General features: G+C 32.3%; 5 protein-coding genes across 5 annotated transcripts in view; 1 reads left to right on the top strand and 4 right to left on the bottom strand.

Annotated features, from left to right (window-relative positions):
• The window catches only part of LOC133305325 (VIN3-like protein 2), a 5,229-nt gene extending 1,195 nt beyond the window's left edge, over window positions 1-4,034 (bottom strand). Inside the window, exons 1-5 of the mRNA XM_061505506.1 lie at window positions 3,854-4,034; window positions 3,635-3,731; window positions 1,828-2,509; window positions 426-745; window positions 1-165 (exon numbers count right to left, since the gene is read on the bottom strand). The exon at window positions 1-165 is cut by the window's left edge and continues 1,195 nt beyond it. Coding sequence (XP_061361490.1) covers window positions 1-165; window positions 426-745; window positions 1,828-2,509; window positions 3,635-3,659 — 1,192 coding nt within the window. The 5' untranslated portion in view covers window positions 3,660-3,731; window positions 3,854-4,034. The remainder of the gene's footprint in view (window positions 166-425; window positions 746-1,827; window positions 2,510-3,634; window positions 3,732-3,853) is intronic.
• Window positions 4,035-33,614: 29,580 nt separating this feature from the next.
• LOC133305478 (AP2-like ethylene-responsive transcription factor AIL5) lies at window positions 33,615-36,806 on the bottom strand. Its single transcript, XM_061505714.1, has 9 exons — window positions 36,590-36,806; window positions 36,177-36,498; window positions 36,005-36,087; window positions 35,491-35,499; window positions 35,224-35,312; window positions 35,009-35,082; window positions 34,823-34,873; window positions 34,601-34,677; window positions 33,615-34,362 (listed from the first exon to the last, which is right to left on the bottom strand). Exons 1-9 carry the CDS (start codon window positions 36,756-36,758, stop codon window positions 33,623-33,625), a joined length of 1,614 nt encoding a protein of 537 aa, XP_061361698.1. The 5' UTR covers window positions 36,759-36,806; the 3' UTR covers window positions 33,615-33,622.
• Window positions 36,807-48,814: 12,008 nt separating this feature from the next.
• Window positions 48,815-53,417, bottom strand: LOC133305502 (replication protein A 32 kDa subunit B). The gene is made up of 10 exons (XM_061505740.1): window positions 53,192-53,417; window positions 52,870-52,980; window positions 52,698-52,795; window positions 52,560-52,601; window positions 52,001-52,078; window positions 51,727-51,805; window positions 51,495-51,584; window positions 51,338-51,414; window positions 49,205-49,273; window positions 48,815-49,122 (listed from the first exon to the last, which is right to left on the bottom strand). Exons 1-10 carry the CDS (start codon window positions 53,291-53,293, stop codon window positions 49,041-49,043), a joined length of 828 nt encoding a protein of 275 aa, XP_061361724.1. The 5' UTR covers window positions 53,294-53,417; the 3' UTR covers window positions 48,815-49,040.
• A 4,210-nt stretch (window positions 53,418-57,627) lies between these two features.
• On the top strand, window positions 57,628-58,188 carry LOC133305435 (uncharacterized). The gene has a single exon (XM_061505657.1). The coding sequence runs from the start codon at window positions 57,628-57,630 to the stop codon at window positions 58,186-58,188; it is 561 nt and encodes a 186-aa protein (XP_061361641.1).
• A 637-nt stretch (window positions 58,189-58,825) lies between these two features.
• Window positions 58,826-65,113, bottom strand: LOC133305461 (uncharacterized). Its single transcript, XM_061505690.1, has 16 exons — window positions 64,997-65,113; window positions 64,874-64,902; window positions 64,639-64,750; window positions 64,444-64,541; window positions 64,268-64,364; window positions 63,989-64,078; window positions 63,817-63,879; window positions 63,592-63,666; window positions 63,442-63,507; window positions 63,271-63,348; window positions 62,522-62,632; window positions 62,364-62,441; window positions 62,142-62,261; window positions 61,355-61,398; window positions 61,235-61,262; window positions 58,826-59,155 (listed from the first exon to the last, which is right to left on the bottom strand). The coding sequence occupies exons 1-16, from the start codon at window positions 65,027-65,029 to the stop codon at window positions 59,141-59,143; spliced, it is 1,137 nt and encodes a 378-aa protein (XP_061361674.1). The 5' UTR covers window positions 65,030-65,113; the 3' UTR covers window positions 58,826-59,140.
• Between the last annotated feature and the right edge of the window lie 6,976 nt (window positions 65,114-72,089).

Below are 72,089 nucleotides of genomic sequence, written 5' to 3'. Positions count from 1 at the left end.
TGCAAGTTGGGTCCACTGGATAGTCCGCATCATCAGCTTTGCGATGCCACAAGGTGTAACCCGCAATATTTTCTCCAGAACGATCTTCAGAACCCAAAATAACAGTAAGGGTTGTTGCAGTGACATTTTCAAACCTCACAATATTTGGAGCCAGCAAATGTGCATCTAAAAATGTGAAGCAGTTAGTAGTTGGCATGTTTACACAAACAAGAAGTAAATATTAAGATAAAACAAATGGAAGTAGTAAAAATAGTTAGTTCCATAGAACAAATTTACAATGCTTGTCGCACAGATCACCATCCAATCAGTAGATTTTTTATTTTTTATTTTGGGTACAAAAATCAGCAGATGAGCTTGCACTTTATTAGAATGATATAGAGCCACAAGGGAAATTGAAAAAATAAAATTAAAAAAAGAGTGATAACCTTGAATTGTTGGATTAGGTGACAAAGGCAAGATCCTTTTAGAAAGCAGTGAATCAAGTGATTCCAGAGCAAAACCACAGAGTTTCTGAACCTCGGGTCCTGACGAAAGCCTGTTCACAATCCCCCTACCAATCTTCATTGGTGAGCCAATCAGTGGACCCACTTCAGGTTCAAGTTTCTTCACGGCTTCATCAACAATTTCATAAAGTTTTTGATACATTTCAGTCCCTTGTAGAAGTCTCTGGCTTAAGGAGACGCGATAACAGAGTACATCTACACGTCTGGCATCCTTCGCTACTGTCAGTTGTTTTCTCCAGCATCTAATACATTTTAAGAAACAACACCAGATGAGAATGATCTTACCCTACATATTTTCCAAAATTGCATCCTAAAAGGAATATAGCACACACTCCACATATTAAAGGAACAATTTTACCATCTTTTGATTGAACAATTGCAATAATTTTCCATAGTGTTGAGTAGAGTTCAATAATCACTGTAGCTAAGCAATGCAAAAAAATATTTTACAATTTATCATTCTCTCTCTCTCTGTCTTTCACAATACTGATCATACCTAAGATTCATCTTCAAATGGCAGTCTTACGCATATTTAAAGCAAATTTTGAACTAAATAATGCTAAGATTCTATTCGCTATTATACACAACCTAAAAGCCTTTTGAACTCAGCAAAATAAAAGTAGGAAAGGATTAAGAGAGAGAGAGAGAGATTTCCATTTATATTATTGATTCATTTCATACAGTTAAACCAAATAATTTTGCTAACTGGTATTCAATTGATCACAAAATTGTAAGACTGCAGCATGAAGAAGGAGAAGACTTTAACTTCAGCATGAAGAGTATTATTAAAAGACCTAGTTGACTTATTTCTTCCATATTGTCTATTCAGAAAGTCTTTTCATGTATCTTGAAATCAATAAAAGACAATACAATCTTCCTGAATCCTGATACATATAAATAACTTGTATGTATTAAAAGCTTCTAGTGAAGAAGACACTCCAAGAAAGAGAAGAGAGAGATTTCCATTTATATTATTGACTCATTTCATACAGTCGAACCAAATAATTCTGCTAACTCTATTATATTGTTGACGAGAATTCGAAGGCTTTTAGAATGAATAGAACTATAAGTAGACTCCGTTAACTTATTTCTTTCCTAATTGTCTATTCCGAAAGTCTTCTGATGTATCTAGTAAACAACAAAAGACTAAATACAATCTTCCTGAATCCTGATTCATATAAATAATTTGCACGTATTGAAAGCTTCTAGAGTAAAAGATACTCCAAGACAGAGAAAAATAGGGAAAGAGGGGAAAATAGAAGCAGAAATTTTTAAATGGATACATAATGTCATCTAAGAAACAGAAAAACATCGGTATAATTACCCGAGTAAATCATTTATCTTCCCACAAGATACACAGTAGAAGCCTCCATCAAGCTTAGGACGCTCACCATCTTTGCCAATTCCAGAACCATCATGTTTTAAAGCACACTCAAGGTGGCATGACAAGCCACAAGAAATACCAGGAAAAGGAGTCTCAGAGCTACATATTAACCATAGGCTAGGGTCTTTGTTGTCATCAAATTGATGACAAATGCAGCATGAACACCTTTTGCAGAATGCATCTGCTTGATTTAGTGTAGCTTTGCAAGCTGAGTTTTTGCAGTATGTGGTATTACTATTACCCACATCACCGCCATTATTGTCTGAAACATTGTTCTCAGGAACAGGCAATCGAGATGGATTATCACTTTTTCTCTGCCTTTTAGCTGGTTTCTGACCATGTGCAGAAAAAGAATGTGGTTCAGGGTCTGATGCAATTTCATGGCCTCCTGATTTCTTTTCAGAAACAATTTTTAAAAGGTTTTCTATAATTTTCAACTTTGTCAGCCCAGTATACTTCCTTTCTTTTCCCATCTCCGCACACAATATTTGCAAAATCTCTTGACGGCTCCATGACTGCAGCATCTCGGATGCACCATGAGACCACTTAGATATTTCATATACAAGTTCCCGTTTTTCCTCCATACTCAACTTACTGCATTTAGAAGGATCAAGTGTAACACCTAGGATCAAGGAAAAAGGAAACCTATATCAGTAAATTAGATGCATGATAGAATTCCAACTTATAAAATTCCAATTAATAAAGGACACAAATCTAGTTCCATAAAGACTCTTGCAGCAACTTGTATTCATGCTAGACATGTCATCATCAAGAAAATGGAAAATTTATGAGACTACAAGCAGAAAAGCTTTACCTTTTACACGCAAATAGAATGCAATTATCTTTTACATGCGTAACAAATCAGTCCAGCAAATTATCTGACAAGTTAAGGGGCCAATTTTCTTATACTCTAAAATATTGATTATTGACCACTTAAAAAATAACCAAAAAAAAGCAATATAATAAAATGTATACAACTGGAACTGGTTGACTTTTCGTCACAAGGACATCCCAACCACTTGAAATAGAGTAGAAAACAAAACCATTGGAGAACTCGCTTAATGGACTAGTCAAGTCAGCCAATTAGGCAAATGAACTTAACTTCCTTAGACTTTTATAGGTGACTCCATATTCTCCTAATAGACAACACATAGACCAGTTAATTTAGTAGCTGGCACGTTCACATATCATAAAATACGAGCTTACTTCAATCAAGCCTCCTACCTCCCTCATAATGCATCAATAAAATATTTTACACCGCTCATGTCAGGAACTCTGTGGCCCCAAATGGCATAGAATAGATTCTAAACCAAAAGCCAGAAGAACCACAAGAGAAAATTAAAAAAAAAATTAATTTAATTAAAAAACCTCTATCTCTTATATACAAAAAAAAAAAAAAAAAACCTCTCATTAAAAACTAAATATGAAATAAAAAAGAAAAAGAAAAACTAATCACAATCCAATATTCAGAAAGGGCACAAAGGGAGAGATCACAACAAATTAAATCAACCCCCAGAAAAATCAGATATGTTACAATGCTAGAACACCATACAGATTAATGAACAGATGGATCGTCAAATTAGGTGGTGAGTTAAGTCTCCGGAGCCTGAGCATAACGCAGATGACGAATCCTTCGTAGAATTCAATCACCCCAGTTCCAAAATAACAAAATAGTGACATATAAATGAAAATTAGAGGAAACCCAGATGAATATAGAGATAAAATAAGCTAGTTAGGGAGGCGTTACCCTCAAAAGACGATTCCGTAGCCATTAGCTATGTAACAAGAAGGAATCACTCATCCCACCGCATTACCACCACAAAAAGCCCAAAACTTCTTCGAACCTGCATCATGGGTCGCCGTATATGAACCAAAAGATGATTAATTTAAGGAAAAATAAGAAAATATAAGAGAGAGAGAGAGAGAGAGAGAGAGAGAGATTGAAAGGGAATGAAATAACAAATACCAAGAAATGATGCTTGTAATTGTAGAAGAGAGAACCAATCCATTAACCGAAAACTGGTTCACACACACTCTCTCTCTCTCTCTATCTCTTTCTATGCGTGTGAAAAAGAGAGAGATTCGAGGAGGAGGTGGAGAGGACCTTGTTTTTAGAGAGAGAAAGCTTCTAATTTGTAGAGAGAGAAAGATAGAGAGTTGCTATGTTTGTTACATACAAAAAATCAATAAATAAAAAGCAACTGCATGTTATTGCTGTTGCTATTGCGATGCTCACTGACTCGCTCGACAACATTTTTTTTTAATTTCAGCGATCCTTTCTGTTGGAAATTGGAATAGTCTAACATCTTAATTTACTAAAATAGCCCTTTGCTTCTTTCTAGCATCTACGAGGAGATAACATGGTTAAAATCTGATTATCTAATAATCATGTTATTTGATCATAATTATTTATTTAAAAATCACATTTTTTTTTCTTATCTAATCATGAATGAATGAAAATAAGTCATTTCATTATAAATGAATAAAAATGAATGATTATAATGATATATTCACTTTTCACACAAGAAGATACAAATCTGAGGCGACATTGCATTTATTTTTTGGAGGGGTGTGTGTGGGCGCTAACTGGTTATCCACATATATCATATCCCATCAATAACAATAACCTGCATAATAAATTCATACATCAGAAAATTTCAGAACACAGGGCCATATCGAAAGGGAGTGGCGTGACATGGCATTGCAATGCATGATAAGATTTTTTTAAGTATGTGCCGTCTATTTCTCTTTAATAATTATCACATTGTCATTTCTTTTTGTTAAATTTTGCTCAATGTTATACATATAACATTACACTTTTTTAAACATAATTTAAGTATAAAGTATGTAATTAATCAACAAAGTGCATAAAATCTTAATTAATGGTTCTTTACTTTGTTTGATATTCAAGTATTTTTCTAAAAACTGTTGATGTTCACTTTAATAGTTAATAAATCAATAAACTTATTTTAAATATAATCTTTATAGAAGGTGCATGATAGTAAAAACTTCATGAATTATTTAAAAAAAAAAAAAAACTTCATGAATTTGTTACAATAAACCTGTTAATTCTTTTTTAATAAAAATGTTTTAAAAGAATAAATGGTCATATTAGACTATTAGTCATAAAAAATTCGAATCCAATCACCAAGTACATAAATTAACTAGTACAAGATTATTTTAGTTTAACCATTGATCTTAATTGAAATCCTAAATATATAATTGTGAAAAACCGATGATGGATGGAGAAATTAAAAAATATTTATACAATTCTAGAAGAAAAAAAATTATTTCTGATGTCCCTAAAATATCATACGTCCACCGAATTTATCCTTCCTTCCACAATTACGTGATTTTCATTCTGTCTCTATTCTCTAAATATATATGAGATGCATCATTTTGATACTAAGTTTTAATCGTTTATTTTCGTAAATTTAATAATTATAATTTATTGGAACATATTTATTAATTAATTATTAACTCACACTAAATTATAAATGTTAGATTCATGAAAATCAAAAGAAAATTTGATATCAAAATTTTTAGTTTGATATCGGTGTCAAATGGTCATATATATAGGGGAAAACAATTCTCCAGTTAATGAAAATAAGTTATCTCCGGTGAGCACAAAACGACGTCGTTTTGTGGCTGAAATCAAGTTATTTTTGTAATTCTAATTTATTGCAGGATTATATTAGTCTTTATCATTATAATTTTTTAATCTTACAATCCAAAATGATGTCATTTTAGATTCAGTGGAGATAGCTTTATCTCCAGGGACTGAAGAAATATTATATATATCGGAGAAAGTTATACTTACAATCTATTTTCGTTTACAACTTCTTACAACTATATCTTAACTGTTGATTTCCGTCAATCAACAGTTAAAATTTACGCAAATTAAATTTATTAATTAATTATTAATTCACAATAAATGATAACCATTGATTGACGGAAATCAACGGTTAAGATATGGTTGTAAGAGTTTGTAAACTATTTGGGTTGTAAATATAACTCATCTCATATATATATATATATATATATAAGGGAGAGATCTTTTGACTCTAGAGTAAGATTTACAACTCTTACTCTCCATCTCAACCGTTGATTTTCGTCCATCTAACTATTATTATTTATTTGAAATAAATAAATAAATAATTGTTATAGATAACCGTTAGATGGACGGAAATCAACGGTTGAGATGAAGAGTAAGAGTTGTAAGTCTTACTCCAGAATCAAAAGATCTCCTCTATATATATATATATATATATATATATATATATATATATATATATAGGGAAATGTTGGATCCGGATCCTCTTATGTGAAAAATCACATGACATGGTAAAGTGAGAAATCATAACCATACAAAGGTGGATCAATGGTAATAAAAGAGGAGAGAGAAAAAAAATTAGGTAGTTACAAAATCATAACCATTGATTTAACTTTGTATGGTTGTGATCTTCTCACATGACCATGTCATGTTTTTTCTCACATTAGAAGATCCATTTCCAGAAATGTTATATTGACAAACTTTTTTTCGTACAAACTACACTAAGTCAGTGAGTCTGACTAGTCATACACTCTTGAATCTTGATTGAAGTATGACTAATCAGACTTAATATAGTTTGTAAGAATAAAAGTTTGTCAGTATAACTCCTTCCATATATATATACGGGAAGGATCCGTTTACAAACTTTTTTTTTTTTTTTTTTTACAAATTACATTATGTTATCCCGGGAGAACATAGTAAAACTAGTGTTCTACTAGTAGAAGATAGTGTAATTTATAAGAGTTTGTAAACAAAAAAAGTTTGTAAATATAATCTGCCCCCGTATATATATATCATTTTACTAATAGTTTCTTTCTCTTACCACTTCCAATCACCGCGATTGCTGACTCCTCCAGCCACTTTCTCTATTTCTCATTCATGTTTCCACTGGAACCTAAGTCTTTCGAAAAATAAAAATACCTACAACATGAAACCTAAAATTAATTTTGCGAAATAATAATCCCTAATTTTGTATTGGTAGATATTTTCTATGGAAGAGGGGCAAAATTGTCCATGCACATACAGCTCACGATTGGATAATGGAGAGTGTTAAATTTTGTTGGTATGGCAGTGACACTTCAGAATCAACAGCAGGGACAACATGGTCAGTTAACATTAGCTGTCCCACAAATGACTGCAGTGTAAGGAAGACAGTGCAGGTTTATGCATGAAATTTCTTTTAAGTTTGTTCACCTTTTTTTTCTTTTTCTTTTTTGAGAGAGAGAAAAAAAGTTTGTTCACATCTTATTTGTACAATGATAGTGCTGTGTGATCCTTTCCCATATCATGCCACTCATTTCCTGATTTGCACAATGGTTTAGCTTATATTGCACACCCGACATTAATAATGCTTGCTTTCTTCTACATATAAAAAAGGTATATATTAGATGATCAACACTTTTTATGCTTGTTGGTTTTCTTCCATATATGGTACTGTATTTAAAAGATACTACTGCTCTAAGCAAATTTATGGTTACGAGAAGAGAAAAAAAATATATATATATCTACCAATACGTACGTTCCTTTGCTTTATGATTATCATTTTTATTTTGCTAATCCACAAATAAGATCATTTTTATGACGCTTAAACTACAGTGTCAAAACGGGTCGACACGACACGAATACATAAACATCAACACGACACGAATTTTTATTCGTGTCAAAATCTTCAACACTGACACGACACAAATTTTTTGCGGGTTGACACAACACGACACGAATAACACGTAAAATAAGGGTCAAAAAGATAATTGACAAAATTTTTTTTTAAAAATGGATCGATATTAAAAAAAATTTAAAAAAATACGAATCGACACGAACACAACACGAATTTTTTACGTGTTATTTTTTCCAACACGACCCGAATTTTTTTGCGAGTCAACTCGAACACGAATTTTCGTATCATGTCGCGGGTATATCGACACCCTAGCTTAAACTGTTTCCTCAATTTTTGAAGGTATGGCAATGCTTTAGTATTTTGATTTTTGTTATGCTGTAAAGAGGATAATTAGCGTATAGACTAGAAAAGAATCAGGAAATGTAATGTGAAAATTTCACCAATAAAAAAACATAAGGACCAAAAAGGTTTCGTGCCAGATTCCAAGCGAATAACACATTAATATTTTATTGGCGTGGAGCTTTATGAATGGCCGAAAGGAAATGAAAGAAGTCGAAAAGATAGAGTGCATTATAGTTGAAATGAAAATGACATTTGCCTAATAATCTTAGAGATAAGGAGGTGCACCAGAGGGCGCCGACGAAATGAAAATTATGGGCATGAAAAACTTACAAATGATGGGATGGAAAGGCTGGAAAACTTGTTTGGTTTCCTACTAATTATAGCCATTAGATGGTAGAAAATAACGGTTTAAACGGCGTATCAAACTTTTTAATTTGACTTCAGTCTCATATGTATACATATTTATATTCTATTATATCCTATGATGCACGGACACAGACACGGGACACGACACTATACGCTGACACGTTAATTCTAAAAAATATCATATTTCGACACGTTGGGACACGTTTTGATATTAAATAAAAAATTTAATATATATAATATAATTTATATTTAATACATATAAGAGTCCGTAATAAGTCATATAACCAATCAAATATTTAAATTTCATAACATAAATATAAATATAAATATAAATATAAATAATTTTTCGTACTTTGTTAATTTTTCATGTCAAATTTCATAAGAGAAAAAAATTAATTTACAAATTATTTCTTTTATATTTAGTTAACAAAATAAAATTAAGATTTTTTAAAAAAAAAAAACGTGTCCAAGCGTTTACCACGTGTCAGAAAAAGTTGACTGTATGTAAAAAAAACGTGTCGAAACGTGTCAGAGAGTTGACCACGTGTCCCCAAATGTTGACCGCGTGTTCGAGCGTGTCGGAGCATGTGCGTGTCGGACACACAATTTTTTTTAAAAGGAACGTGTCCGTGGTTTGGAATTATACCCCTACACATAAGAATCCTAGCAAATTATAATGTGCCTAATTACATATCAACATATATGATTTCCGTCATTAAATTAACTCAACATCTCAAATCATATGAAGTATGTGATTCAGGGCAAAAAATTTAAATATTGTTTTTTTAATAAAAATCACGGAGACATCTGTATAGCGCTCAAACACGTCCCCTTGGAGATGTGATCGATTAGAGAGAGACACTCTCCACGGGAACATGTTTGATGAGAGAGATACTCTCCTAAGGAACGTGACTCACCAGGTGCTGACACGTGGCACAAAAATCAATAGTTTGACGGTAAAATTTTGAAAGTTCACAACTTTTGACTCGGGTATACGAATTAGGTAAAAAATAATTGATTTCACACAACTTTTCAAGATTTACGCAATGACACGTCATTTGGCATATTTTGTCTCTCACAAAAATAGTTCGAATTTACAACAATGATACTCATTATCGTGATTAGAAACATTCCTAGTAAAGATCCTTATATGATTATGGTAGCATTGTGTTATATTTTTTCACAAATTATGGTACCATTACGTTTAAACCCAAATTATATTTTTTCACCAAATCCCCTTTAATGAGACCCCATTGCGTATACCTCAAAAAATTGTGTGGAAAAAAAAAATTACCTTATTCGAACACTCGAGTAAAAAATTATGGACTTTCAAAGTTTTACGGTCAAACTGTTAACTTTTGACTCGGGTGTCCGAATTAGATAATTTTTATGTGAATTCAAACTTTTTCAATAAGTAACACAATGGTACCATAATCACAAGGATCTTTACTATGAATATTTCTAATCATGACAATGGTTTTCTCTTTATTAATTTGGGTTTGAATGTTCTTATAGTATCATTGTTGCAAATTTGAATTTTTTTTGTGAGAGACAAAATATTCCAAATGAAGTGTCATTGCATAGATTTCGAAAAGTTGTGTGGAATAAAAAAAAAATTCTTAATTCGGATACCCGAGTCAAGTTATGGACTTCCAAAGTTTTACCGTCAAACTGTTGACTTTTGTGCCACATATCAGTATCCGGTGAGTCATGCCCCTTAGGAGGAGTGTCTATTTCATCAAACACACTCCAGTGAGAATTGTCTCTCTCCAATCGGTCACATCCATTGAGAGCGTGTTTGAGTGTTATACATTTAAAATGATCATATATCTATAATTTTTTATTAAAAAAGTAATATTTAATTTTTTGACTGTGATACAGATATTAAACTGTTCATTCCAGAGGCGTTTTGTTTCCAGATCCGGGTTTTAATTTCTTTGTTTGGTGGTTATCTACTTATCCTCGCTACTATGAATGTACAAAGAAGTTAATTCGTAGAAACTAAATAGCTCAAGGGGTTATTTGGTACGGAGTAATACCCTGGATGTTCAGGAATATGAAAGTGGAAATTATTTATGCACACATTTGGTAGAAGGTAATCAGAAAATATTCTTGGATATAGTTTATGAGATTTGATTTTCTCATGTTGCATAAGAATTCAATTCTCATGTTGTGACTCAACTCGTGGTGAGCCCCATATTTATTAGGAAAAAAAAAATTACACGCAAATCGAAGAGTCACTAACATGGGAGTTGAATTCTCATGCAACGTGAGAAAAAGTTTTCCCATAGTTTATTCCCTGTAACCCATTTTACACTACCGATTTTGATTTTTGATTCCCCTTTAGAACATGGTAATTGTGAGTTCCCACTTCTTGAATTCTTTGGGTGCTATTTCTCAGACTATAACCCTCATATTTGACTACTGGGGCGGTTAAAGTAGAAGGTTTATGCAGTTACTGTCAAAATGGTTAATTATCAACATGTTAGTTCATATTTGAGCATATACAAGAAGACTTGATTTAAAAGAAAAAATAATGGCTACAAAACAGTCGCTTCAGAGATATATATGCAGTCACACAACGATGCAGCAGGTCGTTCTTTGCGTCTCATTGTTATAATTTTAGTTAATCGTTTTTTTTTTAAGTTATTCTTCATGAGGGTATTTTTGTCAAATTTGATCATATGTCCAGTAATACTTTGTTTTCAACCAAACACTCATTCATAAAAATTAACTAATATTCTCGGTAATATTTTGTCCTATCAAACATATTTTTCGTAAAATTTCCAGACAATTTTTGTTCCAACTATTTTTCAAATAATGGTGATTCTAGAATACAAAAAAATTTCTCGAGTACCAAACGCCCCCTAAAGCTATCATAATTGTGCCCCATGTGCTTCTAACCACAATTCCCAAGAGTAAACCGGAAAGGAACATTATAAAATTTAACTCAAAGACTAAAGCTAACCAATATTTAACCGGATTGGTACTTTTACCATGACTTGAGTGTAATGGATCTGACAAATTTGCAGTTTTAAACTGCAACACAGACAAAAAACTGTGCAAGGCTATATTAATTGCCAATTATTGTTTAAATAATATAAATATGTCAATTTATATATGGGTTTTATAAGAGTTATGTGATAAAAAAAATGATTGTATAATGTTATAGAGATTCGTTTTGCGTGCCGTAATTTCTTTTTTTTTTTTTTTCTTCAAAAAGTGTGAGCCCCACAAAATGTTGTGCGTATAGTAAAATTTGTTGTATCATGTTAAATGTCAAATGTAAATCCCTTTATATATATATATATATATATATATCAATTTTACGTAATTCCTTCATAAACAAGCTCAAGCTTTGGATTTTTCAAAAGCAAATATTAGTTTATTCCAGCTGGCAGCTGCCATGCATTTCAAAACAAGGTAAAAAATAAAAATTTTCCTTGGAAGTAGATACACAGAACCCATTGTATATAATTTTTGCGCATCTCAATCACTTAGAAATAAGAAGGAATATATTTTGTTTATAGCTATCTAAAGACGTGGACACATATTGTATACAATTGGGAATCATTATTAATGATATAGTATTTAATTATCACTATTATTGGTTTGGCTTCTCCATAAAGAATTTTCTATTGGTGGCCTTCAATCGTTCACCAACAATTTTTATCCTCTTTGTGGTCCTTCTTGTTTTATTCATAATTTTTGGGTGGTCCTTCTTGTTATCAATGATGATATGAAAATCATTGCATTCCTTATTGCCTTAAGCATCCTTGCTATCTATATCCCCAAAACAATATTTACTCTGTGAAGATAATTCTTAACTCTAAGCATAAGTTTAGACAGATGATTTTGAAATTAAAAAAAAATGGGAAGGGTAAATTTTTTTAACTAAAAAAATTATTTAGTATTTATAGAAGGGATGATAGGATGTTTCATTATAACCTATCATTTTTTTTCTTCATTTTATTCTAAAATAAATAAGGGATGATAGGATGTTTCATTATAAAAATTTGCTTGAAATAAAAATAAAAAATTCATCCTCTCTTCCCTTTTTCTCTACAACCCATCCGTACCAAATATATCTCTAGGAGAAAAGTTAATATGATTCCGGTGGAGTGCTCTTTTTTCTAAAAGTAGAAAAAAATTAGGACATGAGAGAAAATAAATAAAATGATAGAGATAAAAGTGTCATAAAAAAAATTTTATTTGAGAAAATGGAACACTGAATGAAGGTGCACCCGGTCCATATTAACTTTTCTCCTCCAGCAGATAAAGGAAGAAATAGGCAAAAATTTTGATTTCTTATATGGATGTGATGTCTGTCCTTTTATATGATATAAATTATGTCATTTTAATAAAGTGATACATACAAGTAATAAAAATCGTGAATATTTTATGTCTAACTGTCTATCTCTCTCTTAAAATAACATAATTTTATATCATTTAAAATGACATCCTTTTGTTATAAAAAAAAATGACATCCTTTTTGCTTCTTATAAAGTTCCCACCAACTCTCTCCTGTTTTCCTATTTATGCTTGATTTTTGAATATAACTGTTAAAACAACTAGAATAATTACTTTAGTGAGTTTAGTCTTTAGCTCCAATTAATTCTAGTTGTTGATAGATCTTCGGCCCGCCCAAGGTTGGGGATCGATGGGTAACTGTATAAAATGGGGCGTCAAAGACAAGATGTGGTGTATGGCGACGAAGAAAAGATGGTGGCATGTACATAGACTTTTGATCTATTTGGGATTTTTATCTCTTTAATTTATTATTTTGGTATTTGGTTCACGATATAATTTATTATTTTGGTATTTGGTTCACGATATTTATTAATGGGAGTCATTTAGTGATGAGAGAGGGATCCAGCGTCACTGAGTGCCGCTACCCTCCCCTGCGTCACTCACATTCTTTTATTTCTTTCAATTGAGTGACGCCTCCTCTTCTGAGGCACTCGCAGGATTATGCCAAGTGGCACAATCTCATTAATCTCGTTACCGTAAAACTTCGGAAAACGATAACTCAAATATTCAAATTAGATGATTTTATTTTATTTCACATAACTTTTCGAGATAAACGCAATGACACCTCATTTAACATATTTTGTCTTCCATTAACATTGTTCAAATTTGCAACACTAGTTTCAAATTATGGTTTTCCGAAGTTTTTACAAATTTGAACTATGTCTGCGAGAGATATAAAATATGTCAAATGAGGTGTCATTGCATAGATCTCAAAAATTATGTGAAATAAAAAAAAATCATCTGATTTGGATACTTGAGTCAAAAGTTATGGCTTTCCGAAGTTTTACGGTAACGGAACTAACGACTTGGCACAATCTCGTGAGTGCCCCAGGGGAGGGAGCGTCACTCATTTAAAAAATAAATAAATAAATAAAAGAATGTGAGTGATGCGGGGAGGATGGTAGCGGCATTCAGTGACGCTGAGTCCCCTTCGCGTCACTAAAGGACCCCCATTGATAAATATTGTAAACCAAATATCAAATTGATAAACTAAAACTTCAAAAAACCCCAATTCGTCAAAGAGCCCATATACATACGTAGAGTGTTTAAGTAGGGGTGTTTGCGGTAAATAAATGATTAAAGATCCTTGTTTTAGGGCAAGAATTATATATATATATATATAATTATATATATATATATATGAGAATGATCCGTTTACAAATTTTTGCAAATTACACTATGTACTCCCGGATGCAGTGTTAAGAAAATCGGACCGACCCGACCGGGTCGACCCGGGAACTGGTAAACCGATCATATAGTCGGTCCGGTTGAAGCAACGGATCAGCCATGCATCAGAACCGGTGCGACCCGGCAAGTTTTCATGAAAACCGGTGACACGGTTGGATAACCGGTAAAACCGGCCCGATCCTAAAAAAAAAAAAATCCCAATTTTTTTTTTTTCAAAAAAAAAACGAACGGACGTATTTAAATATTTTTTTACTTATTGACTTACATAAGTTATGTACCTTCAACACTAATATTATCTCAATTATGCACTATACAAATTTTTTTGATTTCAATTACAGTTAGAAATGTCATTTTATGAACCTGTCCGTATCACGATCATTATATTTTTGTTTGATCTTTTATTGGATAATAATATGTGATTTACTTTTTTTATATTAAATTTTTTTGAAATTTTTATCATTTTTTTTAGATATTTGAATATGTTTATAATTTGTTAATATAAATTATAAAATTATATATAATTACTGGGTCATGCAGTTAAACCAGTGACCCAGTACCTCGACCGGGTCAATGATCGGGCTGGTTTTAATAACATTGCCCGGAAGTACATAATGTAACCTAGTGTATTTTTAGGAGTACATGATGTAGTTTATAAATAAAAAATTTGTAAATATAATCCTCCATATATATATATATATATATATATATATATATATATATATATATATATATATATGTACATAGATATTTTGACTCTAGTATAAGATTAAGAAGTCTTACTTTCTATCTTTCAACCATTGATCTTCGGCCATTAAACTGTTATAATTTATTTAAAAGTTATAATTAGTTATTTGGTATTATTTAATAAATTATAATTATTAAATGAACGAAAATCAATGATTGAATAATTTTATTTTATTTTGATAACAAAATAATTTTTTTTGATCTTACACTAAAGTCAAAAAATTTATTCTTTTTTATACATGTATATATAGGGATAGGTTATTTTACCCACCTTTTTTCTGTCTACCTTTGCCTACCACTCTAAAATATTGTTAGATCAGAATCTCAAGAAGAGAGAGAAAGATAAATGTTGGTTAAGATTCTGATCTAATGGTGTTTTAAAGTGGTAGGCAAAGATAAGAAAAAAAATGGTAGGTAGAATAACCTATATATATATATATATATATATATATATATATATATATATATATATAAGCAAAATGATTTCTGCAGCTACTGTACCTACAGCAGGCAAGGATACACGTCCGAATCCTAAGGATACGACAACGGATCCTGAGTTTTTTTTTTTTTTTTTAAGTCGTGGGGTCCACTTTTCTGTGTCAGCTATAAATAACACTATCTACGGCTGCTGCAGAAATATTAAGCCCATATATATATAGGTCCCCAACTAACATTACCGCAAAATTCTTCCTTTTAAATAATTTTAGAAGAGATAGAAGCTGCGTGGTGGCATAAATAATTTTGCTGAGAATCAGGCACTATTTAAAGAGAGAGAGAGAAAGCGAGAGAGATATTGTGTGAAGACAATATTTTATCTAGGGCCGGCAAAATGGGCTGAGCCCGCCGGGCTGGCCCGCCCCGCCTGCCAAATGGGGCGGGCTGGGTTGAGTTTTTCAACCCACCAGCCCGCCAAACCCGCCAGCCCATATGGGTCAGCCCGCCAAGTCCTCTTTTTTTTTTTTTTTTTGGGTTACCCAATTGTTATGTAGCTCCGTATCTTAGATTTCTCTGCATGCAAGTGGCTTTTTTGAATTGTTGTGGACTGCTCATACAACACTTTGTTACTTGTTTTGTTACTCTATTTTATCCTGATATGATTTTATTTTTTTATTATTATTTTTGGAATGAAAGATGCATATTTATATGCAGATTATTAAACACTGATCTTCTTGGTTTCATAAGCACATTAGGATTTTATGCAGATTTTTGTATGCTTTTATGCAGATTTTTTTATGTGATTTTATGCAGAATTTAATTTTTTGTATTTTATTTTTATATAGTTTTTATTTTAGGCGGACTGGCCCGTAGCCTGCCAGCCCACTCATAAAAATGGCTGGGGCAGGCCTGCCCATTTTGGGCGGGCTAGTGGCGGGGTGGGGCGGGGCGGGGTGGGGCGGGGCGGGCTGGCCCATATTGCCAGCCCTAATTTTATCCTACAAAAGGGAGTGATACTTGAACCGTATAAAGAGGCGAATTAACTAGCTCAAAAAACAAATTATATTTTTTGCCGTAGTGAAGTAATTCCTCCATAGCTTTTTAATATGTTATAGTTTTGATACAAAACACACTATTTTACAGAAATATTGAAATGAACAAGAAAAATGGTGAAGTCATACAGGCAGTGTATAAGGGCACTGGACACAGAACCAAATGTAATGCTAAACTAGCCAAGAGTAGGTAGACAACATAGAAAACAAAAATAAACGCTGAATAGTCAAGTCAAAATTGTTCTAGATTATAGGTAATGCTATTAAAGTAAAGATGCGATTCGTTCATCAATATTTGACATGATCATATTCTAAGGACCAAAATGACTTTCTACTCGGTGTGTGAGGGCGTGTGATTGTGTACATATATAGAGAAAAACAAAGTATATTTAGACTTTTTTTCGATTTTCTGATATATAAACTTGTATTGCTATTTCATAAAACTTTTTTTGATGCAAATTTTACAGGATTGTCATTTTCTATTACATACAGTTGATTTGAAAGAAAATAGGGGATTTGATTTTAATCAAGGGAATCCAATCTCAAGCATACAGATAAATGCATAAAATATTTATTCTTATCTGATAATTTTTATTCAAATTCTTCAAAGTTTAAATAGATAATATAATTCTACTTATAACCTATTTTCGTTTACAATCTCTTAGAATCATATCTTAACCGTTGATTTTCGCCAATTAACGGTTATTATTTATTGCGAATTAATAATTAATTAATAATTTAATTTACGAAAATAAAATCCGTTTATTAACGAAAATCAACGGCAAAAATATAGTTGTAAGAGATTATAAACGAAAATATGTTGTAAGTATAATCTTTTTCTATAAGTTAATCATAAGAGTAACTATCCACTAACACTAGATAGGCTCCATTAATAGTTATGATCTATCCTTTAGTAAAATTGAAATTCAGATAACAAAACAAATAAAATGAATATCCACTACTTAAATAACCCAATAATTCATAAAATAATAAAAAAAACGCTAACTTTTTCCTACTCTAAAACTTAAATTGATAGAGAAAAATAAGAATCTTGAGGAATTAAATAAAAAATTATAAAATTTATTTTGGTTGCAGTACTTTGGGATGCTATTGGTCAAATACAAAAATCATTAGTGTTATGAATTAGAGGTGACAAAATGGATTCGACTCGACGGACTGAGTTTTTCATCTCGGGACAAGCTAGCCTGCCAACTCATTTTTTATTTTTATTTTTTAAATCAAGTTATGAAAATACTAGGGATGTGGTATCCAAAAATTAGCATGATGATGTAACACATAAAACATGCCATAAGAAGTTCCAACAAGAATGTCCAAATTCCCATCACCATCCAAATCTTCAACATTAGGAGAAGAATATACGTAGGCTCGGAAGTTTGAAGTATCAGTACTCAGATCAAGTTCAGCAGTCCACTTAACTTGTTTCGTATCCAGATTAAACGAATTTAGCTTAAATAAAATAGTAAGCCGGATTAATACCTCTCAATAATTTATGTAGCCCCACCGATTTGCCAATCATGTATGTTAGAAATAGATATGATAAAATAAGCCAAAAAGAAAAAAAGTACAAAGTTCCATTGGCATTCGTTTTACAGAAAATATGATTAACATCATTATCTGGAAGCTTCCTTGTGTGTGACTTTTATCATATCCGAAGGAATATGTTGGTAAAAAACATGAAATAATATAAACTTTATATCATATCTGAGAGAATATGTTGGTAAAACCAAGTTAAAATTCTTGTAACGCCTGGTCACTTGCAAGAATCAATGACTCTCCCCACATATTAACACGAGACTTTTCAGTGTACTTTGTCCTCACTCGGGGAAAACTTCTCAGGAGGTCACTCATCCCAGAATTGCTCCAAGTCAAGCACGCTTTAACCGTGGAGTTCTTCCGATCCGAGCTACCGAAAAGTAGATGCATCTTGTTAGTATAGGTAGTACCAATTAATTCTTATAAGTCATTCCTAACTGTACCGTCTCATACCAGCACATCTCTGGAATCCCTCTCTTTCGGGTGTTGATTCGATTCATTCATGAACCCCCAAGCTGCAAGATTTGGCATGAGCCGCTCATTGTCTGTGCCCTTTCGCACCGGCGATCACTCCCTGCCTTTGCCAGCTCTTGGGATGTTACATGCCCACCAGCTTCCGCCTGGTTCTTCCTCGAACCACACCGTACTGGAAGAGAGGCCCTGCTCTGATACCACTTGTAACGCCTGGCCACTTGCAAGAATCAATGACTGTCCCCACACACTAACACGCGACTTTTCAGTGTGCTTTGTCCTCACTCTCACACTTTCCGGGAAAACTTCCCAGAAGGTCACCCATCCCAGAATTGCTCCAAGTCAAGCACGCTTAATTGTGGAGTTCTTCCGATCCGGGCTACAGAAAAGTAGATGCATCTTGTTAGTATAGGTAGTACCAATTAATTCTTATAAGTCATTCCTAACTGTACCGTCCCATACCAGCACAGTCTCTGGAATTCCTCTCTTTCGGGTGTCGATTCGATTCATTCATGAACCCCCAAGCTGCAAGATTTGGCATGAGCCGCTCATTGTCCGTGCCCTTTCGCACCGGTGATCATTCCCTGCCCTTGCCAGCTCTTGGGATGTTAAATTAAATAAAAAATATATATTTTCAATAGGCGGACCGGGGCCAGAAATGGCAAAACGAGCCAACACGCTTCGCCCCGCCCTCAACCGGATTCCTCTATTTGAAGAGTGCATAACCGCATGAATAAGCTCACACTAACCCCACCAAAAGTGGGGCGGGGCTGGTTGACCCGCCGTTTGATAGTAGGTTAAAAATATCAACGCATCCCATTTTGAGGCAGGTTAGCGAATCAACTTGCTTAAAAAATAAAAAATAATAAAAAATTTTATTAATTTTATAATATTACTTATTTTTATTTCATATCACTCTTAGTTTTTTTTCAATCTCAAGTCTAAATATAAGCTAATATTTAATCAAACATTTTTTAGGAACTTATTTTTGTCTTCATATATGGATAACCTTTGTAATAAATAAAGTTTTTTCTTCTTTGTTTTTCTAGGGGAGTACTAAGATAAAATAAAAATTAGATCACAAAAGCTTAGTGAAAAATAAAATACTACCTAATAGTAAAAAAAAAAATGACCCGCGTGCCAACTCGCTCTGACCGGCTGCCAACCCGTTTTGACCTATAACTAAGAGAGACAGGTTGGTGCGTTGAAATGTATAACTCTACCCGTCAAGTTTTAGCGGATTGGCCCGTCGGGTTCAACCTATATTGCCACCTCTAGGCGGGGCTGGCTAGCTTTCTTAGCCCGTTATCAAAAACGAAACGGGACGAGCCGACTCGTTTGTATAGGCAGGTTGAAGGCGGGCAGGCGCTCGCTTTGCCACCTTTAGTTATGATTTTTTTTTTAAAAATGCATGTCGGATATCCACACTCGATCAACGCTCTAACACGTTTTTTTTTATTATCCAAATTTTATTTTATTTTATCTTTTTAACTAAACATGGAAAAGTAATTTATAAATCAAATATTTTATGTTATAGAAGTTGACGTAAAAATTAACAAGGTATGAAAAATTATTTTAATTTTTTATTTATGTTATGAAATTTGAATATTTGATTGGTTATATGACTTATTATAGGCTGCTATATGTATTGAATATAAACTATATTATATATATTAAAATATTATTTAATATAAAAATGTGTTCTAATATGTCAAAATCTAACATTTTTTAAAATTAATGTGTCGGAATGTCATATGATATTTTGTGTCCCATGTTGATATCGGTGCAACATAAGTTATGATATAGCAACTTCACGTAAAATGGAAGTCGTGGATATCCTCAAAACTGCTTTAGGATCAAATCAAATTAGGGTTTGTATTTTCTCCTGCAGTAGAATGTATTTTCCCTTATATGTTGCAGACTCAAAGGCACTGAGGGTCCCACCACAATAAATAAAAAAGAAAAAAGAAAAAAGGAGACACTCATTTTTATGTATCTGTAGGAAGAATATTGTCTCTCCTACTACAGGAGAGACATATTTCCCCTCAAATTAATGAGAAAATCAAAAAAGGTCATAGTTAGAAAAATAGTTTAGCCACTAAATGATGGTAGTTTTGTTTGTACATAAAAGCTAAACATATAGAGACAAGAGTATGTGTTCGATTCTCTTTAATATCATATTTGAAAGGGATTTAAAATCTTATTACTACTCCAAATTTCAAATTAATTCATAGGAACATATAAGATTATCAAAGGGATATTCTCAAAATAAAAATAGCTCAGCCTAGTAAGAGGTTGTAAAAGTACGCTTGAAGAGGAAACTTCGAACGTAAATAGCAGGCAGATAGAGTTCTCTCACAGTTGAACCTAAAGTGGCCATAGCCTATAGAGTTAAAAAAAGAAGAAGGAAATTGCTCATATTTTATATCTTTTCTGTATAGTGCCGAAAGATTCAAAAAGAACCACAAAGAATATGCACGAAAGTGAGAGGCCAAATCAATTAATGGTTGATAGCTCTCCGCTTTCACTGAAAAATATGGTGAAATACACACCTAAATTTGATACGGAAATAATTTCTGCAGTTATATCAGAAAAATGGAAGAGAGAGAAAAACATGATGAATTTTTTTTTTCTCTCTCTATGGTTGATAAATGATTTCGGACACAACTGTAGAAATCATTTTCTCATTTAGTATATGGGTGGCAATTACTGCGCAAATAAATATTAACGTATTGGTAAAATAATAATTGAATTCCACATGTTTTACTTTTATTAGTTTGATTAGTATTTATCGAGAAAAGGGGGGAAAAAAAAATGATGTTTGGGATATAAAACTAGAAATCAAGTTCCCATCATATGCACGGAATCACCGGCGTAAGTGCAACAATGAGGGAAACTATGGAAAGCAAATTTCTCTTTGTGTGTGAAAGCAGCAAAGGTGCCAACAAAATCGCTGAAGGTCAGATAAAGTTTAGGATGCCTTTGCTAGACGATTTTTTTTTTTTAATTTATTGAAATCATCAATACTAAGAATATGTTGGGAATCTGATTTTTTCAGAAATTGACAAAAAAATTATTTGGTAGGCAAAAATATTCCTAAAAATATTGACTTAAGTTTATTGATTTTATATTTGATTAATTATTAAATATTATTGGGAATGTCAAATTTTTTCAATATCTGGAATTCTAACTGTTGATATTCTTGGATGTCATTTTGCTACATAATTTATTCACAAATCAAAATTTCAGAAAATACAGATTTCGAAAAAAAATTCAAAAAGTCTTATACGAAATATAGATAAAGGCTTTACTTCTCTCATGTAGTATGAGAGAAGTTATTTTATGTTGTGAGATAAATAAAGTGGGACCTACTAATTTTTTTTTTTTTTAAAAAAAAGACACATCTTTTTATGTGAGTGTAACATGAGAGATAAATCTCATGTAATATAAGAATGTAATTTTCCTATAAATAAATAGAATTCTCAACATCAATTTTCCAGCGATCCAAAAAAAATTCCATGTACCCCGCTTGATAGTAAAAAGTGAACCAATTGTCTATTCAAGCTTTTGCACTTTTTTTTTGCTGGAAATTTAGACCTTTAAAATAAAGTATCCATCGTCCTTAGACCCCTTGGTTATCCAAGTTATCTCTCTCTTATCATATTGATTGTCAATGATGAATTTCGAACAATCTGTCTCCCCCATGCCCCCTTTTTTTTTCTCGAGTATAATGATGAACAGGGCCTAGAATCTCTTGCGAACTATCAAAAGAGAAATTCTTAGTTTGTATCTTTGAAGAAGAGTTTTTTATGCTCTGTATTATTTAATTATGTATCACTTTGATTATTATTATGAGAATAAAATTAAACTAAAAAATACAAAAATTAATATAATTAAAGTGTTACTCACTTAATAATATTAAAAAAGAGTTTTTAATTTCCAAGTATATAATTAAATTTGGCTCATGTTTAACGCAGTCCCGTTATGAGGAAAAAGTCCAACTATATATAACAAAAAATTTATTATTTTTCTCATGTTAGTGGAACCTATATTACACTTTGTGTATGAATGAAAAGATTTCTTTCGAAAAATAATATCCTAATAAAAATTAGGTCAATTCCAGCTACTCTCTTTTGTCTCCACACATTTTTTTCCTCACTCCTTCCATTGGCAATACTTGTTATGGTTAAATCGTGTCATTGTACGCAACAATGCCGAAAATAATAGATTAAAGAATTGACGGGGTGCTTTACCATATCTAGTAATTTAACTTTTCGTACGAAACCAACATCAAAGGTTTCCTCATTGCATTGCTTTGTTTATTGCTTCTAGTCTTAAATCAACTGTTAATTATTAAAATATTCTCATTTCACAATAATGCAGGCATAAAGAAACACAGCCATTTCCCTATGCATGACAGCAGGAGAGTAACAAGCAGCTAAGTTTACGAGCACCGAAATTAAGTGGGGTATGGGGATAGGGATCGGCAATTGCAATATAATCATCCCCAATCAAAATTAAATCTCCATAAAGAAGTTGATAGTTGATGCAATTAGAACTAAGGCCATGTTTGATAAATTTCATATTATCTAATATATTTGGTCTATCATACATGTATATATTTGTCTTATTATTTTCCTTCAACCTTATTAATCCACTTAGGTTAATTAAAAAAGTTTTCATGGATAAAAATACTGTTATACATAAAAACCAATATTGATTTTTGCAAAAAAAAATATATTGAAAAGTAATATCATGTCAACAGGTGAGTGTTGTTCCTTGATCTTACAGCACCTTTCTAGCTCGTTCAATTACACATAAATAGCATGTTTAACATATCTTTTTTAAATCAAAAATTATTTTTAAAATAAAGTTTAAAAAAAGCTTAAAAAATAAAATTAAAATTTTTTTTTTTTTGTATATCAAAAATTAAAATATTTTTAGTGATTATATAAAATTTTGATGATGTTCTTAGGGTTTTGAAGATAGTATACGAAATAATTTGTCATTAGGATAAATTATTATTATAAAAAATAAATAGTATAAGGGTAAAACTATAAAATAAAATAAAGAACCCAAAAAGCTAACATTAAGAACAATCATATTATTACAGTAAATATAAAATCATATATATATATAAGTTATAAAAAAATTACAGGGCAAAATTTACCATGATAATAACACAAAAATTAAAGACATAACATATCAATATAATGAACATACAAAAATAATAAAAAATTAATTAAATAAATATGTATACGATATTTATCACATATATAACACTATTCACATATATGTTACTATGCATTTATACGGTAATTATAAATTCCAAAATTCTAAATTAGCGTAAATATAAACTAGAATACATTTACATAAATATATAATTATAATATGTCACAACATAAATTACATAAAAGTAAATTACTGAAATATAAATTGCTAAATTATAAATTAGTAAATAAATATATTTACTTATATAATTATAAAGTGCGAGTATAAAAATTATAGAAATATAAATTGTTGAAAAAATTTAATTTGCTATAATATAAATTGCTGAAACATATGTATAAAAAAAACATAAATTGCAAAAATATAAATTATTGAAATATAAATTGTTGTAATAAATAATATAAAATAAATTAAAACGCAATATTCCATCCAGAGTTAGGGGAAGAAGAAGAAAAAATAAATAAATGCTTTCGTGGAGTTTAAAATTAGAAAAAAGAAAGAAGTTATTCTCACCCTTAGTATTTACTATTATCTTTTTTTATTATCAAATTTTCTCACTCTAAAATTTCTTTCTTTTTTTTCTCCCTATTTCTTAGTAGATTTTTCCGAGACTCTTCGCTCACTGATTTCTCTCAAGTCTCAATTTTGAATAAATGACTAATGGCTTCTCTACCTTCTATTTATAGGAAAAATATCATCATACAAATGATAAATTTAATATTATAATAGTAAAATATTATTTATCTAATAATCATTAAAGAAAATATCTCCACGTGGAATGTTGTATAGTTTTGTTTATAATAATTTGTGATTGAATTATATTTTTGAAGCGTTGTTTACAATAATCCATTATTGATTTATATATTTTTAAAGTGTTATTTATAATAATTTGTGATTGAATTATATACTTTGGAATATCGTTTGTAATAGTTTATTATTGATTTATATATTTTTAAGGTTTTAGATTGCGCACCCGAAATATTCCATGCCAATAATGCAAATGATGAGCAAGGAGTGCTAGAATAAAAAGCTGACGACAATTTCTCGTTCTTCTGCAAGAACTAGATACCGGACTATGGCAACCACGATAGCTGAATTGTGTTGGCGCCAGCAATTACTATGTGATTTTGGTCTGTCACTACTCACTTATATATTCTTCCCCTGCACTGTGACAATTCACATTGCTTCTAATCTTACTTTCTAAACATAATGAAATTGATTATCACATTACTTGTGATCTTTAGGACTCAACATCAATTAGGTGATGTTTTTACGGGAGGCTTTGCCTTCTTCAATATTATTTCCTCTCCTTTCCAAGATGACAGTGAAAAATATTCACTCTGGGGGAGTTTTATGTTACGAGTCCAGTTAAATTTTTTTTACCAGTTTAATTAACTGTTGGTTAGTTTTTAACTTGAGTCAGAATAATTTTTCATTTTCAGTGAAAACCAAACCAGCATGGTATTGTTCCTTTCATTTCTTTCTAAATAAATAGGACAGAGACAAGTAATTGCGCTTTGAGATATATACCATGCATCACTATAATAACTCAAGATGCTAGAGGTAGAGTAAAGCCAAAAGGTATATAAGATCAAGACATTTGAGTCAAGTTTCTTGATGCCAACCACACAATCACGGATTCACGTTGTTCTCATTCCATTCAGTATTGTCATTATCAATTTATCGTTTTTCTTTTCCTTATCCTCACGGTAACATCAGTACATAGATGATCTAAAGTGTTTCCAGCTTCTGTCCTACATTTGGGACTCTGCTTTGTAACGTTTTCTAAAATTCTATTTAAAAAGAACACAATATTGATTGAACTTTGAAATAATTATAAAGGGCTTTGAAAGCAACACATCTACTCTTGAGAACTTTTTTGAACATGATCTGCCAAGGTTTTATAATTGAAAGCGCATATTTGAAAATTGTTACCTATATAAATCCTCCTTTTGGTTTTAGGTAAAATAATTTGTAGATTTTTTGTCCAAAATTTGGAAAGACCGCTATATTCTTCTAAATTGTCAATTTCATAGTAGTATTGTTTGTATTTTATTTGACTTTTACTTGCAATATATTCCCAACACGAACTCGGTCAATTCCTAAAATTACACACGATTCACTATGACTCAGAATAAATAAATAAATAAAATATTTTGAACAGAATGTCCCTTTCAACAAACTTCTCAACTTTGGATAGGCTTCAATTTTTTAAAAGATTTTTACACATCATCATTTTATCATTTTTTTTTTTACTATTGTGTTAGATGATAGTATAAACCATTAGAGAATAATTTTATTTTTATTTTTTTGGACAATTATCAGGTAGAGGATACATGACATAGCCAAAGCTCATTTTACTTTTGTCTTCAAAAATCAAGTAACACTGCCTCGATCTTAACAACATAAGAAGAAGAGATAGATTTTCAACCAAGAAATAACAGCTCTTCTCTCAAATGGCAAACTCATGGAGTCAGTTTGCATTGCAACTTGGCCCATTTTTATTTCATTCTCAGTGTTAGTTGAATGGGCCTTTTAATTAATTAGTTGATGCTTTGCCTTTCTGCACTTTCTTTTTATTGGGCCACATTAAGTTGGATGAGTGTAACTACAAATTTCTGCTCTTCTTTCTTCAAATTTTTAATAACAAAAATGTTACTCTTACTGAACAACCTCATAAAACGGCTTTGCTATTGGGCGCCCAAGGACTTGTTAGAGTCCCTCACTGTTACCAACTAAGTTGAAGAATGTGGTATGCTTTAATTTATATTGGATCTGTGATTAGTCACCTCCAGTAAGTGCTTGAAAGCGCTTAAGACTATTTTTAAATGATTTTATTTTTTAAATAAGTAAGATGTATTCATAATTAATTCAATTTAAAATGCATCAAGATTTTCATTCATCAATTAGAATTTAATAGTTAATATTTGATTATTTTTTCACTTTAAAACAAATTCTCTTTACAGTATCTTGTTTTCGTGTTGGATTTACAACATTATTTTCACCACAGCATTGAATTAAGTGGGATATGATATTTGGTCGAATAGCCAGAATCTAGAGACTAGGAGAAATTTTATGAATTTAATCTCCCCCCTCTCTTTCCTTTTCCTTCTTTTCTTCTATTCTATTTTTCCTTTTAATATTTTTTTCTCTTACCTATTTATTTGTGTTTTTCTTTTTCTTTTTTTCTCTATAATATTTTTTTTTTATTTTATTTATCTATTTTATTTATTTTTTATTTCTTACCTTTTTATTCTTTCATGTCTCGCTATATATTTTTATTTTTATTTATTTTTTCTGATAACTATGTACTACTTTTATATATATATATATATATTTCAATCTTTCCGTACCTTTCTTTGGGTTCATCTACGGCCCCAACTAATTTAGAATAAAAGTGTTATTAATGTTGACGTTGATGTTGAATCTTAATTCATTATTACTATCATTTTCTTACATTATTATTTAATCATATAATGTCAATTCATTAAAAACTAATTATGACAACCACTACCAATATATTATTTTTTAATAAAGTGTCAATGCTTTATTAAATGATGATAATTTAGAAAAAAATTATTTTAACAATAAATCAAAGTTAAAGTCGATTGTTATTCTCTCATACTTTGGTGTGGGTTTTTCGTAGGCCCACGTTCCATTAATAGTATTTTTGTCAAATTGATCATTTAGAATTTTTTGTAATATAATATAATAACTATTTAAATTTTTTAAAAAATGATTAAACAAGAGTTTTATGCTGATAGCATTAACGGTTTAATGATTAAATACTGAAGTAAAATTCAAATCATAACATTTTGATTCATAAAAATTATACAAGGGATTGTTTACATAAACTTCAAGATTGGAATTAATGATACGAAAGGTACGATGCTCAATTCTACCAATGCCTTCATCTGAGGGCTATCAGATAAGACAAAGTTTTAATTTAATACTAATATCAAATAAAAATTTTGACATCTTATTTGATAGTTATTGATCTTGTCTAGATCTAACCATTTTAATTTATAAACATGTGACACTGTTGATCTGCCTTAATCTAATTATCCTCATATAGTGTATCAAACTTTTAATTTGACGCCAATATCAAATAATCCATCCCATTTCTAAAATATCAATTCTATACATTTAAATCCTTGATATTACAGAAAGGTTCGCCTAAGATTATTATAATCCACTATCAATGTAACTGCCGCTCTCAACCATTTATTCTATATATTCATTTGAATTCAATTTTTTATATTTCAATCCTTTCAAAATAAATATATTTTCCTTTTAATAATAATAATAATTTAACCTACTAATCTATCTCAAAAATAAAAATAAAAAGGAAAAATAAAAGAGATAACTGGAAAATATAGCAATAAACTAGGCAAAGAGTAGAGAGAGAAGAACAAGATCTAAGCAATCTAATTCTGACATTTGACCGCACGCTTAGCCGGAACAGTGTAGTCAGAAAAGCACGTGAGGCTTCATCAACACATGATTATCATAATATTAACAAATGAATGTAATAATTCCAACTAAACAATAATTAAAAAAGTAGTGTTGGAGAAACTTGGATGGATGGATAAGCACTATTTGTTGCGGTGTCCTTGATCCACGACTTCTTGTTCGCATCCCAAAAGGTAAAATTCCTCTAATCCTTTCATCATTATATTAACACAAAAAAGTAAAACAATCAAACAAACAAATAGTGGATTTGGTTGCTAGCTAAGTAATGGCTTTCAATTTTAGGCCTCAGTCAAAGGTAGTCACCAAGCTAGAAAGAATACTAGTAATTAATAAATGAATAAAGTTAAGGTGGGTGTTTGTATCATTCCATGGCCGACACATCTTGTTTTGTAGGCAAAACATATGGGGAACATAGATTGTGACTTAACTCACCCAAAGAAAAGCATTAAAAAGAAAGAAGACAGAAAAAGAGGTCCCCTACACACGCAAATTTAACCAAAAAAAAGGGGAAGAGGGAGCTTTTTGCAGTTTTACAATTTGACTATCATTTTGTTCCATTTCAAAGTGTAGCCTTTCCAAGATATAGCATGTGCCTATCAACTTGGTTTGAACCCATAATTTTAATCAGCTAGCTTGACATATATAAAGTATACTAATACCAGCTAATTATCAAATAGTTTGGTGCAAATTACATTAATGGCCCACCCACGTTTTTCTTAATGTCAATTGATATAGAATCGAAGAACTGATTATTATTTGTTATAAATATTAAATACCCTTACCGCTGATGACTTAAGTTTCAAACCAGCTGTATATATGTGTATAATATATTTAGGGGGAGCCTGCGGCGGTAGACCACTAACAATGGACTAAGTTAGACTATCATATCAATTGTTGAGATATACTAGAAAAAATCTGTATAGCGACAGAATTGGTATGAAAATTTTGTTGCTAATTTCATTCTCGCTACTACTTTCTGTCGCAAATTCCCTTACAAAACCGCAAATTCTCTCGCAAACGATTTTGCGAAGGAATTTGTTGCAAAAAGTAGTGGTGAGGATGAAATTAGAGACGGAATTTTCATAATAATTCCGTCGCTATACAGATTTTTTCTAGTAGCGATATTCAAGTATAATGAATTTCACATTAATTGATAATGAGCTAAGTGAAATGGATATGAGTGAATAGATCTATGAACCCAATACCTTAAAATTTTGGGTTGAGACATGGTGTCAGACCATCTTGATATGGTGGTGTAGCCTTAATCCATTAGTGGTAATTTCCCACCCTGAGCTCCTTTTAGACCTGCCTAACAAGGTCTTCTATATTAATTGTTACGATGGTTTATATATGAGAAATAAATTTAAACTAGATGTCCTCTTTCTTTGAAAGATATGTAGGACCATTCACACTATCTGCGCTACGTACGAGTATGGGACTTTCATACTCCTATAGCTTCTAGCCACTATTACCTAATTAAGCTCCTGTGATGCAATTTGGGAGTAATTTATTTTAGATAGAACGTAAAATAATGGCTATTCAAGATGTATATCGAGAGACCATGTGACATTCGTACGTGAAAACAAATGCAATTACGAATATTTCTATATGTCTTAGACGGATAAAATATTCCCTAAAAAAATGCCGATAACTATAAATGCTCGAGCTGGCTTGAATACGCTAATCTTTGAATTTGATCGTATAATTCATATATGCAATTCACTAGGGCAGCAGTCTTGTTAAAGCAAATAACATTCGACTCTCACTTTATAGTTTATATCTAACTGCATGCACGCATTATGAGCAATACACAGACACACTCATATATATATATAAGTTAATTATACTCTTAATCGTGGTTGTTAATTCACCTACATTTAACAGTTTACTGGATTAATAGTGTACCTGACTATTCCAGTTGGAGCCGAACAAGGTCACAAGAGCAACAAAACTCTCCTTACTAAATTTTTAACGCAATTATATATTCATATAGTTCGAACTTGAAATCACTAATTAATTAAGAACAATATATCCTCTCCCAGAGAATCCATGTGTTTGGTAGTTATAAATCAACAATTAAAAATTGAATATAACATTCATTGTTGAAATTAATTTGTACCCTATGATAATATGGGAGCATATGACATGATAGTTAAAATAGCTACATGATTGCAAATAAGTATAGAAGCTGACCACACGATCTCAGTGATCTATTCATCATTAAAGGTCTACTAAAATTTTACTGTTTAGTTGATTGTGTACTTGTGTTTAATCCAGCTAAGGAGGAGAAAGGGTTCGCAACTTCGCATCAGGGCACCCTCATGCATGATAGCAGTTTCTGTGACGCGTCTTTCGATCTGAGAACCAAATTATTGAAATGTTCTCCTCTTTTTTCATTATTGTATGCTGCAAAAGATAGAACTCATCCTCATCAAGAGATTGCAGCTAACGTTAGACACGTCGGAGCGATACTACGAAACAAATTGCATACGTGCTGTAGCATTAATTTTCCATACACCTCAATATATATCATTGGTTAATATTTCATATGTTTTAAGAGATAAATTTATCTATTATACATATATAAAAATACATGAGATTCATATGAACCCAAGTGAGAAAAAGAGAAAAAATAAAAAAAACAAGTCTCACATACTTATATATGTATATATAGAAGGATGGATATATTCTTACTAATAAAAATATTCACTATATCAACTCATTACCTATTAATCACCATTGAATCTGTACTTCCTATGCAGTCTTATCTTATCTTATCCAATAATAATTAAATAGATAATAAATTTTTTTGATAGTAAAATATTTCTGCGTATAAGAAATAAATTTATTTCCTATATCATAATAAACAATAAATCTATATATCATAGTGCTTAAAACAAAAAGATGTGATAGTCAAAACAATGGTCAAAGATGATGGCACGGTGGGGATGCATCTAATAAGCGCCGAAAGGTGCAGAGGACAGTCATCATCCTACGAGGGTTTAATGAGAGACAAGGAAAAACACATTATTTTTATTTTTATTTTTTGGCGATCCCTTCTATTCCCTCCTTTTCTGTTTCCATTTTTTTGTTTTGAATTTTTGAACTAAGTCTCTAAACTGAAGTCCAGTTGTAACTAGTCTAAAAGGAAGGGACCCATCTCCAAAAGTTCACAACCACACTAACAATATATGGTTTATGTTTCTGTCCCATGTGTATCATGATCAAGCTAGTTACACTTGCTTTCTTTTTTCACTTTTGAATTTCGATTATCCAACTTTTGGTCAAACATTGTGCTCCCTCATAATTAGTGGCCCCTGACTTACCTTTCTAATGTAAATAGTACTGAAGCATATAGGACCAACTATTGCAGCTCTCCTCATGAAGTTTGAGTTGTAGTATATACGTCGTTGAATTGGGTAGATTGGTCATAAGGATCATGAGAATGAGGAAAAGTGATAATAATTTACTCATTTTAGAAGAACAAAAGTGCAGCAAAAAAGAAAACATAACCTACAGAAAAATTTATATTTACTCTACCCAAATCATGTTTATAATAAGCTGCCTAGCTAAATTGTCAAAAAATTGTATAGATCTATGCATAAGAGCTTGTAGTTGTGTTCCTTTGTTCTCTTAAACATAAAGGTTGTTTTTATCTCATTTTACATGAGATAAATAACTTTCTTATACGGAAAAAGAAGTTGAGTCCCACCATTCTTTTTTCTCTCTTCTCTTATTTGTGAGTTTCACTTATATTTTTATTTCTACAACATGAATTAATTTTTTTCCTACAACATAAGAAAAATATATCATTAAACATAAACTATCCACAAGAGTAAAAGATAAAGAAAGACATTCTAAAGGCCTTTTTTTCTCGGTAAATCATGTTAATGGACTTTATTATTTGTCCAACATGTAATATATATATATATATATATATATATATGAAAATTATTTTCTCTTTACACATGAGAATTTTTTTAATTTCTGCGAACTGATAATATAAATGGAGTCCCTGAAGTAGTGAAAACCGAAAAAAATTTAAGGTAAGTCTCACCTATCATTGTATATGCAGAAATCAAAAAAAAAAAAAAAATTATGTGAATGAAGAAAATAATTCCATATATATACCATGTTCAGGGAAAATGAAAATAAAGAATCTGTTATAATATTTTTTTTATTTTATTATCTAAAAAGTGATGTAATAATATGATTAATTCGTATTAGATTTTTAAACAATGATTTTTTTTTTTTGGGGGGGGGGGGGGTAATGGGGAAATAATGGCTTTGTTTAACGTGTATATTGTATTACGCCGACTTTTTTTGGGGTGGACTGTTATTACGCCACACCTAAACTCAGTTCAAGGTGTACCATCTCTGACGTCTTTCTTGAACGATGACTATGTTCGCACTATTTGATTAATTTTTTTATAATTTAAGTAGAAAATGGCGTCATAAAATTAAACTGAACCATTTAAGTAAAATGAATACATCCAATCATGCACCATTATGTTATGGGTTTCTGATTACTAGATTAAGAACAATATGTATTCAAATTATCATTAGAAATTAATCCCAAGATTCGCAGTTTATTCTTGCTTTTACCTTAATATTATATAGTTATATTATTATTTAGGACTTTATTTCTCTCATATAATAAAAGATAGATTATTTTATATTATGAGATAAATAAAATAAGGTCCACCCATTTTTTTTAAAAAAAAATAAATCTTTTTATGTGAGTGTAATATAAAAAATAAATCTCATACAATATGAAAATATAATTTTCCTATTATTTAATATCAATTTTTGTTCATTCGTTAAAGTAAAAGAATACACTAACAATTAGCTCCTCTCATAAATTTTTTTTTTAAAAAAAAGAAGAAATATGCAACATTCTTAAAAGAAACATTTTTTTAATTATTTCCTAGTAAAAAGTAAAAGGCAATGACTGTGACTCTGAGAAAAGTACAGAGGGGTGTGCTTGCATGTGAAACAAAGTCCAGCCGAAAGATAAAAGAGATGTCCACTCACAATAAACGCCAGAGTACAATAAACATGAAATCGGGTACAAAGGTGTGTCCCTTGATGCGTCATACAGGACATTGTGATATATTACAGTTTTCTTAAGAGAATTTAAAAAGCACCTGTTAAGCAAAGATGCACTTTAAACATTATAAATTAATTTTTATTTTTTAAACAAAATAATCTACTACTCCCAGTCTCCCACACCCAATTTGATACGAATTTAGCTAAATAAGTTAAGACATCCCAAAGGTACGCCAAGAGTATAAGCATTAAATACCTTTCACATAGATGGTAAGTTGATACAAAAGCATCTCTTTCCCATTATAATCTTAAATCACGTCAGTATATTAACAGGTACAACAAAAAGCTTAAAAGGCGAAAATGAAATATATATATATATATATATATAAAATAAAAAAAAAGGAAATTGAAGACTTAACAAAGGAACTTTGAGTTAGTACAGTGTCAGCTAGCTAGCTACGGTCTCATGAATTATGATTGTCAGTCCAACTCATAATATACTCATCTAAAAAGACTAGTCCTTCCTGTCTTGCATTGCATGCTAAAACAACCATTCAGTATTCTCACCATTGTCCTTCACCTTTCATCATTATTATTATATGCACAGATTCTCACCCCACCTTGTGCATGATCTCATTCCATGCCAAATATTGGCGTTTGAAAGAGACTTGGTTTTGCATGTGTTTGGAATGTGTGCAGGTTAGGTCCAATCCAGTTTCCATAACCAGGGTTGTTCTCATAACTACTGTTACTATTTAAAGAAAATATGGGCGTGGCGAATGGGATTGAACTTGAAGAAGAACCACCACCACTGCTTCCACTTTGTTGCTGAACAAAGATGCCTCCACTGAAAAACGCGGCATTGTTATCACTGCTGGTATTTGAGGGGGCATTAGAGAACTCCATGTGGAAGGGTGTGGTATTGGAACACTGCAATGCAGTGCCAATGTTGGAAGATGGAAAATAAGTTGTATTAGTAGTAGCAGTAACACTAGTGTTAGTGTTCTTTATGGCACTGTCAAGGGGAGGATTGTGATACCCGAGAATGGACCAGTAATCTGAAGAAGGGTCTTGCTTTATCGGTATGGCAAAGCTAAGGGTAGAGCTTGAAGGTTGTTGCGATGCAAAGGTCACAGATGAAGATGAAGATGAAGATGGATCTCGTTCATCTGATCGACTTGCCTCATGGCTTCTGCCATCAGATAGAGAATCTGTGGAGTTTTTGTTCTTGCTAGATAAACCACCAATTGGAAGGGTGCTACTTGCAATGCTCTTAACGTCGTAGCGACTCATGTCAAAGTTTGTGACTGCATTTAGTCCTCTGAATTTGATAGCTGCAATGTCATAGGCCTCCGCAGCTTCTTCTTGAGTGCCTAATTTTTAATTCAAAAAAAAAAATGTTCATTTTATGAATATGTTATTATCAAATCATAAACTATTAAAAAATATATTAAATGGGTCATTATCTGTATAGATTATATTTTGTATGTCAAGTAGAAAAAGAGCATCTTATTTTCTTTTCAAATGATCAGGACGTATAGAATAATAGAAAGCAACAAAATAAAATAAAATAATTGATGTCAAAATAAGAAAGATATGGATCACACTCACTGAAAGTTCCAAGATAGAGGTCTTTGTTTCCGGCTACTCTGCCTATCCTTGCCTGCCATCGGCCATGCTGGTGGTGCCTGAAACAAAGGTTTTAAGCCCCAAATATAATGTTATTTTATTCATTCAGAGAATCAAATTAAAGATATATGCTAACGGCCAAAAGGAAAGAAAATGAGGCCACATGAAGTTAAAACTTAGAGAAAGTACAAGATAGACATGTACCTTGTCACTCCTCTGTACATAGAGGCCCCTCTAGAGAAACCACTGCTCTTCCTACATAATATGGAGGATAACAAACTTGTCCATAAAACTATTCACATAACTCTAATAATACCCAGATAATTCGTTGAACCATAAAAATAATTAAGTATACAAAAAATTTAAAACTAGAAAGTAAATATATTATACCTTCGTAGAGAAGCAACAAACTCTTGCCTTGTCATGTTCTTCATGTCCTCCAGTTCCTTCTCATAGTTGGAAATCTGCGAAATGAGAAGGAAAAATAAGCATACATTGATCAACTCGGAAAGTGTTGAGAAAATACTAGAGATAAAGAGTTGCATACAACAAAAAATAACACATTTGACAAAATGAAATGGATCATTAATTAATCTACAACTTACTGAAAAGTTGGTGGTTGTTGTTGGACCCCAGTACTTGAGAGCTGCGAGATCATAAGCTCTGGCTGCCTTCTCTTCCTTGTCGTAGCCACCTATTAACACATTGAAAGGAAGAAGAAACAAAAAAGCAAATTTTTTGAGAAAAATGATTTTAACTTGAGAAGAAGAATCTGAATCTAACAGCAAAATGATGATTTATGCTTTGTGACGGTAAAACAAGATGATGATTAAGTGAATGGCTAAACCGTGCATTTTGCAAAGTAAACTCACCCAAATAAACTGAAAGCACATAATGAGCAAAGGATATCCCCACGGGTCAGCAATCATTCGCAAGGTACAAAAGCAACGCAAAGAAACAAAAGAAAGCACGGTCAGAATCTTCAGCAACACCAGAACCGAACCCATTCACAATAATAATAATAATAATGAAGGAATAAATAAACGCACGCACTATGCCACTGTTGCACTATAGTCCTAGAACTTAAATAGACACAACACTACACACACTGCTAGCAAAACGCCAAAAAAAAAAAAAAAGCAATCTAGTGGTGCTGCGACCAGGCAGAGAAATCTGAACCCTTGAGAAGGGTGCGCGTTGGGATTTGAACCACGAGCCACATTCTTTTACTCCCATTTATTCCGGTTACATTCGGTTGGACCGTTCTCACACTCACTCAGTGGTTCAGTCTCATATCTCGTCGACCCGGTTCGGCGCACGTTAGATACAACCCCTCTTTCATAACAAAAAATAAAAATAAATAAAAGTAAAAAAAACCCTTATTACCTTGTCTTCCTTTCCTGCTTTGCCCTTCCCTTCTGCAACTGTTATCCCATAAATGAGCTTCGTATCTCCCAGTCCATCTGTGTCTGAAAATAAGAACCAAAATAAAATTAATTTTAAATATATTTTTTTTGGTTATCGAAAAATAGTAGTGATAAAAAAAATTTGAGAATACCGAGTGACGCCGCGGTAGATGGAGGTGCGTTGGCCGAAGGTGTCGACGGTTTTCTTGGAGGATGGCTTTTGTGACTCGGTGATTGCTTCGGCGGCGAAGCCGCGAGGGAAGCATGCGGCTATTGTTGTCTTCAGCTCCGAATCGTATATGTCGTTGTCGGTTGAGAACTGCGGAAGCTGTGGCGGTGCACACGTGGCGGCTGTTGTGGTTGAGCCGCCAAGGAAGTCCTCGAACTTGGGTACGCCGGTGAATATAGAGAGGTTGGTTGCTCCTCCGGCGGTGCAGTCTGTTGCCTCCGGTGATGCGTCCACCGTGTTGCTGCCTGGAAAATGAGTTTGTAGATCATTTAGAGAGAGAAACTAAAGCATAAAATAATATATGTTTTACAGAGAGAGAGAGAGAGAGAGAGGGACCTGTGAGTGTGAGAGATGGTGTGGTGGAAGGATAGGTGAAGGAGTTGAAAAGGGAGAGATGAGAGGAAGAGTGTGAAGATGAAGGATTATGAAAGTGATTGGAAAGAGAGAAACCAAGTGAGTTGTTGTTGTTGTTGTTGTTGTTGTGCGGCGAAGAGGATGAGTCCATAGTTGTTGTTGTTCTTTGTTTGGCTGTTATATGTGTCGTCGATGAACGTGAAAGTAAGATTATGGCGTTGAACTTTGGTTGGTTTCTTTGGAAACTGCGATCTTATAGAATCTATCTGAGAAACATAGAGAGAGAGAGAGAGAGAGAGATGATGATGATGAGAATGCAAAGAAGGGTTGAAGAAAGAGTGTGGGATTGTGACACAGATATAGAGGTGGTCTAAGAGAGAGAGAGAGAGAAAGAGACTCAGCTCAGCTGCTATTTAGGGTTGCACGATAAACGAGGTTCTTTCTCTTCATATGGGTGTAAAATATCCCACACATCAATAATATTTCTTTACTGAAATTCCTATCATTTATATTTTCTTTTTATAGAAAAAAAATAGAGAAAATGTATCAATATCATTTTATATTATATACGAATGCAGAACGCCCATGCCTTGTATGCATGTGTATATCTTTCTTAATATATCCATAAAATAATCTTAGCTCTAGTAGTAACCGACAAATATTTAGCCTTTATTCAAATTTCGGTATCTATATAGTTTCCATTGTCAATTATGTTATGTATATGATAATAATAATAATACTTTATGAGAAACTATTATAAGACTGAAAGCTTTTATATAGGAAGAATGGGCGGTAGCGCACGCACCGTCTTCGCCCAATATTAGAAAGCATTGCTTAGGACGGATATAGAGAGAGATTTGGATGGCAAGCAAATACGCAATGAAAGTATGGGTATGTGAGATATATTTAAAGGGACAATTAATTTAGCATAGAGAGAAAGATCATATAGTAAACAATCATTAATAGATTAATTACACAAATAATATACGAATGTAAAGGAATTATACATGTGTATAATATATGATCATGTATTATCTAATAGTAGTATGTAGTGTATGATAGTAGGGAAGCAAGACGGAAGAAGAGGGGACAAGGTGACCCATCACCCATATCTGGGCGAGTATCGAAACATTACTTAAGTCCTTAAAAGAAAAATGAACATGGTCCTTCTATTCATTTATTAGAATGAAAGTTTTTTTATACACCACTTCGAATTTCCTTCCAAAAACCGAAAAGCACAGTTAAGTTATCATTTTTTATCCAAAAACCCCGTACCCAAACCGAAACCACGGGCACAGAACTGAGGGACTTTGTAAATTAAGACATATAAATGTGGTGGCTACGGTCTCTATGTGGATAAATGGTTTAAATCACAGCCCCTACGGTCACGTTTTCACCCTAATCGCCGCTGCTTTCTTTTCTTTTTTTCTCTTTGCTTTGTGCCTTTTGAAGCACACCGGCACCTCTTCGCGCCAAATCTCTTCCACAATCCCTTCTATTTCCATTTTTCATCCCTTTTTTTTTACTTTTGAGTCATAATTTTCTTTTTTCCTTTTGACGAAGATTGTTAAAGAAAATTTAAAGCGCATAGTTAAAATTTATAAACATTTTACAAAATAACTTTTATATATATAAAATGGGTTTGGTGTTCGTCATTTTAAATGACATAAGTTATGTCATTTTAAGAGAGAAATAGACACAGAATAAAAATCATGAGAAAGAAAGTGAGAGTTTTTTTATTTAAATTTTAAATAAAAATATATAATTTTGTATTTATCTCTCTCTTAAAATAATATAACTTTATGTTATTTATAATGACAAACACTTTTTTCATATAATATTATTTTACAAAAATGTTAGAATGGTATAAAATAATTATTTTCAATAAACGAATCTTAAATAAAAAAATTGTTATGTTTTGTCAATTATGAGTTTACTTTTCGGTTTTGTATTGTTTCGTTTTTAATTATGTTTAATTATCCAAGGTGTTTCGTGTAAGGAAGCATACGGAGAGGAAATAATTTTTCAATAGCTGATCACTAAAAGAAAAGAATAAATGGCTAATGAAGAATGTGTAGACCTTCAATAATTTGATATGATCTATTGAAGTCAACACTAGTTATTATGCTAATTTTCGTTTTTTATTTATACGTATAGTTATAGTTTAAAAATATAAAGTTTAAATACCTTAATTAACCTCTATAAGAAAAAAATAATAATTAATACTCAAAATATAAAATATAATGTGTAAATAATATAAAAATAATAATAACAATATTTTCAAATTTGTAAATTGATTCAACCCAGCATGTTGTGTGAGTCATAGAAGTCCTGCCAAAATATTTTAACAGATTATTAATTTGGGTGGGACGATTAAATTTTTCCTATTTTGATACCCGTGTACGGGACTGAGCACCAGATTTGGTACAGCTGTATTACTGTGCGTGCATGAAACTCTAAGGACACGTGTACAACATTTAATATTTAGATTAATTAAATTAGGACACGTGTCAAAAGGATCTCAAGATGCCATTTTGCATGTAATCCCTATCTGATTGATACATATAAAGCATGTCTGTATGCATGTGGAGGTAGCTTGGTTGATAGTTTTTTTTTTTTTTTTTCAATTATATTAATTAATAGAATAGAGAGACAGAGTGATGTGTATAAATTATCATATGGATGCCTGGTAATGTTGCAGAGCCACCCTGCCTCCCTATTGCTAAGGTATGGCCACCACTGGCATTCATATATCATTACTACAGCCATGGACCTAGGACAATAAATTCATCCTTTATTGCTATTAAATAAAGGTTATATATATCAAAATAATTAAAATGGAACCATATGTTTTATGGAACTTTTCTTGTTTCTGAAAACATATATATCTCCTAGGCAAAAACAATATTAACAATACATATTTGTTATTAGTTAACACATTACGCATTACTAGATGAAAGTAACATCAGATTATTTAATGAGATTATTATGAAAGTTTTCTTAATAATAGAGTGTATATGTAGAAAAAAATATTAAAGGGAATGAAAAGAATCAAAGATACTCAAAAGAAAATCTAAAGCAGGACTCTCACTAATTAAGGAAATCAAAAGAATCTAAAGAACTCGTGTTCTACATACAAAAGAGGCTACTCCAATATATTACTTATCAAAACTTTTAAATAAAAAGCTCTTGTTCATTCAATAAATCATCATCTTATTGAAAAATAAAATATCATCTACATAAAGTACTAAGAATATATATCTACTCCCACTTACTTTCATGTATATGCACTGATCAAATGTATTTAAATTAATTTAAAGGAATCAACAAAAAGTTCAATGCATGTTAAGGCAAAAGGAATGTAATAGAATAAATTATAGGGCAAAATCCAATTTCAATTAAGACAAATTATTACAACGAGGTCAACAAAACAGTACATCTCCCTTTGAGCAGAATGCACATACCAAGGTTAAAGCCTCAGATGAATCAATTAATGAGCATACACTAACTTCAGAGATTTGTCCCCTTTAGGCAGATAGATCATCTAAACCAATGCACCCCCAATAACTTTATTACATATAAGCTTCCAATTAAAACACACAATAATCCCTTTTGGACAGGAAATTGCATGAAACAACTAGAAGTAGTCTACAAAGAAATTTTTATGACTAATAAATCAATCTCGCTTTGGTGGTAATCACTTATGGTAATTTGTAGAAACTTTTACAAATCTTGCCCAAAATCATGTTACAGGTAATAAGAAGGTGAAAAATATCCCATTGTATTTTAAAATTAACCGGGTTAATGGATATTCCAAAATTATTATTGTAACTAGCCCATTATGATCACATTGAATTGAGCTTCTGGCATCTGTTATCATTGGGTCTAGTTGGGAAGCAGTGTAGGCCATTGTTGTCAAAAACTAGTGTAAAAACGTAAGTTTTTACGTTTTTACTTGAGTGATGCGTGTTAAAACGCAAGTAAAAACAGTCATTGATAAAAACTAGTAAAAACACCGTGTAAAAACATAAAAACGATAAAAACTTACGTTTTTACCATTTTGACCGTTTTTACTTAAAACGAAAAAATTTTACAAAAAAAGATTTACAAAAAAGAAATTAAAAAAAAATCCAATTGTCATTTCCCCCAAATCATATGCATAGTATCTTGATATCTTTTTGTTTGGATATATGTCTTTTACAATTATGTCTTATAAAGCTGCAATTAATTATATTATAAGTTATGCTATAAGAATCGTTTTGTGTTTTTGGATCATTGTGTCCATTGATAGAAATGGAATTATATCCTAATGAGCGATGATCCTAAATCTGCAGAGTGTATGAATCAGTTAGAGCATATTAATTATCCATTATTTGTTAGTTATCACTGTTTATAAATTTGATACTTGGTTATCAAAATTAATTTTCCTTTTTAGATAGATAAGTGGCTCAACATACATGTTCATTATGTAATATATTTTTTACATGCATATATATAATTTTGTATCTGGACCTTAAGTAGTAGAAAGTAGAAACTTTACGTTTCTTGTCGTTTCTACGTTTTACGTTTCTACCACTCATTTTCGTTTCTACGTAGAAACTCGAGTTTGACAACATTGGTGTAGGCTTTAGTGTAATCCTGATTTTTCATGATGGGTGGATACAGACTCTTCTCTGGGTTATTAGCTAGGTCCCCTCTCTAGTCTATTTATATTGTAGTTAAACTCCATAAGCCATCATGCTCTCATCGATCAGGCTACCTTTATTGAAATAGGTGATATAGAGGAAAATCTGGTATGTATAGTCCTTTCTTTTTTTCGGCTTTGTGATGATCCAACAAGGTAAGCACAATCCCAACTCTGATTTAATATTGTTTGGTATTTTATAATTATATACATGATTTAGGGATAAAATAATTCTAGCAATTTTGACATTATAAAATTTTAAAATTAAAGAACATTTTATGATATATATTAAGGGTTTTAGAATTCTCATTTAACATGAGAATTTGAATTTTCCTACACACACTTCGATTTCTGTGCCAACATGGGTCTACACATAATTTTTTCTAACATACGGGTCCCACATACTTTTTGTCTCTACAACATGAGAATTCAATTCTCATGTTGAATGAGAAATATAAAACCCATATATTAAACACATTATAAAAAAGGTATATATTAATTTAAGTTGAGAATTTTTATTACTTACCGTTAATTATTAAAATAATTATTATTTTAAAATATTATGTGAGATTAGTCCAAGTTATTAAGACCACTCAAAGCATACCCCAAACTCAACTCAAAAGCACAACTTCATTCTATTTTTATTAACTCTGAGTCAAGACGATTTATTGTACCCGACAGGTCTTGAACACTCATTATATCAAACATCGAGAAATAATTCTCACTGAAAAACATCATAAAAACATAAAATATTATTAACCAAGCACCAAACTGTATATTCAATCAACCCAGGCAAACAATTGTAAGATAAACGTGCATCAAATATTTAATATTTACTAATTGACATATAAAAAAAGTTAAATGAGAATCACATCTCATGTTCACGTCGAAGTTTAATATTTTTGGTAAAATTGTAAGGTTATATTTTTTTTATGTTGCATAAGAAAAATAAATTTTCAGCACACACAAAATAAGAATGAATTTCACCTCTATTTTTTCTTTCTCCTCTTACTTGTAATAAGGGATTTAGATAATCTGCACGAGGTAATAGATTCAAACCTCATTGCTATCATTTGTATCCTAACATATCTTATTCCTTTCTTTATAGAGTCATAGAATTGTCCTTCTGCATTTAAAACATGTATGTTACTATAAAAATTAGAATAATTAACAACACAAATATGTGAGTTAATAATTTTCAGCTTTTTAAGATAATATTAATTTTGTATTAACGTAAATCATGTATCATCGAATTAACTTGAATAATTAAAAATGTGAGTTATTACTCAGATGGCATCAAATTGCACGTTGAGGCACACGATTCCGTTATATATTGGATAAATTGAAGGATGCTTTCCATTATTGGGTGCGTGAATTCTCATAGTTAATGACATAATAGTCGATCAAAATAACGTGAACAGTTTCTCTACGTAAAGATATTCCTCAAATGAGTAAACAATACTTCTCTTCGCTAAGAAACAAGCAAACGAAAGACAGTAAAGACATCAAACAAGTGAAGAGAATACACAACACAAAACTCCGATAGTACCGACAGTATCATGTTTGATGTGGATTTTCTTGGTGATGCTTGTCAAGGTGCAATAGTAAGGTTGACCAAAGTATGGATTAATATATATAACCACTTAATTAACAAAGTCTACTATTAATTTATTATTTTGTCTTAATAAAGAAGAGCAACTTTTCAAATAAAAACTCTACATACATTCAATATATATGAGGTTTTTCTTCTTCGTGGTTTTAAGAAAACGACACTATAACTAACCAGAAAGAAAAAGTCGTAACTCTTTCCTGAGCAATATTTAAGAACAAGTGACAAATAATTAATAGAACACAAAAATAGTATCAACAATCGGATTTATCAAGGTAATCAATCACGTAAGAGACCCAATGTCTCACATTTTATAAAGTTATTGATATTGTTATCATTTCCTTCTTCTGAGCCACAAGTCTCTCATTAATCTTATGTCGTTGAAATATTAAAATGGGAGTGGAATATGTTGGGATACTTACCAATGAGATTTTGATATTCGAATCAATAATAGAATACCATAATTTTTTAAGGAAAACATTTTTTTATTTTATTTTTTATAAATAGTGAGGCCCACAGATTTATTTCTATGACATTAGAAAACTTATCTCCTTTAACATGAGATTAATAACACCCATTTTTTAAATATAGAAAGCAAAACGTACTTAAATGATTTAATGTTCACAATCATTTGTAGAAAGTAGATGGTCCCTTATCTCATGGTGACTATTAGTCATGTTAGCGTACATAATTCTAATTTTTCTTTATTTGTTTAGGGTAAAAAAAAAAATCGTTTTGCTTGGGATTTTTCCAATTTGCTCAAGTGTCTATGTTAGGTGATTTTTTATTTTTATTTTTCTCTATTTGTTCGTGCGAATAGGTTAAGTTGTATGACTTGGTTTCCTGGGACTTAGTTATAGGGATCGGATATTAGTTTTGTAAAGAACGAGGATGTTGATATTGCATATCAAGGCATAGACAAGAGCAAGGTAGCTTAATGGGGTTATATATATGTACGGGGGGTGTAAACAGATTCCGTAATCTATTAAGGACCTCCATTCCAATTATCGTTATGCTTGTTTGGTAAAAAAAACCTAGCTTTAAAAATAATTTATTTAAAAATTAGATCACATATCTACTTTTAGATTAAGGCTTAGTCTGATAAGCTCCTATGCTGGTCTATTTTATTTAAAATCATATTATATAATTTTAAATAAAATATTTAATTATTATGTGATTTATGTTAGTAAAAAATAACATTTCAGTTGATTTTTTTTTCTTATGATCCTTTATCTTTTTAAATCATAGTCTTCTTTCTTTAATCATGATCTTGCGGAATTTTTCATAGGCCTGAAAGATCTTATAAACTAAATAGGCTTGGAAATTTGAAAATTTATTAGAATTTACTTGTGAATATCTATAACAAACACTTGGGAATATTGGTTTGAATTTCAATTATACATAACAATGTTATTTAGATTTAAAAGGTCATATCCTAGTTTTTTTACTCATTCTTATTTAGATTTAATAGGTTTGAATTTCAATTATAACAATGTTATTGGGGAGTGGATGAATTCATGTATACTAATGTGAAAAAATTTTATTTATACCTTTCCTTATAACTATTAAATGAATGAGATCCTATAAATATTTGTGAAAATTTATAAATACAGTTATAAACACAAAATTTTCAAATGATCCGTTCGTGTAAAATTTATTCATGAAGGATCCATTCTTATATTTCTCCAAAAGAAAATTCGTAAAAAAGAGGACTAAAACAGCACAAAGGAAAAAGAAAAAAGAAAAAAGAAAAAAACAAAACAAAACAAAAAGGACTACCCTAATGATCAGAGTCCCATAGAAGAAGGCTTAACTAGAGTCATTAGCAAGAGCCTGGTGGAAATTTACATTGGCCAAGTAGTCTGCAATAGCATTCCCTTCCCTCAAAAAAGTTTTGTATCTCACACGCTTAAACAGCTCCCTACGATGTTGAAGAAGCAAACAATTAATGCTCTTTACCATCACACGGAATTTCCATTTTTCACCAAACCCTCCATTCGACATTTCAACATAGCTCGCTTAGTTAAGCCAACCCCAGATCCAGCAATGGCTCCTCAAATCATAAAAGGGTTAATTATCTATTTTTTTAAAAGACATAAGTTATGTTCTTTTAGTTTTTAACATTATGTCTTATCAGTAAGATATAATTATAATATATAAAAAAAAAAATTCTCTTTCCATGTCAGTTGAAGTGAAAGAGGAGAGAAAAAAAAAACAATTTTTCATATTGTAATTATATTTTACTGATAAGATACAATGTTAAACATTAAAATTTAAAAAGACATAAGATTGTATCATTTAAAAGTTATACAAAATATGTTATCAAAAAAAAAAAAAAGTTATACAAAATAAGTTGCGTCACCCTATAATCACTTTCATATCGATAGGCAATCCTTCCAAAAGTGTGTGTCCAAAAAAATAATAGTAAATGTAAATAATTTATTAATATGCAAATTGTATACTCTAGAAATTTGATTGGTATAAGTGTTTTCTATTTTTATTTTTTTATCTTATTAGCATATCCAAGTGTTTTTTATAACGAACTATGGGTTTTATAAGAGTTACGTTGTAGGAAAAGTGGAGTGGTCATATTATAGAGATTCGTATTCCGTGCCGTAGTTTTTTTTTTTTGCTTCAAAAAATGTGGGGTTCACAAAATATTTTGTGTGTAAGAAATTTCCTCTTTTTCCTATTGCATGATAGATGCAAATCCCATTAACTATTTATTGATGATGAAATCAATGAAATTATAAAATATATACTAATACAAATTTTTGGAAACAAATTGTACGTACTTTTGCTAGGTAAATCAAATTGGTGTTAGAAAATGATTGAATAAAAAAATTGTTATTAACAATAAATTAAAAAGCCACTAGTATTGATTTAGTGGTAAGAGATTTAAATATGTTGTATTAGGTTGTGTGTTTAAATCCTACCAATGTATCCAAAAAAAAAAAATAGAGACAGGATCCCAACTGCATATCATCATTAATTAACTAAGCGAAATTATAAAAGCAAATCGCATTTAGTGTTATACATGGCTAATTACTGGAAGTGAATCTTTTCACGTGGAAAAGTAGTCATGTGATCATGTTATTTAATCACAACCACTTATTGGTGATGAGATAAAAGAGAGAAAAATGTATAATTTTTAAATGAGTGGTTGTGATAGTGGTTATGATCAAATGATCACAACCAATATGACCACATAACCATTTTTTTACCTGAGATGATCAATTCCCCTGATCACTGGACATGCATTTAATTATAACATAAATGTCACTTGGACTTGGCCAAGGGGTGAGTGAAAATTGAGATTAAGATAGTAGTGTCAATTGTCAAATCCCTTGATTAAAATAACAGCGTGGAAGATATAGATTGATCACCAGTATACAATAAGTGATACAGGATTAGGCATGAAATATGCTGGCTGGCTCCCGAATGGCCACTTTGACCCCGGACCATGCGGACACTTGTCTCAATTGATAACAGAAAAAATGTTTTTGATAGTGACTCAGCCACAGCACCAATCACTAATCCAAATTTGTAAGCCAAGCAAAGCTCACATATTCACATTGCACATGTTATAGACAAAGACAAAAGAGATATAGAAAGAAATTGTATCATAGATTATTAGGTAGTGGAAAACAATTGAATTCACTAAAAATGTGGGCAGCAGAAGACAGGCAAGTCCTCAAAACCCGGACAAGAGTTAAAAATGCTTTTACACTAAGCAATCAGAATGCACAAAGGAAAAATGCCTTAAAAAAAAAACAAAGGCAAAAAAGGTTGCATACTGATCAAGTTATTCTGTAAGGAATAAAGAAAAAGGAAAGGATTTGAGATTGGCTGAGAGTTCGGCGGGAGCGTGTTCGCATTTGAGGGTTGATTCCCTTCAAATCTACAGTAAAAAGAAAAAGGACTAGTTTTAAACTTGAACTAATAATTGAGGACTCAAAAAAAAACCCCACTAAGTTCCAAATTTTGCAACATAAAGCAACCAAAGGTGGCAGCTGGCTACTAAAAAACCTTTTTCTTTACTTCATTGCCATATACTTTGCCAAAACGGTCAAACTTTGTTTTAGAAAGCCATTGCAGAGTGTAGTTTGCGGTCAGAAAAACGAATCATTCCTCACGTTCGCTGCCCATATCTTTAATTTATTTATTTATTATTACTTCATGATCATCTTTCGCACTTATCTCTTTGTATTCTTGTTTCCTAATTCTCTTTTTACTTTAGTTGTGTAATTGCTTAAATTATTCTTCTTTCATTCTGAGTTTGGAGAAAGGTCCTGTGTCTGATCCTACATGATTTGGGACATATATCAAAATGTGGGCCCAACTAAGGATTCACAATACGTGCGGTTTGATTACGATTCTATTACAAAAGAATAGCTCTCACAAGTGAATCAGAGGGTTGTTAGATCCCCATTTTTTTAAGCCAAAAAATATTTTCTTTTGGCGTTTTTCTAACTTTATTCTAGAATTTTATTAAATATATGATAACAGAATAACAGTGTAGTACGTATACTCGGATTCACTGCGAGTATTCAAACACAATTTTGTGTCATGCTTAACAAAATAAAGAAAGCAAAAATAGGTTATATTTACAAATTTTTTGTTTATAAATTTTTATAAATTATATTATGTATTATGAAGAATACATTCCAGAAAAATATATAGTATAATTTATAAGAATTTGTAAAAAAAAATTTATAAACATAACTCTCTTCAAAATAGTATAAGTTATAATTAAGGAGGTAGGATGAAGACGGTGCATCCACATGAGGGTCAAACCTTGAAATGAGATCGCACGTGGTGTCTTGAGAGGTTTACCGTCTATGAAAAAAGATCTACCACCGCAGCACGTGACTTGGTAACAATGGCTCTGTTTCCAAGTGCAATTTCAGGCACAAGACGTAAATGGCGGTGGAAGTGGTGCTGGAGTTAAAAAAAAAAACCACGTGATGCGAGTGCCTGCCATCTTCCACTAGCACTTTCTAATTTGCATCCTTCTGTAATAATTATTCACATTCACAAAGTCCTATAGTTTCTAAGTTTCTATGGATTTTCAGCTTAGTATGTGTTCTTTTATCGTACTTACTACATTGCTTCATGATATCGCATAATTACAATTGGAGCAAAACGCCCTTAGTGTTTTTGAACTTTAGATACCGCTCCACGCAGAACTATTGTCCTCTGCTATCTCTGTTTACTGTCATTTTATGGAATATAAACATTTCAAGAGAAAAGCTGTATATTTTTGAAACATGAGCTAAAACAGTTGAATAACACGTGTGTTTTACTGAAGTATCTGTATCTATTTTCAAACCAGTGTACATGCTTCAAAGCTTAGCTAAATACGTGCTATCTTGAAGTTGTCATCAATTTAGTATTAGGTAGGCCAATGAATTTCGAAGCACAATCGTATCAAGTAGGGCCCAATACTCGGCCCATAGATGGATCTTAATAAAACCGTTCTAGAATACCATGCAATTAAGCCTATTGAGCATCCTCAGTCCTTATCACAAGATAAGTAGAAGTAGATAACTGCGGGCCAGTTTGGATGAATGCTTTTTTTTTTATAAATATAAGTGTATTTTATTTCATGTGTATTTGGATGCAACTTTTAAAAAAGACAAAAAAAAACAGATAAAAAACACTGAAATAATATTATTTGGTAGCCAAAATTTCTGGATTTAAAAAAAAAAGACAAAATACTGTTTTTTTATTTAAAAGTAATTTCAAATATCAATCTAAACGCAAAATAATTCTAGCTTTAAAAAAAATCCTTTATAAAAAAATACGCATGAGAAGTGTCTTTTTTTTATATATAAAACTCATCCAAAAGGTCCTACATGCGACAGCTGACTAGTGTAGCGATAAGCCCTTAAAACTGGTAAATCTTCATCTGTCGGTCAAAAGCCCTTGCACAGTAGATTCATTCCATATCATATTATATTTGTCACCGATTCGTACTTTAATATATTAGTTATCAAGAGTAGAAAAATAAGTTGATCAAAATCCAGTAGAACTGCTGCTTTGCTTATGTCCACATATGTAACATCACTAGAATGCATAGAAAGTTACGCAGAGTTGAGCATACTCTGGCGAGATTGATGTCTTTATCCATCAAGATGTCAACCATTGATGATTGACTTATAGTGATCACCTATAGCTTCATAAATGGCACCTTCCTCTATAAGATTTTTAATAGCCAGCCTGCAAAACCAGAATCAGAGTCAACAAAATTTAGATAGCGTGAGAAGGGGAGGGAGGGAGAGAGGAGAGAGGAAAGACAGACATGAGCTTATCCAAAGGAATTCCAAGATGCTGCGCAATAAGATCACGAGGGACTCCCTCATCCCTTGCCCTGAAACATCAGTATCATAAAGCTTATAAGCTGTGAATCCTGGACAAAATCTTGCAAGTTTATCGTTACAAATCTACCAAGGAACACACATACATAATAGTATGATTAAAGAACTGAAGAGAAATAAAAAAAGGTTAATAAATGCAATATTCTACACATGAATCTGAAAAGCCAAAAAGTGGAAACTTTGTTATAAGTAAGCTCGTGTGTAGTTCTGTATGATAGGGATTGTATTAACCTTGCAATAAATCTTCAAGTTATCTGTCCCGAAAATTTTAGTTGCTTCTTTCTTAATTGTAAGAATATATGCCATTGTAAAATTTCTTCTAGTTGAGTTGTGGAATCTGTTCAATTTTAAAATTAAATGTGGAAGATCCAACATTCTAAACGAGGCGAACCGGAACAGTGGTAAAGTTGTTCCTTCATGAAAGGTCACGGGTTCGAATCCAGGAAACAACCTCTTTTCAATTATGCAAGGGTAAGGCTGCGTACAAACATTACCTCCACCTCACACTCACTAGTCCTGTTTAACAAGGAGTGGTTATAACAACAAAAGTACCCATACGGTTACAATTCTCCAACCCCCATCAGAACTCATGGATATAAGCAAGTCATGCGACAAAACTAACTATTTGCTCATTCACATTACAGGCTCAAGATGGAAGTTTAGCAACTTGTGCATTGTATAATCACTAGACATGAACCATTCCTTAACATGCAGACATATCTCATATACTTCCAGAATACCCACAGAATTTCATGCACTTACTCTCTGTATATTGATCAAAAAAATATCTTTTTACCATCTTTCAGCAAATCAAATAACTAGAAAATTCCTTACTTGTCACGCGGGCTAGGGTGAGCCTATGGAGGGGGACCAACATCAATGGGCTAAGCTACTCCAATCTCAGCAAGTGGATCTGATACCATATCTCAACTCAAAAACCTTGAGGTATTGGATTTATAAGTCCTTTCACTTATATGTTCTATGTTTAGCCCATTCATTTCCAATGTGGACCTTTTGATCACTCACATTTGAATTTCATACAATCCCCCTTTCAAGTGCAAGTCCTACGATTGTCAACTCCCCCTCAAGCAAAAGTTTCTTCAAGTATTGATGGGGTTTGCACAGCCTATAAACCCGAATACAAACTACCATCTCCAAATACTCGGTACACCTAGGCTAATCAACCATTGGCTCTGATATCACTATTGGCAGCGGCCAAGGGGAGCCCAATTAGGGAAGACTACTATCCACACATCAAACAGGTCTAAGCGACAAACTCACAACAAGTGGATCCAACATCATGTCTCAACCCAAAAACCTTAAGACATTGGGTTTATGGATCCTTTCACTTATATGAGCTATACTTAGCTCATTTCTTTCCAATGTGGGATTTTTTATCTCTCACACTTGAATTTCTAACACTACTACTACATCAGACAATGCTTAGATGTTGCAATATCTAAGAACGGTATGTATGCACATTGTTATACAAGTAGGAAGCCGAAATGTTTGAAGTTGCAGATTTTTTTCATCAAATCAAGTTGGCAAATTTTGAATCAAATTTGAAAGCCAACAAGTTTGACCAAAGTTGATCTTATCATTACTAGTTGGCAACCATTTAATGTTGTAGTTATCAAATTGAGATTCTCATCCTCCCACCTCCTTAAATCAACTACATATAGGGGTTATGGTTCATTTGGTTAAAGCAATGTGAGAGAAGCAATATTAGTTGCTCGTGTATTCGTGAGAATTAAAACGCTCCTTTTCCTATAGTTTCTATTTTGTACCCAATATTATCCTTGTGAGAATTATTGGGTGTATTGGAGTTTGGGGTTTGAGTGTTAAAAATTTATTTTCTATTTTATTTTCTCTATCTCATATTTAACTTTAAACTGATCCCTTTCATAACACACAGCCATGCATATTTACATCAGAAGTGCAAACTCACATGAATAAACCAACAATCAGGAAAAACAAAGGCACGGACAGGGAATTAGTAATGGGTTCGATAAGAGCAACTCAGATAACCAAAACAAAATTCCTTTTATAAAAATCACCTGTTTGCGGGAAGATGCAAAACCTCTAAGACCATATCTTCAACACTCTTCTGACCATTGTTATGTTGACCGGAGAACTACAAAGAAAAAGTAGCAAACGAATGACGACACCAATAAAATTGTAGCAAAAACTGAAAACCATGGTTCACTCTCTTACTTGATTTGGTGGGACAGCTGGAGCTTGATAACCTTTTGTGGGAGTAATTGGTGCAGAATTAGTAACATGTTGCTGACTTGGGACGCCAGCCTGAAGATGTTACCATATTAAATATTAGAATACACACACGAATGAGCATATGATACAGACTAGTTAAAATTCAAAACCATATATACACATCATATCATGTCAAATTCAAAAAAAAATAAAAAATTAATTTTATAACATATACCCGTAACCTGGAATTATAGAGATGGACATATATGCAATCAATGAAATGGCTGGCAATTTCGTTAAAGTCAGTCACAGGCCTGAAAATGATTACAAGTAAAGGGATTGAAGTAAAATATTGAACTGTGAGCAAAATAACAGGCCTGTCCGGCCAATCACTTACACAACAGGATAACTAGCCTTTGTTAATAGTTATAACAAAGATAGATATCCAAGACAATTTAAAAATATTGAACTGTTACAGTAAAAGGTGAAAGGTAAACTTCATATCATACCTAAAAGAGAAAACATTTAAGGTCCTTTTACCCTGAAAACCTTTCAAGTGTCCATGGAGCCGCACATACATTCCATCCCTAACAATGAAACTACAATTTAGTAACTACGTACTATATGAAATAGATATTGTCTGAAAAAAGAAGAAAATACAGAGGTGGCAAGAACAACATTACAAATGACCTCAATGCAAAATGATCAGTTGCATGTATGTGTGTATTTTCCGGCAGGATGATAAATAAAATAATAGAAAGATAAAAAGAAAGAATGCGTGCCATATCATATATTTCTGTTTCTTTTTCTTTAATGAAAAAATTCTATTTCAGCAGTAACGCGTAATTTGAAACATTTCATTTCCTTCCTCAATCAACCCAGTAAAAACTAGAATACTAAGAAGAAGAATCTGATGATAAAACTTGAAAATGTGACTAAAATGAGTAACATGGCTTGTCATTCTTCCCTATATCTACGGATAAAAAGTTAAAAACCCAGTGTAGTGTCACGTTAAGTATTAAATGCAAAATGGAAGATCTACGTAGGAAATGCAATATAATAGCATACAAGAGTCCCTCCACTTCATTTGTATCTACAGCTTCCTGAAGCCTGCACATAAACAAGAATTCATCATTAATAAAAGGAAATGGTATTAAAAAGAAAAAAAAAATGTTGACAAGATAAGACAAATTTAACAATATTCACCATTTACTACACTCAATCCTTCCAGTACCATCATCAAGTACAAAAGTAACATCAGTAATCCTTCCAGCTTTATTGCATATCCTTCCTACAAGAGTAACCTGGACTCAAATTGTAAGAACAAGAGAACTCGCAAAACATAACGAATTCACAAGCTAAGACTTAAGGAACGCACATTGTTAACGTCCACACCATCAATAATCAAATTGGTTTTATCATCACTTGAATGAAACGCATCGTTTATTTGCTTGACTGTCAGAGGAAGCAAGGACTGGGCATCACGATTCTGCAAAAAAAGAAAAAACAAATAAACAAATAAATAGACCATAGAATCATCAATTTCATCTTAATTTCTCAAATCACTTGCAATTATAAGAAGAGCAAACCAAAACCCTAAACCCTAGAGTCTAGTTAGTGTTGCTGCTACGTGTGGTTATGGTGAAAAGGAAAAGGTAGGGAAAACGAAAAGGAAAAAGGAGTGTAAGAAAGAGAAGGACCTTGGAAGATAGGAAGGAAGTGTCAGGGCCCGGAGTAGCCTGTGAGGGCATGAATCCGCCGCCGGAGAAGGCTGCGTTTCCGTCGAACTGGCTCGAATACATGCTTCTTCTTCTTCTTCTTCTTCTCTTCTCTGAGTCGAGTTTTGGAAACGAAATGCAGAGACTGTGATGACAAATTTGAAATTTCACAATTTGCTATTGTCCATAGCCATGGACACTGTAAGTTTGTAACTGCTACAAATATACAAATCCTGTGTGTGTGGGCTTTTTTTTTTTCCTCTTTAGGATGAAAATAATTAGTTTCCCGCCATTTTATTTTTTTTTCCCTCACTGACCTTTGTGTGTATAAAGAAAGTAACATTGAGCTTGTTATAAAAAAAAAAAAAAAAAAGTAACATTGAGCTTATCTATTGATAGACAAAAGGAAACAGTTAGGGGTGTAAATGGGCCAGGCTGGCCCAGCCCGGCCTACATTGAGCCCAGCCCAGGCCCAGCCTTTCAGAAAAGTAGAGTAGGCTTAGGCTTACAAAATAACTTTTTTAATAAATAGGCCATAGGCCAATTTTGTCAAGCCCGGCCTACAGCCTTGTAGGCTGGCCTATTTAATTTATTAAAATAAAATAATAAAATAATATTTATTTTATGTGGCAAAGACACAAAGTGCCAAATACCAATATCTCTTACTTTTTGTGCTATTTTATTTTATGAAAGGAAAACTTGTCTAATGTCTCCAAATTTTACATGTTGTTGCAACTTAATACCATGGAACAATGGGTACCTTGCTGGATTATGATGTTACTGATGAAGATCTTTCAATAATACTCTTCTTTCCCTTGTCTTGTTGGTGGTTTAAAGATTTTTAGATGAATGACATTCTCTTGTAGACTTTATTTCAGCATCTAGTAATTGTATTTTTCTTATTTTTCCCATTTCTTTGACTCTATTCCTCTATGATATACATTCTAGAGCTGAGGTATTATGTTGACTCTTTCTTGTTTGTCATTTTTTTCTTATGAGAAGTACTAGTGCATGCATGAATGGAACTTTCTTTGCTCTATACAATTATTTTTTTTGCTTTGTATATATAGTGGGAGGCCTACAAGGCCTGTAGGCCATGTCAGGCTTTCTTATTTTTGAAAATGGGCCGGGCTTGGCCTACAAATAAAGCCTTTAATAGGCCAGTAGGCCAGATAGGCTAAATTTTTTTTGACGTAGGCTTGGGCCAGGATGGCCAAAGCCCAGCCCAGCCCATTTACACCCCTAGAAACAGTACTATCATTTCATATAAGATAGTTATCTCATTTTAAAAATTGCACCTTTTTTTTTTTTTTTTTTTAATGGTGGACTGGACCCCATTTGGATTCTTTCTATAGCATAAGAGAGCTATTTTCGTGCAACATGAGACTAATATTTCTCGTAGATAAAAAGAACAAAAGAAAAAAATATAATAATAGATATAAAATAAAATGTTCATTTATAGTTTCGTACTTTCATTACCTTACTGGAAATTGGTAATATTATTTTTACAGAAAATGTTAAGTAACTAATAATTAGATTGGATAATGGTCGAGCATTTGACAAATGGGAGGGAAAAAATCCTCGTGTTTGAAATGGTAAAAATAATAAACAAATATAAATTTTAAATTTCTATAGCTTTTTATTGTTTATGTTTAGAAATCATATCAACTAAAGAAAGATTGATTTTTAATAATTTAATTTAGGAAAAAGTTCACCAATGCTCCTATGGTTTACTCCAGAATCATTTATGTCCCTGTGATTTTTTTTCAATTACATATGCCCCTGTGCTTTGTAAAAACTAAGAAACCACAGGAGCATATGTGATAAAAAAACATACCCTTTTACAAACCACATGGGCTGATGGGCATATGTGATAAGAAAAAAATCACAGGGGCATAAGTGATTCTGAAGTAAACCACATGGGCATTGGTGAACTTTTCCCTTTAATTTAAAATAAATAAGCTATTTTAGTCTTATTAATTATTTTATTTTACCATCCGTATAGGTAAAAATGTAGAATAATAAATTTAAATTAAATTATACATAAAATTTTAAATCAAATTAATTTCATTTTTAATGAGTTCCAAACATAATTTGTAAATCATTTCGAAATTTAATCTATAATGAATTCTAAACATATATTTTAATTTCTAAATTTAATGAAATTGATTTAAATAAAATTAAATCAAATTAGTTTTTATTTAGTTGATTCCAAACACAAGTAATATGTTTGTTCAAAATTTAGGACAAAATTGAGGAGCCATTATATGAAATCTATTAAATTATTAGAATCATTGCGAAAATTGAAACTTAAAGGAGTTTCTTTGCAAATATTTCAAAACTGAAGAGCATGCGTCTTAGTATCATTAATAATATATTATTACACGTGGCGGATTATATTTTCAAACTTTTTATTTATAAATTACATTATGTACTTTCGAAAGTACACTAGATTACACTATATATTTCTGGGAGTACATCATGTAATTTACAAAAATTTGTAAACGGATTTTTTCTATTATTACATAAGGAGGACTTTTAATTTTAAATTCTTTTAAAAAAAATACCATTACTAATTTCAATCTTTTGGTAGTTTTATGCTATTTGGATGCTCAAAAACCAGCACAAAGTGAAAGAAAAAAATGGGTATAAAATAATTATAGTTTACTATAATTTCTGACATTTATTTGTTTAGCTTTATGGTGCTTGATAATTGAAGTAGATATATAGGTATATAGTGATGTGGGTATTATGGAGCTTAATGTTGTTAGTTTTAGGTATTTACCTAATTTGGGTTCTATGAGCTCCCCCCCTATTTTTTTTGAACATGTTTTGGTTCTGTGATTATATTTGTTATTAAAATTATTTAAGCTGTTATAAAAAAAAAAAAAAAAAATTTATTTAAGCATCTGTTGAGACTGTTGGTACATGTTTTCTGGTTTTAGATTATGATTGTTCTACTTTTCATTGTTAACATAGACACACTTGTTAAACTATATCTTATCTGAAATTCTGTAAGTTGGATTTGTTAAAAAAAGTTGACGAATTGAACCATCCACAAAATTATCTTTTACTCAATTTCCGACTAGTTTGAAAAGAATACGGATGTATAATTCTTCTGCTATGTGCCGTCAGTTAAATATTAGGATGTTCACCAAAGGCAACATTGAACTAGTCATGGTGTGAAGGTTTAATGGTTTAGAACTACATAACATGTCAAATGTCATATTCAGATACATACATGTCCAATGCATTATCAGATAAGCTACATTATATATGCCATTACACGTTACACCCCGCCACTGAATTAGTGAAGCCCAATCGCAGTCAAGGATTTTCTTGAAGTCGGTGCGAACAAAAGTGGTCGTGTCTCTTAAGGCATGGATAGACTTGAACTAGTTTATACAACAAAAGGGCCAAATCTTCCGCAGTTAGGTTAACTGTTCCCAAATCAAACTCACAAACAAGTTATATTAAATTTACATGCAAGGTATTTGATAGACAATTACATGTCAAAAGTCAACTTCATTCCTACAATCACGAAATAGTAGCTAGTAGCGTCTGCATTCGCTCAAATTCAATGAATGAAACATTAGGTAATTTCCAAAGAAATTAAATTTGCTTTCTTTGCAATTGAGAAAAGTTATCAATTTTCCAAACAAAGCTGGAGGGTCTTGAGTAGTGAAGATACATGGTAGATGGGCTTTAGCTGTCATATATTGGAGATTAATCAATTAATAGATTATTGATTACTCGGCTAATTTGATTTAAGCCGGCGAAGGGCTTCAAAATTCTTCCTATCAAATTTTTAATACAATTGTATACCCAAAACTAGTCACATATTAATTCAACAGAAGTTTACCAAAAAAAAAAACAATTTAACAGAAAAGTCTTTGTTTGCTGACAACTGTAACCCCAGTATGTCTGCCTTGAGCGACCCTGCCTCACATAGCACAGGCCAATAATATGGTCCATCTCAATATCAAGCCCTTCAATTCATAAAATTGAAAACAATGCAGCAACATATGTTGTCTGAGAAGCTAAGATGGAGGCCAAGTCTTACGGGTCTGGTCATTGCACATGCAGTAGAGGCCGGCCAACTTACAATATAATAGGTTTATGGTAGCCTTAAAAAGAACGACACTTTCCAATTTGCTTTACAACTTGTTTCCTTGTCAATACAAAAAAGACTTGAAGTCACTCAAACTTGAAGTAACAGAAAATGATCAATCAATCTAACTAACAAGAATATTGAGTGTTTCTATGACTTATTAATGGTCAAAACGCCATATATAACATGTAACAAATACTCCATCGATCGGCTAAGGACCCGGATAGTAGAATCCTATATAAACACACACAACTTTCACTGCTTCATCTACACCATAGTCCAAGATTCTAAGTTGGAAAAAGCTATGATGGATTTTAAGAATCAAAACGACAAGTCATTGAGCAATATTCTTTCAAGAAAATCCTCCGTGGGATGCTCCTCTCGTATCTCTTACTATCGGAGTGGGGAAGGGGTTCCATTCAAATGGGAAATGCAACCAGGGGTAGCAAAAGAACCACAAAAGGAAGAGCTTCCACCGCTCACTCCCCCGCCAGCACTTCTCAGCCGGGGGCTCCCCAAGCCATGCATTCCGGACCCCAAACCTTCAACCCGGTCAAGGCTGCGGTTTTGGAAGAAAAGGGTAGAACGTGGAAAAAGCAAGAAACCCCAAGATTGTTTTAATGAAGATGCTATTGATTTCGATATATTAGCAAGATTAGATTGTAGCTCTGATTCTGAATCTATGGCATCGCCTCGAGGTTCAAGTTTTTCTTCTTCGTCTTCTATGTCATTCACCAAGAGTCGTCCTTTGTTGCAATCAGCATGCTCAGAGAGTCCTATCAGAGAAGTATATGGAACGCCCTTGACCTTAGGTTGCTTCCCCATGCGTTTTAGCAGAGTTCTCGTTTCAATTGCAAGGCGTTATTGAAATAACATACATGGGACTCAGTTCTATTTTACTTGTACATTAAAATAATACTTGCACGCATTTCTATGCACATTAGCTTACGTTTGCACGTATCATTTAATCACAACTTATCTCATCCCAGCTTATGTGCACCTTGATTCCGACGCTGCCACTTTAACTGATGTGAAAAGGTGTAATTACAACTGATGTGTAACAATCATTATTCTTTGCATTATGCCGTGCATGTAAAAAATTCGCTTACTCTAGTCAAGAATACTCCAGGTATTAGATAAAATGGCTTTCAACCGTTATTTTGATTTACATAAATCCCTATTGCATATTCTAGCTTAGATACGTACTGTGCTAACAGATGGAAACCATAACATCCCACTTACAAATATATGATGCTAAATGTGGACAGCGTTAAATCTAAGAGAAAGGATATTATTTCAAAACTTACGATCTTTTGCCTGGCCGAAGTTGTCCAAGTTGTCCTGTTGTTCATTTACGTAGGAAGTTACAGAAGCATTTAAGTGGATAATCAATTAACCAAAAAAAATTTGTTAAACAGGACTACAGGAGGGTAACATAGAAATTGCTCAAAGTATTATTAAAATTATGAGAAAGTTATTTATGCACTATGTTGGTCACGTGCATGATCCTAGGTCGCTCTCTTTGGCTAGGCTGTCCGCAAAAGATTTGAATCTAGTTCTCGTGATCCCGACCAATCTTAAATGCTATGTAGTTTGAATAGTCATTGTGACATAAATATCTTCTCTTTCTTTTAGAAGCAGTTCCAAGGATACAATAACACTAATTACAACATCATACTATATTACAATGACATTCGACCATACGCGGGCCTGTTACAAGATTAGTAACACAGGCTAAGGCGTGCTGTCCGTGCATGTTAAACTACGGAGCCAACTTAACTGATCATGGCAAGCATCAAACGTGAGTGCCCTCAGCTTTGTTAGTTACATACTGCCTGTAAATCAAGAAATAACAATATCACAACGCAGGTATCATCAATGTGATCGATTGAGAAGCAACAACAAATTTACTGCTAAGTGGGTCGTAATGACAACAGTAATTTTACCTAATTTGATATTACAAGCTGCCAATTACCAGCATGATTATACATTACAAAGATTTCAACTTCGAGATTGAATCTCACAATCATACGTTAATCAACATTTCAAGTCGGGAGAATGACAGTATTCACTATGTACAAGAATCAGCAACGGAGATGACATAAAAGGTTAATGCTAAATGCCATCATGATCACCACCTCCCTTTCTACACCAACACTTGCTACCACTATCAACATCAGAGACACAGACCATGCCAACATCAATACTTTGATCCCTTCTGCTTCCAGTAGAGGATTAATAATTTCCAGTTCTATAATTGCATGATTTGTTATGATAGAAGTTCTTTTCTACTGTCCTTTACAGTTCTATAATTTCCAGTAGTGACAATTTAGCTTCATAATTTCAGGTAAGGGATCAGTTTTATCCTCAAAATCATGTCTCAGAAGGTGCTTAATTGAGTTACTCCCACAAAAGGGAAACCAGTGAGTTTTAAGCACATCAACCCATTTTGAAGATATTTTCATCACAAAATATTAAATTTTTATTACACACGCAGAGACAGAAATGAGAAGAAAGAAATAATCAGCTCAACCTGAAAATGGAGAAAAACTAACACAAATTCCATCAGGTCCTACCATGCCAACCAAATCGTATGAACTTATGAGCTACTGACAAATGCTCTTCGTCCTTGGTAAGTTGCAATCTTACAAACAAAATTGATTAGTCCTATGGCCTCGGTAGACATACCTAAAGTTGAAATTTTTATACAAGACTGAGACCCACTGGAAAATTCTAACTTCCCAGTTGCCTAAGCGAAAACAAAAGACAAAGGATATATAAAATATCAGATGCTATAGGAGACGGTTTTTTACTAATGAATCGATATTCAAAATCATTCCATTCTGATGTCCTCCTAAATGAAAACAACAAAATCTATCTCAATTAGCAATTTACAAAACAGGGACTCATAGATTGGATATTCGTGCAAGGAGAAATTCCACAAGTTTGTTTGAGGCCCTAATCACTTTACAAAGTAAAGTATACCTCACTAAAAATATTTCTCCTAAGCTACTTCTGAACCAACCACAGCAAATCCACATATTCACACTAGAAAAAACCTTCAGGGGGTGTTTGGTAAGAGATTTATTTTGGGATTGATGAGGAAGTGTGAGTGGATATCAAGTATTACCATGTTTGGTATAAGTTTTTCAAAAACTTCCCTAGTAAAATAAGATGCATAGGAAAGGTTAGTTGTGTGGAAAATGGGATGAAAATCACTATTTCAAAGTACCACTTTGCATGTGGTATTTTGTGATGAATGGGGAAGTGAAAAGTTGAACTCCAATCTCTTGACAAAAATGACCTTCCATTGTGTACAGATGTCCGTCTTGTGAACCTCTCTTATTTACAGTTGTAACTCCCTTTTTTACTGTTCCTCTCTTTCACTCTCTATTCATAGCCTATTTTGATGTTTTCTGGTTCTATATATATTCTATACGCACAGATTTCATTTTGAAAGCGTAGAAAAATGCAAATAACGAAAAGGGAAAATTGGTAAACTTCAATACTTTATGCGAAATGGTAATTATCTCAAATACCAGTTTTATAAAAGTTTAAAATGGAAAATTTGACTGGTGGCACCAAATTTGAGAAAAAATTATAAGAGTTATTTTTGTCATTTCAATCTATTTTTCCATCAATATTTTACCTTCAACCAAACATACATTCAGAAAATTTAATCCAATTTTCCTGGTAATATTTTGACCAACCAAACAACTTTTTTTTAATTTTTCTACCAAACTCACTTTCCCACCATATTTCTATTAATTATATTTCCCTAGTAAAAAAAAATTCTCCTCTACCAAACATCCCCTCAGAATCTCAATCACATGAAATTACGTCGATTACTAAATTTACATAACAGAACTCAAACCCAAAACAGTAAACAGGCAAACATATACAAAAATGCATACCTCAGCCGGTGCCGGGATGATAGATTCCCTGTAAAATCAAAAAGGGGGGGAAATTTTCAATTTACTGCATCTACATATAATTAGACAGTTCATAACAAGTCTAAAGTATACTGACGTTACCTTGGCCTCTCGGACTTTGCAAGATGTTTAGACATTATTGATGCCTGCAATAAAACACATTTTCGAATTATTCTCTGACCTAAATTTGAAATGCATTGTCAAAATAACACACAGCAGTTAGATTGAAAAGCATTATTAAGAAAAAGAACTTGGATTTGTTGAAAGAGAGAACTGTTTGAATGGAGATACAGGTTTAGATTGAACCAATAAATAAATAAAAATGAAAATGCATGGGTCCGTAAGTATATTTATTTACCCATGTACTTTCGTATTCAATAGAAGCCACATAGGTTAAAAAAATAATATATGATTTAAACTAATAGTCATACAGGTATTGTTAAAGTCATAGACTTGCTTGCCCAGGAAGACAAGAGCAACACTGCAACATTTAGTCATAACGTAAAATTGAAAAATCAGGTTAGAGTACCTGGACAGGAATTTCAGTCAGCGTAGGATAGATAAAAAAACTCAAGACAGTAGTGCTGCCATTCTTTTCTATTTTTCCTCCATTTCCTGGGTAAGTGCCTACTCTACCTTGCTGATAAAAATTTGCTTTTGCTTCCTAAGAAAAGTACCAATTTCTTGCTTTTCTTTAGCAGCAGTTTTTCTTTTCATATTTCTGCTGTTAATTTAAACCACTTTTGTACTTTGGCCAAACACCATGAAACATGAAAAGAAGAGCTATTCTAACTAAAAAGCAGCTTTTGCAATTTCACATCACAGTCAACAGGCTCTAAATCCCTTTAACCTAACTTGTGATTATAATTGCAAGAGCAGAAAATACTACCTGCTCCTGTATAATGCTCCTTGCTTCAACAAGTTGAGCTTCAAGCTCAAGTTCCCTCTCAGTAGCTTCTGAAGTAACTTCTGCTCCTTTCTGAGCATCTTGCAATTGAACCATGCGCTCCTTCATATTTCAGCTTTCAAGCCATTAGCAACCAAATACGAATGATTTATATGCAAATACTTTGGAGATGAAAACTGGAAAGTGATAATGATATGTTAATACCTTTATGGAAGCCATCTTGGTTCGAAGACTTTCTTCTATTTGATCTCTGGCCATGTGAAAAGGAAGGTCAAAGACATCCTGCAGGTAACAAACTCATCAATTTCATAAGGCAGTTTGACACTAGGAACAAAGTATGAAACATTAATAAGCTTCCATACCGTTCTCCCAACCAATGGAGATTGTGAAGGATCACTTTCAACTCTTTCATTGGCAGCGGGAGATTGCTTTGATAGCCCAGTAGGAGCATTTAAGAAATCACGCATATCCACCTGTAAAGAGTACATTCACAAATGACAAATATCGTAATCTAGGTGAAGGACCTTGCCTTAGATGGAGGGGCATAACAGAATAATGGCCTTTAGATAGATACAAATCAGAAAAATGGATGAAAAACAAGAAACAGATATGCTAGGCCCACCAATCCAACCAAAATGACTACTGAATTAATGTTCTTCATTTCTCCCACTCCCCAATTAGTTACTATGACCTTCCATCAGTTTACATTTTGCATCACTGAAATAATTAATTCCCAGAACATGTCAAAAAATTTATGTTGTTGACTTTATGGCCAAAATCAGTCCCAATGCATGGAAGTTTTAAGAATGACAAAGTTACTGGAATGAAAGTGGCAAACCCATTCATGCACAGGCATGTGCACACACACAAAGATATTCACATGGGGAGAAAGAGAATTAGAGAGAGAGAGACCTTTTAAAAAATTGAAGGCAAGATGAAAGATTAAAAAAGCAGCATACACTGAATGATAACAAAGCAAAAGTTGATGGAAGATCCAAAATCACATTAAGTAGAATACATGAAAAAAGAGCAGAAGAAACACATGTTGCATTCATAAACTTGTGTGCAAGTAGAAATTTCAGCTCATAACAATTAATTATCAGGAACCTACCTGCATCGATCTCAATAAAGCTCTTAAATCAGCATTCTCTGCCATCAGTTCTTGATTTTTTGCCTCATAAGCATCCACCTTTCAATATTATAAAATAAAATGTAAAAGATGAAGATGAATCCAGAATACAAAGAGTTTATGCTGAGTGTGAAAGCTTATCAAGGTGCATACAATCTTTTTATAAAAATCATTGTCAGCTTTCTTCCCATTCCATGTTCCACGTTGCCTCCCTTCCTTCTGTTTACACACATCATAAATAGCAAAGAATCACAAAATTGAAGATCTTCTGAGCAAAATTCAAACTACATGGATAGTTGATACCTGAAGCAAATTCATTATCTCCATGCCTGACCTAGATTCTTTCTTCTTCTCCATCAACACTTGGTTTAGCCTCTCCTGCAATTACAATGTACCAGCCCTTTATTTCCAAATCTCACAACATGTGAACTCATGCAATAATTCATCAGTAAAGTTCCTATCATGTAAGAGCAACAGTCACCTAAATACCGTTCAGATTTGAATTAGAAAAAACAAAAAATACCCTACCTGCAACTTTATATATTCCTTTTCCTTTTTCTTCATCTCATGCATTTGTTGAGTCTTTACTTGCTTTGGCACCAACCACACAGTCAGATTGACAAGAGTCAGAGCTTATCCATTTTGAAGTAGGGGTTGCCGAACAAGACACGGCAAAAAGCAAATTAGATCCAGTTCTAACCTGATTACCGATAACCATTCTCTGAAATTCATCCCTCTCCTGTTGCAGCTTCTCAATTTGGGACTTGAGAGCTGCAGAGTTTTTAGCTTCCTAGATAAGAATTATCACTGGAATTAAACCCCAATTAAAAAATAAAATAAAATATAGCAGCATTACATTGGAAACAAAGGAAATTGTTTTATGATTGCATATTAGACACACACTTTCGATCTTTTCCTTTAAGTAACATAATCATATGCTTTACGTTTACCAAAACCAAACTTTTAAGCATCTTCTCACCGTTCTAGTAATCGTTGCTATCTCCCTGTCTTTAGCTTGTAGCTGTCCATCAAGCCTCTCAACTTTGGCCTCCAATCTTGATATGTCGGATAATAGTCTATCACATCAAAAGTAAAACAAATATCTTAAGCCCAAAATTGATGAACATTAAATTAAGGTTTGTAACGAGCAATTACCGCTGTCTTTGTTCATTAGCAGACTCTCTAAATTCAACGTCACGCTGTCTCTGCTGAAGCAAGAAGTATAGACAATTGCAAGTCCGCGCAATGGAAACCTACCACAATTCAGGAACGACATTATCAAAAACAAACATCATTCATATGTAACTTCTAAACAATGTAAAAGAAACGGAATCGAAGATAAATTCTCACGGGGTCATTTGCGAAGAGATCCAGGGAAGCCGGGAATCCAAATGTGACGAGCGATTGGTTCAAATACTTGGCGCAATGCTCCAAATTCCCCACATCGGCGAAAGCGTACTCACTGAAACAAGAGACGGTAAAGGACAAAAAAGCCTCAACAACACGATAATGCGGTTCGCGTAAGAATGGATCAAAGTGAAAAACGAAAGACAGAATTGAAGATGATAGGGTTAAGTTAACAGACCCGATTGTGAAGGCAGAATGAGAAGATGACTGCAAAGAAAAGAGCAAAGAGAAAAAAAAGAGTTAGAGAAACGGAGAATGAGAGAAAGAAGGAGAAAGTGAATAGGTATTGTTGGAGTTTTACCCTAAGATCCGAGTCTCCTTCAGTGGGAGGCATTGTTAACAGAGAGCTTCTTCTCTGAGTGTGCGGTTTTAGATCTAAAAAATCTGAGCTCCTACGCGGTGCTCAAATTTTGAAAGGGGGGGATATGAATTAATGAAACGGGTGCTCTTGTTGGAGAAAGAGAATTATGTCTTGGAATAATACTCTGCGGTCAGATCTGTATATTCATTTTGTACCCTCCAATTGGAGAGGTGCAGCTAGCTTAGATGCACTTTGCTTTTGAGTGATTAACCACGTGGCGTTTGTTGATTCGTTGTGAAAATACAGGATGAGAATTTTCGGGTACATTTTGTTTGGGATTATGGCGCCAGGCAGGTCCCATTCGCTTCCACGCGTAACTACAAAATCGTTTGACTTAGTCACAGACACACACACTCTGGAATTTGGATTTGGTTTGGGGGTTGGGGATGAAATGGAGTGAAAGCAAACATCCCCCCCTTGAATTAGACGTGCGGTGTTTTGTTTTTCTGGTTGGAATGCAACTCTCATCTCGTAATTAATGTTTATGATACATCTTTCTTCTTGTTATAATGCACTTCTCATCTCGTAATCAATGTTTATGCTACATCTTTCTTGTTACAATGCACTTCTCATCACGTAATCAAATATGTACTGCTTTATTCTGTCCTAAAAACCTTTCTCCTCTAGCTAGGTTTCTTCTTCTTGAGCCTTGAGATTGATTCATCGCTAGAATTTATGTAAGGGTTATATTTATCTCATTTAACATGAGATAATCTATTTTCCTACACACACAAAACAAAGGTGGGTCCCACTTTTATTTTTTCTCTTTCCAATCATTTGTGGGTCCCTCTTATTATTTTGTTTCACTAACATGAGATACCTTATCTACATCTACATAAGAAAAATATTTCCCTTTATGTAAAACAGTAATCTAGACAAAAATATATATAAAATAAATTGTGTTTAGATGCTTACCATGAGAGTCCAAAATTTCCTTATTAGCGCATTAGATCGTAACGGCAGCTGTTATGTTACGGACATTGCTTCGACATAATAAATTCTGGCCTTGATCGGTCAACTTTAGCCTTTACGGAAATATTGACCATTTTAAGACAGTTTTAGTTTATTTATCATATTTCATTGAATAACTAACATATATTGTTTTACATTTTATTATGTGATTATAATTAATTTTTTTTTTTTATTGTTCTGATTTTATCAACTAATGATTAGTTTGTGAACTTTTTTAATGTACTCAATTTCTGGAATTGATTTACAGTTAATTTTGGGAGAAAAAAATAGTATTAAAAAATAGATCATAATAACAATTATTTACAAGCTCAAACTTTTGTAATAAAATGATAACATATACTTAAATAATGAAATTATAAAATAAATTTTACTTAACATTTATTAAAAAATTATCTCCTAAATTTATTTATTTTTTAAAAAAGTATCTGTTAACTTATTTTTATGTAGAATACTAATATCCGAATTCATCATATCAGTATGAAAATCATGCTTGAATATTAAGTGCTATTTCATATGTTCTATTTTAAGTATACTTTTGATGTGACAAGCTTCTAGGAAAAAACTATCTCCGTTCTCCGAAACAATCCATGATTTTATACTAGTGGCATGAAATTAATAAAAAGAAATTCATTGAATGTAATATATATATAGCAGCATGTGATGTGTCCATGAATATGCACGACAACGCGATCTAGGACAAATTGCAATGTAAAATAAGGACAACAAACAAAACATCCTCAAATAAGTGGCATTCATGAATCCTTGCCAAGATAAAGCAACGCTAAGATGCCGATTGCGTACGTTTTGGTTCATAATTATTTACTCTATTATAACTTTTGTCCTATTTTTATATTGAAAATTCAAGTCAATATGTTAAAAAAAAAAAAAAAACAAGCTTTATTTTTTCCGATAGAATTATTCGTGTACCAATTTGATTTTTCGAAGAATTATATTGTTATTTTTGCTTTCTATAAATTTTTACATCAAAATATCTCAAAAATCATTATTTACTACTATTAAATTAATGTTATTTGAATATATATGATGAGTTATTTTGGTGGAAACGATGACTTTTTTTTATTAAGAACCTATTTAATATTACTATTAAGGGTGAAACTGGGTCGGGTCGGCCTACAGGGGCCTATGGCTCGGCCTACGTCAGGCCAGACCTGATCTAGTATATTTCGTAAAATAGGTCGGGCTTGGACTTTGAAAAAGTTTGTTTAATAAAAAGGTCGTAGGCCCACTTTCAGAAAATCTAGCCTATAAGCTTACAGGTCGACCTATATTATACTATTTATTTTAAATAAAATAAAATATAATAAGTATGCCTGGAAGAAAAAATAAAAGATATAAATTTACTCAATTGAAATTATTTATAACTTAATTATATTCGATTACATTTTAATAGAAATATGACTTTATTTCTTATGTAGGAGGAACCAACATCTCATCATTTTAGATTGTGTATGAATATATTAAAAGATTTTTGGGAGAGGTTATACTTACTACAAGCATCATGATGTGTTTGTTGGATTCATGTAGTTATTTTAATTTACATAGTATGGATTTATTTGTTGGATATGATAAAACATATGTTATTTAATTTGAGCATTTTGCTTTTAAAAGTGACTTAAATGCAGATTGTATGAGTTTTGTTGTGATTCATGATTCTGTTTGGACGTTGAAATTATGATTTTTGGTTTAGCAACAGAATTTGAGTACTTTGTAAAGTTGATTCATGGTTATGCTTGGAAGTTAAAAATTAACAGGCTAACGGGTTAGGCCAGGCCATTTGATTTTTTATAAACGGACCAAGCCAGGCTAACAGTTAGACTCATACTAGGATTGGGCCAAACCAAATTGAAATTTTTTGACGTAGGTAATGGGACGTAAATTCGTTCCCATATAAGTTCATTTTGATGGCAAAATACCATCTGTTCCCTCATCTGATGAGCAACTTCAGCAAGAAAATCACTTGTTTTACACATTTGTGACAAAAACACAATGTGGGAACAGATGATGACGTAATCCTTTGAAAACACATTAAAAGGGGAACGGATTGAGAGCATTTATTGCACCTGCACCACTCATTTAATGCTTCTGATCACTTTGCAGGAAACGTGGAAACAAAGTCTTCATAAAGCAGAGGCGGTGCACCAACTAAGCACAAAGAAACGTGCACAGCGGGGAATAAAGAGTTCTCATTGGCTAAGAAGAAAGCAAGACATGGGGGACTGCAAGAAAATAACTAATCATCAACAATAATTGTCCCATCAAGCAAGTTGCAAGCTTCTAAACACTGTTGCCACCGCTCTGTCCCTTCAGTCAAGAAACCAACTCCAAAGGATTTTACAAGACTGCCACTCACTCTTCTGCCTATAAATAGGATGTCCCAAACACAAAGAAATCATTGAATTCCTTAGGAATCAAATTCCTGAAGAAGAGATCACCTATTAGTACTTAGTAGTTTATATTTTTGTATAGTTGTAGCTATAGTTAAGTGACAACACTTCTCCCTTGTTCTGTAACATTCACTTGAGACTCCTCACGAGCATCAACTATCTTCTCCGTTTTATATTTTATTGTAATCTTTCTTGTTTCATTTCAATATAAGTGTTTCTTCTTTCCTTTCCACTCGTTATCTCTGAACTGAATCTCGGGTCTATGGGACTTCAGTTTAGAATAATTATGTTTAAAGTATCAGCGATGGGTTGAAGTATCTGTGGAACGGATAAACTGCAAAACTCTTAAAGAATTATTTTCAAAACTTTTGACTGAAGCTTTTTGTATTTCTCTGGCTAAGTAAGCTATATTCATTGTGTACCAATGGATATTGAACACATACTGAGAAAAGAACTTCCTTAAGGAAGGGATTTCAGACAGCTTAGCCAGTGGGGGAAGGTAGTGTTTTGGCAACGACACTATTGGTCACCTTAGGAATAAGGGGTCACTTCGTCCACTTTAAGGTTCTGTACCAAGTACCTGTTGGAGTCAAGGGAGCCATAGGAATATGGAAACTTGTGAGCCATCTAGTCCATGAGCTGAGGAATCAGAGTTGGCAGTTAAGAAACTGGGACAAAGCCAAAAAGTGCTAAGTCTTGAGCAGAGAAAATAACTATTTAAGAATGGAGCAGTGAATCCGTTCCTTGTGTTAAACTGTTTTTAAAAACCATCCACTTTGTTGTCTCTTGATTATAGTTATAACTGTTTTATTTTTACTTTATTCAATCTTGTATCTATCAAACTCCAATGATACCATAGCTGGTGAGGTTTTGTGCTTAAACACTTATTTTTATTCTTGAGAAACCTCATTGTGATAGCATTCTAGAACTTGCTCTGTTTCTCTGTGATACATGCATTGATTGAAATAATTAAGGCAATTTTATTCTTGTTAGCCATGGCCAGATAGCCCACCTGTTTGATTTTTTCATTGTTAATCCCTTTAAGCCTGAGCTTATTTGTTCATGATTCATGCTGATTGCTTAACCATATTCCTATTGTCTTACCTTTGTTGAGATTGAAATGCTTGACAAGAAAAGAAAATCAATTGAGGTAAGCTCCACTGAAGCTACGTAATATCTCTAAAAAAAAAAATATAACAAGATAAAGAGAAAGTGTATATAGCAATGTGAAAAAGGTGGAAAATAAAAGGGATGGATCCCTGATCTTAAATAATAATGGAGCTTAAATTTGTTTGAGATTTGATTGTTTTGCAAGTGTATATCAATGTTTCAATCTCAACTTACAATTTTAGCTACTTCCCATAAATTCCTACCTCTAAGCCAGACCAAGTTATATCCATGTGAAGTCCTTTTCATCAATTGTACATGTGTTAATGTTCCTCATCTTTAAGAACTTGAGAATATGATCAAGCTTATGGTAGTGCTATTGCTATGGTGGATTGAGTGATTGTTATTCCCCTAAATACTTGAGTGTTGAGTGTTATATGTTATCTTGGTGAGGGGTGTTCAAGTTAGATTCTGACATTTTCATGAGAATAGAAGGCATTGTTAGGAGTTATTTGCATTGATTCAGTCATGCTTAGCATAATGATCTATTGATTGTCTGTGTGATGTTATGCTAGATTGTTGTTTTTGGTTTTTCCATGTTTAAATCTTGTCTGTTGCTAGGGACAACAACGTTTAAATCTGGGAATAATTTGATGTTCCTCTGGCATATGTAGTTTTCCAAGCTAAAAATGATAAGGATTAAGTCATAAAAGAGCAGTTTATATACATGTTTGCTTATTATATTGACTTTTTCATTTCAATACATTTCTCACTTATTTGTTATGTTTATATAGGGAGAAAGAATGAAAATACGAAATTTTAAAAGCTTGGTGGCGCGAGTCCGCGCAGTTACTGGTGCTATGCTGCGCCAGTTTCTCTAGGCCATTTTCCAGAGTTTTGGCGCGATCTTGCACCATAGTGGCGCGATCCCGCGCCAGTTTGCGGGAAAAACCTGACCGGTGTTTTGAAGGGCAATTTTGGAAGAAGCATGGGAAGGGATATAAAAAGGAGGCTGAAAAGACAGAGAGGAGAATTCGACCATCAGAGACGGCGGTGCTTCGGAGAGAGAGTTCTTGAGAGAAAATATTGTTCATCTTTTGTTCTTCCATTTTCTATTCCAGTTTATGTTGGATTTTTGTATGTTAGCCATGACCATGGTTGGTTAGTACTCTTTATTGTAGTTATGGTCACAAACCCTATGTGAACCCTTGTTACAACGGATTGATTTATATTTAATCTTTTATATATTTATATTTATCTCTACTCTGTGCATAATTTCTATCCTCTTTGTTAGAATTGATCAATCTAACAGTTGATGATAGTTTGAGGGTTAGAACTCTAGATAGGAATATTGGGGTTTTGATCTTGAAAGGGAGTAGGATAACAATTTGTATGCGTGCTAGGAATATACGTATATATTATTACAGGTGTTTAATTTATCGTGCTCATTGCTTAATTCCACGAGGAACATTGCAAGGAATTGGGGTTTCAATTGGGGTTAAAGGGTTATCCTTGCAAGAAATTGAGGGTTAGCTATTTAATATTTTTAGATGATAAATTATCTGAGTATTTATTTAGATGAGTATTTTAAATCAATCCAGAGTAAAAAGCGGGGATCATATGGTGAGTGCACTCTAGCTACAATGCTTTCTTATATTTTTTAAAATCAACCTCTGTTTTATTTTTCATAATAAAAATTCAAAAATACGTCTTTACCTTTAGTTCTTATTTTTACTCAAATCCACAACATTTCTCACAACTATTTGAATTTATTTCCGTCTTAAAGGGAACAATTATTTGATATTCGATCACAATCCCTGTGGAAACGATACTCTTCTTATCATTGTATTACTTGTTCGATTGGTATACTTGCCAACACGCATCAGTAACCCAACCATTCTACAACGAGGTACGATGACAAGGTATGATGTTTTGTTCCTTTATCAAGATTTTAGGAATACATGTTCTCGGAATATGCATTAATAATTATATCATCCGCTCAGAAAAAATTGATTTATATTTTTTGACCTTGTAAAAGAGAAATTCTTTGTCTTTACTGACCAATACCATAATTCTTTATTGGGAGTTTTTAACATGAGTGAAATTCATGCCCCTTTTTTATTTACAACTTTTTTTTGTGTGGTTGTATTTATTGATTTTATTTCTTTTGAAAAATGGAGTGTTGTTTTACATTTTCCTTATTTTTAAAAAGATTATTTTGATGTAGAGTTACAGTTGCTATTGGTAATGGAATTGGATTGTTTCTTGGTGTTATTTGTATTTGATTTCACAATAAGAATGAGAATTTTGGCGATTAATCAGTGAAAATTGTTAAAGAGAAAAATTAATGAAGATAAATGTATGTATATGGAGTATGAAAATTTATTGTACATATACATTAACAACTTATTTGTTTTTTTTTTTTTTGTTTTTTTAAATTTTTTAAAATATCTAAACACAAATTAAATGATTTATGTGAATCCCATGTCATTTAAATGATTCATGTGGATCCAATATCAGATAAATGATTTTAGACATTTGTCGATGAT

The sequence above is a fragment of the Gastrolobium bilobum genome, unplaced genomic scaffold (genome assembly GCF_033153095.1).
Source record: "Gastrolobium bilobum isolate Gb01-03AN ecotype WA unplaced genomic scaffold, APGP_CSIRO_Gbil_v1 utg1221, whole genome shotgun sequence".
NCBI lineage: Eukaryota > Viridiplantae > Streptophyta > Magnoliopsida > Fabales > Fabaceae > Gastrolobium > Gastrolobium bilobum.
This window is presented reverse-complemented; position numbering and strand designations above follow the sequence as displayed.

Excerpts from the sequence above, each read along its gene's own strand:
- LOC133305478 (XM_061505714.1), bottom strand. The coding sequence starts at position 36,758 with ATGGACTCATCCTCTTCGCCGCACAACAACAACAACAACAACAACAAC. Across the intron at positions 34,874-35,008 it reads TTTGTTGCTTCTCTACGAAG|GAAGAGCAGTGGTTTCTCTA; the intron begins GTATAATATATT and ends CATATTATGTAG. Across the intron at positions 34,363-34,600 it reads CCTCTATCTTGGAACTTTCA|GCACTCAAGAAGAAGCTGCG; the intron begins GTGAGTGTGATC and ends ATTAAAAATTAG.
- LOC133305502 (XM_061505740.1), bottom strand. The coding sequence starts at position 53,293 with ATGTATTCGAGCCAGTTCGACGGAAACGCAGCCTTCTCCGGCGGCGGA. Across the intron at positions 52,602-52,697 it reads AGGATTGAGTGTAGTAAATG|GCTTCAGGAAGCTGTAGATA; the intron begins GTGAATATTGTT and ends GTTTATGTGCAG. Across the intron at positions 51,806-52,000 it reads TTAAATGTTTTCTCTTTTAG|GCCTGTGACTGACTTTAACG; the intron begins GTATGATATGAA and ends AATCATTTTCAG.
- LOC133305435 (XM_061505657.1), top strand. The coding sequence starts at position 57,628 with ATGGATTTTAAGAATCAAAACGACAAGTCATTGAGCAATATTCTTTCA.
- LOC133305461 (XM_061505690.1), bottom strand. The coding sequence starts at position 65,029 with ATGCCTCCCACTGAAGGAGACTCGGATCTTAGG. Across the intron at positions 64,365-64,443 it reads GCTAATGAACAAAGACAGCG|ACTATTATCCGACATATCAA; the intron begins GTAATTGCTCGT and ends TTGATGTGATAG. Across the intron at positions 63,667-63,816 it reads AGGAATATATAAAGTTGCAG|GAGAGGCTAAACCAAGTGTT; the intron begins GTAGGGTATTTT and ends TTGTAATTGCAG.